General features: G+C 36.2%; 2 pseudogenes; one reads left to right on the top strand and one right to left on the bottom strand.

Annotated features, from left to right (window-relative positions):
* Window positions 1–25,187: 25,187 nt before the first annotated feature.
* Window positions 25,188–33,778, bottom strand: LOC101557271 (transforming growth factor beta regulator 1-like; annotated as a pseudogene).
* Window positions 33,779–42,460: 8,682 nt separating this feature from the next.
* Window positions 42,461–42,961, top strand: LOC101557542 (ubiquitin-40S ribosomal protein S27a-like; annotated as a pseudogene).
* Window positions 42,962–72,089: the final 29,128 nt, after the last annotated feature.

The following is a 72,089-nucleotide window of genomic DNA, read 5'->3' as shown; positions in this document are numbered from 1 at the left end:
AAATTATATACCTATAAATAACTGTGAATCAGAGTACTATACTAAAAGAGAAAACAAACAAAAAGGACAATTTATTCTGATTTAACTTCCTAATGTAATATCATTGTTGTCCTTGAAATAAAAGCCACCAACTAGTGGACCAAGTTACCTTTTATATATTTCTTTTTCTGTATGCACATATAACATAGAAGGGATATAAAATGAATATCCCATTGGTATATTGAGTGATAATCTAAAACCACATATTTGTGGTCATCATATAGGCTTATGATTAAAAATAAGTATTCTAGAACTCAAATTTACATTTGATAAAATATATTAAGGAGACTAAAAGCAGAAAAATCAATGCCATTAGATCAAAATAAAAAGAATAATAAAAATGACAAGATGAAGTATTCTAAGGCTCCCAAAAATGAGCTTGCAATAGATCAAAAAAAATTTTAGAGTACATCAGGTTTTTTTTTTTGCAATTGGAAAAGCAAGTAGGACCCAAACAAAATGCACACAGAAATAATTTTACTTCCATATACAATAAAAATTTAGTCCTGCAAGTTCTCTAGAATGAGAAGTAAGCCCTAGATTAATCACTGTATCAGTTCATCCAGGCCACGTGGCCAACCAGTTGTTGCTTTAACTCTGCATGGAAGAGGTTGGACATGTCCTTACCAGTTTTGTCCTTTTGAACAACATAGAGAATAGAAATTTATCACATTAAATCAAAACATTTTTATGCAGTTTCCATCAATTTTTCCTGTTTTTTGTCTCAAATGGCTAAATTCCACAACCACAATAAGGATCATGTGGATTATTGGAAAAATTGTTCTGTATTGTCTTTCTTTCTTGACTAAATTTGTTTACATTATACCCAAAACAAACATTTCAAATGGTTGTTCCATTGCCCATAGAATGAATACAAATTTTGTATTTCTATAATTGATAGTCACTGATATCTATCGCACGCACTATTTTAATTACTGTTTTACGTAGATATTTATTATTTTCTTCCTTTTTTCTAGTATTTATAGTTATGTATAGTTCAGTTTCTTCTTACTCAACTGAGCTTGAGAGTAGGGTATCAGTTTGGTATAATTGGTGTTCTTACAATGCCAGTTTTATAAAGCATACTGTTGTTACTCAATAATAAAAGAATAAATAATGACTCCAGATGGCTTTGATCAGAACATAACACAATAGAAGCATCCCTTTTCTACTTTATAACAGTCAAATTCTATTAATGCAACCTAAAGTTTTCTTGACTATTTTAGCCACTAAGTCCTGCTGCAAATTCATTTTGACCTTGTAGTCAACTTGAACTGCCAAATCTTTTCACAGGAGTCACTGCTAATCCTGTGTATGTGAGATTTTTTTTTTTTTCACAGAAATGTAGAACTTTATGCTTCTAGCTCTTAAATTTCTACTTGTGTTTTTTGGCTTGCGTTTGTCTGCCAGTTGAGAATACTTTGATTGCTGCTTCCAACATCTCTCCTATTAGCTTTCTTTTCTAGTCATGTATTATCTATTACATTGATAGTCATAGATTTTCTTCCTTCATCCAAATCTCAACCAATGCAGAATACATGCCTGGCCAAGGGTGAAGGCATAGGAATGACAGCAGAGAAAGACTCATCTTTCCAGATGGCAAGAATCCATTCATCAGTGAGTACTTAGCATAGTCAACTAAATACAACTACATGTCAGTATTATCATGAGGATCAAAATTTTTCACTTAATATTAGGGGAAATTTGTATAAATGTTCTGCACAAGTAATATGGCACTGCATAGTAAATCATAGTTTTCAAATATTAATTAAAGCAAACATATGTCTATGTTTAATTAAAATATAAATAAAATATAAAAATTAATTAAATAGTAATTATTTTGATTAAACACTTAAACATGGCAAATTATATTTGGAAAGTTATCATTTATAAACATTACTATTTGATTTGAAAGATAAGAACCTTAAAGTGGTGAAACATTTAACAGAAATTTCACTGCAGCGAGTGTCAGAACCAGTTTCCAAACCAATATTTATATTGGTATAATGACAAGTCTGTCCTTGATTTTCTCTTTATCTAAGTCACCATACCCAAACCATCAGCAGTGATTTCTGTTAACCCCATATTAAGTATTTATATCCATATTCAGTCTTCTTTTCACCTCCATCATAATATTCTGGTTCTGGAGGATGGTCTTTTCTTCCATGAACTTGGAATTTACCTTCTATGTGGTTTTTCTGTGATCATCATTGCCCCTATATAGTCATCTCTTCAGAAAAAATGCAATACACTTTTAATACAAAATCAAACTATATTATTCCTCCATTTAAAAATTCTCTAATTATCTCTAATACATTACTGAATATTTTAAACATTTTTATGGACTATATGTCTGTAGAATATTTGGGTTATGAATATTCTTCAGGGCATTGCTGCGCTGTTTTCCATTTCTTATGCTGAGTTCATGCTTGATCTTCTTGACATTTTTGATACTGTCTCAAGCTTTTCTTTTTCTGTTTAGAAAGTTTTCTAGAATATTGTGAAGTTGGCATTAACTTAAATGCAGAGCTCAGATCAAATATTTCCTCTTCACTGAAGTCCTCACTCATGTTCCTATCTTCTCCTAGTTGCTTTTCTGTGTAAATATGTAATATATATAGTTCATCATTAAAAGACAAAGTTCATCCTTCACCATACTATTGTTTTTATTGAAATGTTTAAGTAAAAACAATTTTCTTTTTCTGTTAAGCTCCCTGAAGACAGAGAATTTTACTTCTTTCTTCACCATCATATATCCAAACCTAATTAATAGCAGATCTTGAGAAATACTGCTTAAATCAGTAATTATCTCATTTAATAGCATATAAAAATTTAGAAATAAAACTTTTATGTTTTAAAAAATTATTTCCTTGAAATTTAGCTAGAGAGGTAGTAACTTTAGTTAGAAAGAAAAAATTAATTGGGATTTTTAGAGAATACATTTTTATATGAAAAGCTAGAAGTACAAATGAAAATAAGATCAGATTGAGAAAGAACACATTTTTGTATTTTCTGATAGTACTTGAAATTTAGGATATATTGTTTCTGGCACATAAATAAAAGGAAATAAATATAGGTGACAGTGATGGTTAGTAATAAAGACGTAGGAAATATGGGTGGGTTATATTGTCTTATTTCTAATAGAAAACATTTGAAATTTTTATTTCATAAAAACATAAGTTGTTCTATAAAACCCAGATTTAATAATTATAAATATTAATAGCAGTGACAATATCTTAAAAGTTATTGTTGCTTTTAAACTAATATTTAAAAAAAACTGATTTAATAACGTCAAATTCTATGAAACCAGGAATTAAATCTCAGTCACGGCAGGAAGGTAAGGATAACAGAATGCCATTATTATGAATGAAATAATCAATATTTTAGATAATATATACATGAAAAGGTAATTATATTTTTTGAAAAGGGATAAGTTCCCCAAAAGTAAAAATATTAAAGGATTTCTTTTTCAGTTTTGATTTTGTAGCTTTAATTGCAAATGACATTCATCATTGGATCATGGAACTTAACATTTGTTTCTCTTTTGTTCACACAATCACAATATCACAATGTCCCGTTTATCACCGATTTCTCGGGCGGGCTCAGTAACATTTCATTTCATCCTTTCCCTGAGATCTTAGAAGTCTATTTCGACTTGGACCTCCTAATGATGTTGCACTGGGGGCTCTTCAGGGTCAGGGGAATGAGATCCAGCTTGTTACTGGATTTTGCATATGAATACACCATGGGGAGCTTGCAAGGCTGTCCCAAGGGGGCGGGAAACTCTCAGAAGACTGCCAGTTTCTCCTAGAGGGAGAGGTAGGCTAAAGATATCTTTTGTTACTTTCTTGAAATATAGCTTATTTATAAGCTATATAGCCAGATCTTTGGGAATATTGATCATAAACTTTTCTTGGTTGAGGTACCTATTCTTATCAATTACAGTGCCATTTGACTTCTAGTTTCGCTTAGACCTGCAAACTGAAAACTCTAATAGATTGATTCTCAGATCCACAAGGAATAAAGACCAAAGAGAACCATCCCCAAAGAAAACATAATAAGGAAAGAGAAAGATGTTCTGGGGGTCAAAATCAAGATATATTCTAAGAAGACCTTCAATTAAGGAAATTATGAAAAAAAGACATTTAGGAGACTATTTATGATCGAGTTTGAGAAGCATCAATGTGAAATTTCATGGTTATGGGAGTTTGGGAGTCAGACAAGAAAGTATCTTGTTTTTCTAGTGATAAAACAGAAGAAAGCTACTTTTCTTACTCTTTTACAAAGTAAAGCTGAATCAACAATACAGTAGAACTTTTTGGTTTATTCATTATAGCAAAGAACTGAAGACCAAAAAAGGACAATAAACTGAATATCACCCCTAAAATAGATAAATGTCTGCAAAATTTGTATTATAATAATTGTAACACATGTAAGTGGATTTATTGCTATAATACTGGTCCCTAATATATTTCTGTCATCAATTAATGTCTAGATGATTCCCCAGTGATTTTTAGTTTTTGATTTACTATCTTTTTTAATTCTTGTCTTTTAAAAAAGTATAATAGTAATCTTTTCTATTTACGTCTTAGTTGAGCCAGAATTTGATAAATGGCAATTGCAACATCCACTGAACATGTCTGCTCAAAGTCAACTTGAAAGCTGTCCTGCATCCAGAAAGGGTGTAGGCTATTCTAAAACATCACTGCAATATCTGTAAGGTGGCTCTTTATGCTTCTCCGGTCATGCTCCTTGAAAGAGTTTGAGAGCTTTCTAATTGTCATTGCTGCCTCCTAATAGAAGAGGGGAAAGACTCATGTTGGTGTAGCATGAATTAAGTTACAAAGAATTTCTATGACAATCTCTTTTACACAAGCTGTGAAAAATGAATTTCAGAAATAGCATCTCAGTTTGATTAGAGCAGTTTTTCTTAGTCTCAGCACTATTGACATCTTTGGCAAGGTAATTTTTTTCTTGACATCTATTCACTAGTTCTAAGTGTATGGAAGCAAAAAATCTGCCACCTGGAACATGTTCTTGGCAAAGGAATAATATCCTGGGAGAGGTCTTGAAGGCAGAAGGGAAGTTGCCTTTGGAAAAAATACTTATATGTAAAGTTCTCTCTATAAAGGTTTTTCTTTCACTGGACTGGGAATACTCAAGAAGTTTTAATGGAGAAGATTGAAGTTAAATTCCCATATCTTAATCTTATCCTGTCTTTTGCTAACCTCTCTAATTGACCTTCCCATTTCTCCTGATCATTGTTTTCTTTAAACTAACATGGAAAGCTAATAAGGGAGTAATCAGGTTTTGCTTGATCTTGTTCATGTATGTAGATGCTATTATTAATAATACCTTTTTACTTTTATCAATTACTTTTATCAGTCCATCTCATATTTGTTTTTTTGTTAGGCCTTGAAATAATCCAGATAAATTCAGAACGATTTTCTTCATGTCCAACACAGAACTATTCTTCTATTAGTGATAATCAAAAACATGTTCATCATTCTTAAACATCTTCCAGTGGACTAAATTATCTCCAGCTGCAAACCACCAGTCTATAAGTTAATAGAGCAGTGACCAAAATGATCTTTTAGTTATAGTACCTGAGAAAGACTTTCTAAAAATTGTTTCCTAAATGCCATATAAGTATGATGCATGTAAACACATAGTCACAAAGATTAGGTAGGTCCTTCTTAAAGTCACTTGAGTGAAGTAGATCTTTGAAAATACTGGCATTCACATGCTGGGGGAAAAGACAATTGGGATGGAGAAGGGATCACTAAGTAAATTGATGTTGGAGGGATTGCTCAAAATGGGAGATGTGTGCTGAAAGTAGTCTAAGGACCAAACATGATGGCCTCTTAGTATCTGTATTGCAAATCATAATGCTCAAAATTAAAGAGAGAGTAAGAAGGAAAGGGAGTAGAATGGAGTAGGGGTGGCAGGACGGACCCTGGGATCTATGGTGGTGGAAAATGTGCACTGGTGGAGGGATGGGTGCTCGATCATTGTATGACTGAAACGTAATCATGAAAGTTTGTAACTGTGTCTCACGGTGATCCAATAGGAAAAGAAAGGAAAAGAGAAGAAAGGAAAAGAAAAGAAAAGAAAAGAAAAGAAAAGAAAAGAAAAGAAAAGAAGAGAAAAGAAAAGAAAAGAAAAGAAAAGAAGAGAAGAGAAAAGAAAAGAAAAGGAAAGAAAAGAAAAGGAAAGAAAAGAAAAGAAAAGAAAAGAAAAGAAAAGGAAAGAAAAGAAAAGAAAAGAAAAGAAAAGAAAAGAAAAGAAAAGAAAAGAAAAGAAAAGAAAGGAAAAGACAAGACTGGCATCATGTTTTGGTCCCCAAACCTAGTAGTGTTCAATAGCATTTCTCAGGTCCTGGATCCAAATGTGCATGTGTGTTGACTAAACAAACAATAGAATGGCATCTCTAAACAAATTAAAACTTTGTACACTCAGTCTAATGGCAAGTCAGATTTTCCTCAAGAATTTTTAAAAGAATTTCCTGTATGTAGTGAAGAAGAGAAAGAAAGAATCACTGGAAAAAATCCAGTATCTGGATGATTCAGTCTAGCCCAAATAAACACTTGTATTTCCTCTCCTTTTCTAAAACAAACACATCTCAACCAAAAGCTTATCTTTCCCTCATTTAGAATTCTATTGTGGTGCTCACATCACACAGAAAAAGTGAAATGTTAGTGAACACGCATGCCTAAGTAGAGGAACATAAGGCATTTATTACAAACGAATTCCAAATAATTAGTGGAGAAGATCATGAAATGTTCAGAGGGGAAAAACAGGGCTGAATTTCAAACAGGAGGGGGTCTGAGCCATTAATGGATAATCTGCACGACTTTTGTTAATCCCCTGGGGCTCCTGTTGCAGGTGGTTCATATTTCTAAGTAGTGAAGTATGTGAGATGAATGGAAAATTTCTCCTTAACATTTTCCACTACCCAGCCTTAGCATGGAAAGCTCTATACCAGATCAGGCAGCTGGGTTATTATAACTTCTAATTCAGAGACGTATCGCTATTCAGTATTCCCACCCCTTGTAACTCACTAAAAGAGACTTTCCTTTCAATATTTCCCTGGTGTCAAATTTCTTTTGCAGAAAGCTTGCAGCTAATTCTTTGTATATACTAGGAAGCATGATTTGTATTTGAAAATACTGAAATAGTTGAGTAAATGTACCTATTTATTAGGTCTGAGGAGTTTCCATTTTTTATAAGGAAAAGTTTTATATATATACATATATATATATATTACATATGAATGCCTCTAACCTCTACAATAGTTGCAGTATACATGAATTAAAAAATAGTTTAGGTTGTTTTTCAAAAAAAGTCATCTGATTTTTAAAATCATGTAATAACATGAGTTTTTAATTTTATTTTGAAAAACTGTAATAAAAGAATTTGAATGAGGCATATTGAAAATGTGGGGTACAGAGGAAAAAAAGTTCAAGACACATAGTGGTGTTTTGTGTGCCCCTGAAGTCGAGGAAGAAAATACTATATTGACATGTTCTTCATTCATATTTAAATTATAACCATATCTACTCCTGAGAGTCCCTAACATCTCTTTGATTCAAGAGAAGCTGGTCTTCCAATTCCACTAACATTTCAGAGTCTTTCTCTCTGCCTTTTTACTTCTGATTTCTTATATCCCAGAAACCATCTTCCTTTTTTCCTTAGAGTAACTTGTCTTATACAAATTTACTGAGTCTAAATAAGCAAATATTATTTTTGTCAGTTTCCAGTGTTATGTCTATATCTTTGTTCAGCTTTCTGATGATTTAAATGGGTCACAGATATGGTCTTGGCCTGGAACTATTAGAGAACACAAGGCAAGGAGATTCAAATTTGTCTTCGAGGATAAGTGACGTATTTTATGGGCAAGAACAAAAAGAAGACAGTGATATATCTGCATCCAATGTAATTTTTTTCTTCTTCCTTATTTTGGTAACATCAACTTTGGATGTTTTAAGCTTTTAATTAGAAACTTGGAAAATGCAGCAGAGCTTTCTTAGTGTTGTTCATATATGATTATGGTAACAATTTATAGATTATTATCCCAAATTTTTAATATATTTGCTTCTAATGACTCATTCTTTCTATTGCTACTGAAATTCTTTTTATTTTTTTTAAATAAAAATTTTATTTTATTAAATCACCATGTGGAAGATTACAATGCTTTCAGGCTTAGGTCTCAGTTATACAATGCTGAAACAACCATCCCTTCACCAGTGCCCATATACCACCACCAAAAAAAAAAAAAAAAAACCCACACAGTACACCTCCCATCTCGCCCCCCCGCCTTGTAACTGATAAGTTTCATTTTACTTTCTGTTTACTTTGGTTACATTCAATATTTCAACACAAATCTCACTATTGTTGTTAGGAGTACCCCACTAGAATCAGACCTACTGTGAAGACAAATGAGGTCTGCGGCCGCGCGGTTTTGAATTTTTGTACTTTAAAAGCTAAGTCCAGGGAGATTTCTTCCAGATATTGGATCATTGCAGGCTTGAAAACGGGTCTGGATTCACGCTCGTGCAGCTGCGGAGAGGCCGCACACACGTGCGGCCCCTGGGATCACACCTCGGCGGTGGGAGGGGCCGGTGCCTCCCACCTTTCAAAGAGCACCCTTGTGTCCTTTTGCTGCAGTTCTTGTCGTAAATCCCATCTGTGGTCGTCTTAATATGGCAGACACCGTGCCCTTCATCCCCGGAGAGAAAGAGGCGAGAGAGAGAAATACCTTTCCCCTCCTGGGCGGGCACGGGGCCGAGGCTTAGTTCTCAGGCTGGAGACATTCTGCGAGGAGTTGCCCATGCCAAAAGAGGTTTTGCTGGGTCTGGATTCACGCTCGTGCAGCTGCGGAGAGGCCGCACACGCGTGCGGCCCCCGGGATCACATCTCGGCGGTCGCTACTGAAATTCTTTTGTTGATATACAGATTGATATACTCCTCTGTCTCAAAGTTGCATTATCTCACTTTTGTCTTTTAGGATAAAGTTTCAATTTCTTAGCATTTCTTAGCATGGCATGACATTATGTTTGTGTCTTATATGGCTCCTTCTTACTTGACAGACTCATTTTCTGCAACTCTACATCTTTCTGTATACTCAAGGGCCCAAATACTTTCAGATACTGAGATAGGTGCTGGTAATTCACATAACTCTGTAATAGTAGCTCATGCTATTTTACGTACTTAATGTAGATTCACTGACTTAATCTCTAAGCAATTCTTCAGGGTAGACACTACTGTGTCTATTTTAAAAGAAATTATGCAATTGAGCACAGTGTAACTGAATATCTCAGTTGAGTGCATGATCACCCAGATAGTATATCTCAAGATCAATTTAGGCTTCAAATCTAGACTCTGTTTCCACAGTTAATGCATTGTTTCTTCCTTCCATTCATGTCTCTTTAACACAGCTTGATTCATTCTTCAACATTCAGCATAAGTTTTATTATTCCCAAAGTCTTCCTTAGCTCCCTACTAAGTTATCATTCTTCAGATTCCGTCTATTCTTTAAGTATTCTTCATTATTACAGTAATATCACTGTAGTGCATACATTCTAAATAATTATTTACATAATTTATCTGAACTGAAATCAAGCTTCATAAAAATATCTTGTGTCTTTTTTTAACTTAGCCCAGAGTAATGCATTTTACTTGATGAACTAATAACAAAGTTACTATCTCAGTGTAGTCAATAGTGGGTATAGAGTTCTTTGCTAAATTAAAAGCCATTACAGATTTTTAAAATCTGTGTGACTAAATGATATGTGATTTTATTGGATTTTTTTTACATTTGCTTGCAAACAGGATGACAGTGCAAAAGACAGTCACTTATACCCAGTGGTGCCTGGGAGACTATGCAATATGAGAGGATAGAATCTGGATTTACTACTATAAGCTCATTTCCCTTTAAGCTATCTCCCAGTCCAATCTTACGTTTTGTTCAAAAAAATTAATTGAATTCAAAATTATTTACTATGTGTGTGTGTGTTTTATAAGGAACCTAGTCTAAACTTCTATTCAACGTTAGAACCTAAACTATAACAGTAAATATTTGTGCCTTTAAAATGGTATCTGATATTAAAAAATATGATCTTTCTTTTATAAGACAATTGCCTCCTTCAAAATATATGTCAAGATATAAACAATATTTAACTTAAGCAAATATAACATTTTTTCTACCTTTCTTTTAATACCTGAAATAGTATGTTATGGGTGAGTTATGTTTATATCATGTTTTATGCCATCCATCTGACAAGAGTCAGTTAAAAGTGCAGTTAAATTTCCCAGGTAATGGTAACTTAGTGAACTTAGTAAGGTACTTAACTTTGAATTATGATGCTCAGAGCTTCAATAATGGTTCCCTACTTCATATTGTCCACTGGGGGTGATTTGGGATTAATCGTTTCTGGCTTAAAATGTATACAGCTTCATAGATCAAAGACAACCCTTTGAACTGCATCCAAAACTACACCCTGGTAGCCTGTGCAAACTGTAGTGCACAGATGCTAATGTGATCCATCTGGCTGAGACCCTTAAGCAAGGAAGCTGTGGTTGCATTTTGTAGTAGCTGAAATAATCTAGTGGTTTTCTTGAAATACTCCCTCCCCCATGGTATCATACTGTTGGAAATGATGCTGGAAAACACAAAACTCACTGGTATGGCAATTCTGACAAAAAGGGAAGTCATACTTGCTAGGCAATTCAGTCTGAGAAGAGATATTCTCAGTTTTTATTACTGTTTTACTACCATATAGATTTATTGCAGGATTTATTCAGGACCCTAGAATTCAATTAGAGTGGGTTTAGCATTAAATAGTTGCAATACATATAGGTATGTTTATGCAATAAGAATAGTACATAATCTAAGAAAGAATCTTTATTCATTGATTTTTGAGCTAAATTGGATATTATACACAAACACTTTTCTGAAGGTAGTTGATATTTTCCTTATGTATCTAGCCATAGACTGGAAATGTTATGAAATTTCTAAAGTGATAAAAATAATTTATTACTTTTTTGTGTGAAGGCTTCCAAGCAGTGTGGCAATACTTAGGAGGCCTCTAGATTGACAAAATGTATGTGACAATATGCTACTAGTATCAAGTTTAGGTACAACTCATGAAAGGTATGTACCCCAACTTCTAAACTGGTGCAAATCGATGAGCCATGGGATGACAGTGACAGTGACTGCTGATGTACTGAAATAAATGTTTTGAATTCAATATAAAGTACAGGAACCAGAGTGATAGTACAGAGGTAAATACTTAAAAATACTTACCTTTCATAGTGCTGATCCCAATCCAGTCCTTGGTTCCCTACGCTCTACCAGGAGTGACCCCTGAGCACAAAGCCAGGAATAAATCTTGAGCACTGCTGGGTATGGCCCAACTTCCTTCCATCAAAGTAAAATGTAATGTATTTTATTACTCCATTTTTTCTTTCCCCAAATAATTTATTTGGAATAGCATAAAGTGTTATTTTTTATTAAAAGATTGTGACAATTTTTCTAAGTGCATTTATGATACATTTAAGGGGAAGCAACATGTAAGTAAACACTTTTTGAATATACTTCTATTTTTATGTAGAATTTGCACAAATAAAATTTCCTAAATACCTTTCTCCTTGACTTTAGTGAAAAACTATTTTTCTGATGCAGAATTGGATAGTGTTCTATGAATTTTTTTTTCTTTTTTGGTCACACCCGGCGATGCTTAGGGGTTTCTCCTGGCTCTGTACTCAGAAATCACTCCTGGCGGTGCTTGGAGGACCATATGTGATGCTGGGAATCGAACCTGGGTCGGCCGCGTGCAAGGCAAATGCTCTACCCGCTGTGCTGTCACTCCAGCCCCATGGTGTTCTATGAATTTTTAACAAAAAGACTAAAGTCAATTCCAAGGTACGATCAAGTCTTTCCTTATTTATATATATTTCACATTGCCTTCTGTGCTTACAGGACTCTTTGTCTATGAAAACTACAGAATGATACTTGTGTTCGCGTCTCTAAAGATTGCGTCTTTTACTTTAGCTAAGGATATGTCTTCCCTTACCAAAACTACTGCAAGTAAAAAGCTGAGACAGAATTGATCTGGAGCTAAAATAACATGCAGACAGTGCTGCCTGGATGTAATCTCGAGGCTGCCCTAGCTTGAGGAAGGCCATGTAGTCAGTCAGTAGTTGCCAAAGTAAAACCAAATACCAATGTGGCAAAAAGTAAGCCAAATGCCATTGAAGTCACTTGCAAACATGAGCAGCTTGTCAATAAAGTGATTTTCTGAAGGAACACCACAATTTAAAAAACTTGGAGACAGATTTTCTTTGTTCTTTATCTCTGTGGAAAATTTTGGGTGTTTTTGCTATTGTTGTTTGGTTGATTTCTTTAGGAAAGAAAAATGCCTCCAGCCTTAGTACTGGGTTTATCTGTAATTCTATGGACAGGATGAAAAAGGAAAGAGAACTTCAGAAACTTCTAGGAGGGGCAAAAGAGAAAGTACAGGGGTTAAGGTACATGTATTATTGCTCTGACCATAAAGTATTCATTTGTTTACATTTTTTTCAACTGTGAAAAACAGTGAAAAAAATACACAAGAACTTTTAGGAAAACACAGATGATCATTATGTAACAGTTACTCCATACAGGCAAAGAGACTTTGTGAGCTTCTATTCTGACTATGAGAGGGGCTACAGATGCAATAAAACACCTCAAGAGAAAGGACAGACAACTCAAGAATTCTATCAGAGAATTTGTTTCCATGTTTTGCATACATATCCAATGGAAGAAGTGAGTCAGTAGAGCTCACAAAACCAGAGGTTTTAGAAAGGAGGCTATCTATGGTAAGACATTTAACACAGAGCAGAAATTTACTAGGAGGCCGACTAGCCAGAAGCAAACAAGCAAGAGAACGGATACCTGTCCAGTTAACATAATCCCAACTGAGCAAGAAACATCTGAAATTTTAAAACTTTATTTGTATATAGTTTTAGAGACTGACTTAGAGTTTCATCTTAGGAAAGAATTAGAACTTGAATTTGAATTGAAGTAAAGGAAAAGATTCAGAAGACAAAAGCTTTAGAAAGAAAACCAAAGAAGCCACCAGTGGAGCGCATATTTGGGGCACATTCAATGTGAGAAGCTCTCCTTGGACTCTATTTCCTAACCTTGAGCAGTGAAATCCTTTACATTTTAGTTACTGTGGATACCTCAGTGTATTATTTCAGGTGATGAGGGATGACTGGTAAACAAAGTGTAAGGTATGAAGAGTTTAAGAGAATTTTGATTAAAAAACAGTGGTAACTATCTCTTTTGATGGCTCTGTGGTGAAAAAGGATCTCTCATGCACTGCTGGTAGGATGTTGCCTGGTTAAACCAGTAAAGTGGTATGAAGCTACCTCAGTAAACTAAGACTTGAGTTGCCATATGACCCAACAATTCCACTGCTGGGTATCTGCATCCAGGACACAAAAACAGTCATTCAAAAAGACATATGCACACAGTTATTCACTGGAGTACTTAGTATAATAGCTAAGATATGGAATCAACCTAGGTGTCCAATGATAGGTAAGTGGATCATAAAGATATGGTATGCATATGAAATGGAATACTACACAGCTATATGGAACAATGAAATCATGCAGGGGCTGGAGCAATAGTACAATGGGTAGGACATTTGCCTTGCACATGACCAACTTGGGTTTGATCCCTGGCATCCTCTATGGTCCTCTGAGCACCACAAGAGCGACTCTTAAATGTGATCTGGGAGTAACCCCTGAGCACCAATGGGTATGGCAAAAAAAGAAAACCAAAAACAAAAAAGAAATGCAATTCGCTGCTACATGGGTGGAACTGAAAAAATATCATGTCAAATGAAGTAAGCCAGATGAAGAAGGACAACCCAGGATAATCTCACTTATGTGTTATATATAGGATAACTGGATGATGAAATGGTATGTTTGAAAAGGGGGATGCCTAGATCAACACTGGCCCCAAAGTATAGGGAAAAGAAAGAAATCAAGGGGAAGAAGAAGAGATAGATGGAAATCATCGGTCAAAGGGAACGGGCATCAAGGGATTCCAAGCACATAGATTGTGTTAAAGAGTGGTATAGATAAATATCCAGACCACCAACTCAACAATACTGAAAACAAGGGATTCAAATGTCAACAAACTTAAAAATGTGCCTGTCAAGGTGTAGGCTGAGGATGGTGTGGGTGGTGGGAAGGAATCTGAGAACTCTGATAGAAGGATGAAGACCCTGATGGTAGGATTGTTCTGGGACATAGTATGTCTAAATTCCAACTACAGACAACTTTGTAAATCATTGTTTTAATAAAATGAAAATAAATAAAAATCAATAAATTTTTATTGAGTTTGAAAATTTTGACAGTTGTTACCCAACTTCACCAAATAAATTAAGAACAACCCTTGTGCTAGGCTTCCTATCTTCTTTGGCTGTGATTTTAAAATATTATAACTCAGGAAAAGCATAAGAATTTAAAAAAAGATTTTGTTTCACATTTTTGTAAACAATTAAATAATACTCTCAGGTGCTTCTTGATAATGCAGGCAAATGATTCCTAGAAAAGTCTTTCATTGCATTACCAACTTTCTAGACAATAAAATCCTTAGATAGGCTTGGACATTTATGAACAGTGTGTGTTGTCAGGAAGGAGTTGTAATCTGATTTTATTCACATTATTCTGTATTTTGCATGAGCGAAACTTAAAGAGGACAGTGAAATAAGAAAGAATCTAAATGCAAAGCCTTAAGTTATCAAATGAGAAAGAGAAAAAATGCTGTTTAAAGAAAAATAATTGGCAGTTAGTCCAAATAGTTAACCTAAAACATGCAACATAGTGTTTTATTGGGGTGTTTTAATGCAGTGATTCCAACCTTTTGGCTCCCAACATTTCTACTAACAGACTCCACCAGTTGTTGCATCCTTGAGATATTAGAACGTCAAGGATGCAAGGAAAGAAAGTTCATCTTTCTGGACTATTTTCTGCTTAATGAGATGAAATGTTGTCATGACAATTCATAACACATCTATTTACGGATTTTAGACTTGTTCTTAAATATCTGAACGTTTTTATTTAGAACACAGAAGGTTTCATGAATGGAGATGATTATGACAGCATTAATCCCCTGCATCTGTACCAAGAGGAATTGGAATCAACGGTCCAAAAGAATGTCACTGAAAAAACATCCTGTCAGTGTTCTCTGGAGGGAAAGGCACATACTTCTCAGATGCAGATGCAGAGCTCTGAAAGTTTTCTGCTTTCTGATCCTGTCTGAAGGAGGAATGCCCATGAGAAAAAGTGATCTCAGTGGGCAAAAGAAAACCACCACAAAATCATCCCTGTAGCACTAGGCCCAGGGGAAATTTCTCAAGTAGCCCCTAAACTATTGGATTCAGGCTTGGTGTAGAATGAGGAAGAAGGGAAGAAGGTTAATGAGACTGAGACGGAAATCAGTGCTGTGCAACAGGGTAAGCCAGGTTCTGCTTAGGGTGAGTTTCTCTCATCTACACTTGATCGCTCTTCAAGGTAAACTTAGAGCTTTGTTTCTCATAGGAGGAAAACAGGTATAGTGCAGAGGCCTACATCTAAGAATCCTTTACCATTATCTTCTGACTGTTGGTTACATTAAGTTCCTTCCTGCTCCTGAAATTTGATATCGTAAATGGGATAATCTTGCAAGCTTAATGATCAGATTAAATGCCACATATTTATAAAAATGCTGCATAATCCAACAACACAAAAAGCATTGACTGTATGTAGTAATACCACTTTAGGAAGTATGAACAATTATGACTTTAAGACATTAATGCATTTGGTAAAAGTACTTAAAGGACATGTCTGCCAAAATGAAAAACATAGCTGTACTTGGAGATGTAGAGGCACGGGACACAACTCTCCTACCTGACTGGGCTTTTAGAGGAGAAATATAAAGGAATTTATCATAGGTAGTAGGCAGAGAATAAATCCTATTTAAGATTTATAGTTCTGTTATAACAACATTGCCACTGAAATACCAAAATTTTTGAATCTGAAATGTTTATACTTTTGAGATGCTTAATGATCTTTCCTGCATAAAATGGAAAGAATGTTGGTTTAGAGAAAAATAACAAAATGTCCAAAAGGAATGTGTGAAATACATTTTGCAGGTGCATGGTTCATGATACTTTCTGTCACTCTTCTAAACATTTCTTTACTGAAAGGTACAGAAGCAGGACAATGATACTGTGATTGGAAGTCACAGCTTCCTCACTTCACCGTGAATCACAAAAAGGTCAATTTTTATTATTTAAATTTACATATTAAGAAATGCTAATATAGGAGCATTTAAAAAATGTAAATTGCCCTCCTTTCTTGGAAAGCTTCCTAAACAGACCCAGGAATCAGAGTTTTTCTTGCAGGTATAATGTTTTAAATTATTTTGTTTCTCAAATGAGTTCAAATATCAATACTCTCTACTATAGATTGTGCTCTCTAAAGCTATCTTGGGAATCTTTGCTTAAGCTAAACTTTTGAGAAACAGTCTAATTACTCTAGATACTTGAAGTATTAAATTGCTTCAGTTTGATTTTTATTATGTAAAAATCAAAATGACTTATTCAGTTCTCAAAAATATTTTTAAAGCTGTCTCTGGTTCCCGCTCGTTCCACATCCACCGGCTGTGCAGAGGCATGGGCACCCGGGCCGAAACCCGGCCGGAGCCGAGCACTGGCCCCGGCTGGGACTGCCCCGGTTTCAAGTTCAAAGCACATTTTTTTTTTCCGCGCCAAAAGTTCATACCTTCTCAAAGGACCCACAAAATGTCGGACACCACGCCTTCTCCCGGAGGGGAGAGAGACCAAGAAGGAAGGATATTTCCTTCAGTAGCCAGCGTGGGGCAAAAGCTACCGCGGCCGCGCGACATTTTATCTCTTCATTCTCATCAGTGGAAAACGTATTATCAAATATTTCCTTGTTAATAGAGCTGTATTCTTGGGGAATAAATTCCAACAAAAATAGTGAGTCTGTTTTGAAACTCTAACAACAATAGTGAGTTGTGTGTTGAAATCTGGAATGTGATCAAGGTAAAGAGAAAAGGAAGTGAAATTATCACTCACGCACGGGGTGGGGGGTTTGGGGGTGAGGGGTGGGATGTATACTGCCTTTTTTTGTTTGTTTTTGCTTTTGTTTTTGTTTTGTTTTTGTTTTTATTGGTGGTGGAATATGGGCACTGGTGAAGGGATGGGTGTTTGAGCATTGTGTAACTGAGATATAAGTCTGAGAACTTTGTAACTTTCCACTTGGTGATTCAATAAAATAAATTAAAAAAAATATTTTTATTCATTACACTCTAAGCAGAAAAGAATTTTGGTGAGCCTAGCATAAATAAACCAAAAATATTTGTGTTAAATTTCCATATGATCTTTTTGAACAAAGTATGCTTTCAAATTATAGGAAAAGTTCCTTGGAAAAATGAATTTAATATCTGGGAAAAATGTGGATTTTTCAGTCCCAAGCACTGCTGAGTCTATATCCCTATTGATATGACGTATTTACTGCCTATAGGAATTTAGATTACAAATCATCAGAGTGGATATTCATAAATTCTTTCTTTTATTTATTATTAGTCAATGCCTGTTTGATAAATTATACTGTAAAATGAGACATACAAAGAATAGACAAAAGAATCTCAGTAATATTTTTATCAAAATTTATGAAAATAAAACTCAACAATTTACAATCAGCATCTTAGTTGACTTGGCTTTCTTTCATTTTGGAGAGGTTGTTTTGGGGCCCACATGCAATGGTGCTCTGGGAAACACGTGTGTTGTCAAGGATTATACCATGATCACCCAGTAAGCAAGGAAAGGATCTTAATCACTGTACTATTTTTTTTTCAGCCCCTAGACTTGCATTTCTTTCAGAAAACCTTTGCATTTTAATGGAAATAATGTCTGATTTGGAATTCAATAGATCTCAGCAGTATAGTGATTATGCTTATAAGAAACTATCTTGTGGGAAAATTATTTTTACCTCCATGAGCAGTAGTTTTCTCATACATAGTTAGAATTATAGTATGAATATAAATCTGTAGTAAAGATGAAATTCAAAATCTGTGAAATATTGTGGCAGTGACATATTAATTTAATAATTCTATACTAATAAATTCACTCTGAGAAAATGGAGTAAACAAGGGTATAGATATATACCCAATATACTTCATTGTAGGAGAGTAATATACATGGACTATTCTATTAAGTATTATATATTTGTATATTACTTTTGACTACTACTAAATTAAAAACATAAAAGGAATTGGAAAATGTGATAAAAAATTTGGGGATATGGTATCTGTAAGAAATTTGTCTTTCTGAGTAAATACATTATTTGGTAGAGTACAGACACCATCCATGAATCTCAAAATAAAACATACATGATCCATTTGGATATTGCTTTCCTAGTTTGCTTACACTTTAAATTATTGCATATAGTTGTGTTTTATTTCAAATATATATACTTATATCCATCTATAAGAACATGTGAAGCATATATGTATATATACATATATATATATATATATATATATACATATCATTGTATCACTGTCATCCCATTGTTCATTGATTTGCTCGAGTGGCCGCCAGTAATGTCTCCATTTGTCCCTGTCACATGCTATGTAGTCCAATGGCATACTGGGGGCTCCTTCAGGGTCAGGAGAATGAGCATGGTCATTGTTACTGTTTTTGGCATATCGAGTACATCACGGGTAGCTTGCCAGGCACTGCCGTGCAGGCAGGATACTTTCCGTAGCTTGCCAGGCAGTCCGAGAGGGATATATGCATACATATACATATACAAATTTGTGAAGCAAATCAATTAGTTTTAAGTTATGTTATCAAATTATATTGATGTTGAATGCTTAATTGAACTGAGTTCCAAAGTATATTTAGTCCTATTAAAGGAATTTTATGTCTGTCAGTAAGTGGCTTTTACCATGGCAAAGCAATCTTGCTTGTGGTCTAATTGGCTCAAGTCATGTTTAAGAAATGAAGGTATGTAATTCACTAATCCTATTCCTTGTCTATAGCCTACCATTAAATTCTCACCCCTGGCCTTTCTCTCTGAATTTTCTCTCCCTCAGTTAGGTTCCTTCCCCACCATTCTAATATTGCCACTGCTTACAATCCTGTCTGTTCTAGAAAGACTTCTCAGAGAAATATCTTTCTGCATATCTGTTCACCCCCTTACATAGACTGCACCTCTCTAACAATTTGTCCCTATAAATTTCATAACAATGCTTACACAGATAATAATGTCATAACTGTCACTGTCATCCCATTGCTCATCGATTTGTTCGAGCGGGCACCAGTAGCGTCTCTCATTGAGACTTATTGTTACTATTTTTGGCATATCCGATACGCACAGGTAGCTTGCCAGGCTCTGCTGTGCGTGCTCCATACTCTCAGTAGCTTGCTGGGATCTCTGAGAGGGGCGAAGGAATCAAACACGGGTTGGCCGAGTGAAAGGCAAAAGCCCAACTGCTGTGCTACCGCTCCAGCCAATAATATCATATAAATAATATTTTCTTCTTCTTTTTTGTAAATTTAGGCCACACCTGGCAGTACTCAGTGCTTGCTCCTGTCTCTATACTCAGTGATCACTCCTGACAGACTCAGGGGACCATTTGCCAAACCCAGTTGGGGGTGTGGTACTATCTCTCTGGATCTTGGTCTAGTCTGATTTTTAATAACTATACCTGCTGTTCCTTTGCATTTTCTGAGGAATCTAATCTTGACACCACCTGCAATGTTTAGAAAAGAGCCAAGAGCATAACTAGCCACATATAAGCATGCATTTAAGTTGTTCTAGTGGAGTTGGAGGATGTAGGTAGTACAGTAATGGTTAGGATAATTTTTAGAGCAAAAGGCAAATTTAGCTCACATGTTTGAGTGAGTAAGCCATTTTGGCTATAAAGATAAAGCCACACATGTAAACAATTTGCTTCATCACAGATCTGTTTCATTTGTCCCATGCATATTTATGTAAAACCTACGCACTTCCTTCCCTATTTTATTTTTTAAGTTGTAGCCAAATATACACTGCCTGAAAAATATCTTTTATATGATTTTTTTCTATAACGAATACATTGACAATGGTACATTACAAGAAGGTAGTTGATAAGAAATAAGCTATAAAACATAGCTTTCTGAAAATGTAATGCAGTAAAAGTTAAAAATGTATGACCTTATTGTTATCTAATTTTTATTCTAACCTTGTGATACAATCCCATATGCATTATTATGTTAACATAATAATCTAGTATTTTCATAATATGTGAATAGATTTTATTATAACCTGAGATACTTTGAAGATTAATAGTCACATTGATAGAACAAACTTGCATTAATTCTAACTTATTACAAAGAACTTAGTTGTTTTTAACTGTGAAACTATGAATAAATTATTAACTAATCATGATATATTCCTCAAAATCATAAGAAAGTCATTGGACTTGATTCCAATATGTAAATACGTAAGCAATATTACTTTACTACTGATGAATACAGCTACACTAAAAAAAAAATGTTGCCAAAAAAGAGTTTTATCTAAACCATAATTTGATATCTTACTTTTTTTTTATTGAAAGGATAGTGAGGCTGGGCTGGAGAGATCGTGCCGTGAGTAGGGTGCCGTTTGCACAAGGCTGACCTGGGTCAGTCTCTGGCATCCTATATGGTGCTGAGCCCACCAGAAATGACCCCGGAGTACATACAGCCAGGAGTAAACCATGAGCACTATTGGTTGTTTCTCATCTCCTCCCCCAGCCTCCCCCTCCCAAGTAGAAAAGACATTAAAAAGTTTTTTTTATTCGATCACATAATATAAACAATTACATAGTTGTACATTATTGGGGCTCAGTCATACAATGTCCCAACACCTGTCCCTTCACCAGTGCACATTTCCCTCCACCAATGTCCCCAATATCTCTCCTCCTACTCCTCACACCCAGTTTGCCTGTATGGCAGACACTAGTGATAAAACCATTTAACACTGACATACATTAAGCAATTCTTGATCATCCATCAGAATTGCTTCTTTTATTCTGCTGGTCCTGCTGCAGTGTTTCTGGAATTTGCTGTTTTGAGAATGAGAGTTGTACTGCATTGCTCAGTTTAGAAGAAAATAAAGGACAACTGTCAATAAAATAAAAGAAATACAATCATATTATTTATTATTTGAACAAATATACAGTTTACTGAATTTCATGTTGTTGTTTTGTTTTTCTCAAAATTTATTAGGATAGTGCTACAGTCTTGGAATTTATTTTCAGGTTTGCAAAGAAAAATGGACATTTAATGTTCGAGAAAGAAGTGGAAAAAATAGCTATTTTTTTATAGTCTCAAAACAACCAGAAATAAAGATGAATAGAAATCAAATCTGAATTGGATTTACAAAATGAGACTATCAGAAAACTATCTCTAAATTTTTTTTATTATTTAAAAACAATTCCATTCTTGTTTATTCTGAAACTAAAGCATTATGCTAATTAACTCCAGGAGGATATTCTGAGATTTTTTTAGAAGATACTCTTTAAAAAGACTGAAATAGAGAAAATTCTCAGAGAAGAAGAGGGGAAGGGATGTGACCCTGTTGGTTTTTTTTTTTTGTTATTGTTGTTGTTGGTTGTTTTATTTTAATGTTACTTAAAATATGGCTTGTTTTATTTTAATGTTACTTAAAATATGGCAGAGAATTTTAAAAATGAAGAAGATATCAAAAATTCCTTTTGAGTATTTGAGGTTCAATGAACATGAAACTACTACTTTCTGAACAAAATTCTATTTTTAAATATGCACTTATGATTTGAAAGTGCAATTAATCTGTTTGAATTATTGTTTTTTTTGTCTCAAGAAAACATTGTAAGGCTAGTTCATATTCCTGAAACAATTTGAATTGCAGATAGGGAAAGAAAAAAGAATAGAAAGAGAGAGCATTTTTTATGCATTTTATAAAGTAATATTTAAGCACATTTAAATAAATTAAACCCAAAGACAATAGTTGGTCTTTTGACACCAATTCTTGACACCAATTTCATATATAGTTTTAATGCCATTGTTAAATATGTGAAGTAATAACCTATTTTACAATACTTCATTTTTCATATATGAAAACTTAAAAAAAATTCAAAGTTTTGCTCTTTCTTCATGTTAATCAATATTTTAAAAAACCTGGAATTTAGGAAAACACAAAAGAGGCCAGGAAGAAAGCACAATTGATAGATCTGTCTTGAACATGATGACCCGAGTTCCATCCCCTCCACTAAATATAGTCCTGGGCCTCCAGGAGTGATCTCTGAGCACAGAGTCAGGAGCAAATCTTGAGCACTGCCAGGTAAAATCCCAAAACATATCAAAACATATATATATATGTATACATATACATATATATTGGCAGAGCTTGGCAAGCTCTCGGCGTATTCGATATGCCAAATACAGTAACAATGGTGGGTCTCATTCCCCTTACCCTGAAAGGGCTAGGACGTATGGAGACGTTACTGGTGCCCACTTGAGAAAATCGATGATCAATGGGATGACAATGATAGTTATACATATATGCATATATACACATATGTATGTATGTATGTATGTATTTTATTAATATGATTAAATTTATTTTATGTATTCTGTGTATATCTGTAACTTTTTAATTTATCAGATGAAATGTAATGTCTATACACTTAAGAAATAAAAATTGTGATTTTAGCCTATTAATATATGTGATTATGTTCTTTTACTGCCTGCAAAATTAAGAGCATCATTTGTCTTCCAGGTTTTCTTAAATTTTACTGAAACTCCATGTGACACTGTTGCTAAAAGCAAAGTACACAGTCAATTAGGACATCAGCTAAATTTAAATTATAATTATCTTAAGTTAACAAATTAATTAAAATTATTTTAAAAACAGTCATAATTAAGATTGGTGTGGATCTTTATCTACTACTGCTCTATTTTATGATTTTATTTGCTACATAATGTAACCCATATATATTACTGCCATACATTTCTAGAGAAAAATTTATTCTTATTAAGTAAATAATTTTTCTTTTATTGACAGTAAGACTAGCCAGTTATTTCAAGATAGTTGTTCATCCATAATTCTGCTCACTTCTTGGAAATATAGTATTAAATATTACCTAATGTATGTAAATGAATGTAAGAACTAATTTAATTTACATCTATTCTCAGAATGTCACTAAGATTTTTATTAAATTTGGTTCACTCTTTGAATACAAATATTAGAACGATTAATTTTTTCAAACCACAGTGAGACTCAGTTTTAGAGCTTGGATTGCAACTCTGACCTTATTTGGCTTCAAGTCTGGCCCTCAGACTACATTATCTTCCAAAGAAATTAATGAAATAAAGTGAACAATTTTATAAAAGGTCAGGCTGAAACCAATAAAAATAAGAAAATGTCAATTACATCATAGGGTAATATAATACATGTGTCATATAATACATAACTTTTACCAAAGATACTTTCCATGGGATGAGTAACGGTTTTGATTTAGAATCTTAAACTGTCTAAAGTGATATTCGAACATATTGTTTTTAGTTTGACAATGTAATCTCAGAAATTCACAGAGGAATTTCAAGGTCTCAGGTTAAGTAGGATCTGAATTATATTGATACTATATTTTACTCATGAAATATGTAGTAGAAAAAGAGCATTTCAGGTTAAGGAAGATATAAAAAGTCCAAGAAAGGTGAGATTTTACTACTTTATAAAGACTTGTTAATAGTGTGGTATGACCAATAGCAATTACCTTTATTAAACATCTATCTCATTGCTAGAACCACACTGTAGCCACTGTAGTCCCATTGTTCATCAATTTGCTTGAGCAGGCACCAGTAATGCCTCCATTGTGAGACTTGTTGTTACTGTTTTTGGCATATTGAATACACCACAGGTAGCTTGCCAGGCTCTATCTTGTGGGTGGGATACTCTCAGTAGCTTGCCGGGCTCTTGGATAGGATGGAAGAATCTAACCCAGGTAGGCCTCGTGTGAGGCAAACACCCTACCTGCTGTGCTATTGCTCCAGTCCCAGTCTCATTGCAAGTACTGTGTTATAAATGTTTTATTTCTCAAATACTATCATAGTAATCACTATTATGTTTTCAATGAAGTAAACTTAATGACTAGATAAATTATTTGTTCAAGTTTAACATTTATTAACACTTGAATGCAAATATATCTGGGAAAAAAGTGTTTTTATAATATGGAGAAAAAGGAACTCATGTACACAATTGTAAGACTATAAATTGGTGTAGCTACCACAAAAAAAGAATTTTATTAAAAAATTTAAAATAGAACTAACAGATTAAAGATAGGATTACTAACTAACAACTCCACTTCTAGGTATAGATCCAATGAATATGGAAGCTCTAATTCAAAATTACATATGCTACATTCATTTTGGCATTATTCACAATAGCTAATGTGTGGGGAAAACAAAATTCCCAAGGATGATGTTATTGGACAAAGAAGACATATAGGCCACCTCCCCATAGCCACCCCCATGTTGACTAGCCCACCAGCCCTTCTCTGCTGTTTCCCTACCAAATCTCCAAGGAGATGCATGCCAAGCAGCTACACAATCCATGAAAGCAACAGTCCCTCCCTGGGCTGAAAATTACAGGGCACCCTTGGTAGGCAAGCAGGCTGAGTACTAGCCCTGCCAAAGTCCCAGCAGCTACACCCACACCTTATTGCTGCAGTCACACCAAGGGCTCAACTCCACTGATTCACTTGATGAATATTCTCTGTGGGAGAGCCCGGCAAGCTACCGAGAGTATGGAGCCTGCTCGGCAGAGCCTGGCAAGCTACCCGTGCGTATTGGATATGCCAAAAACAGTAACAATAAGTTTCTCAATGAGAGACGTTACTGGTGCCCGCTCGAGCAAATAGATGAGCAATGGGATGACAGTGACCCAGTGACCCAGGTTCCCAGGGTTAGAACTCTGTGGTTCTCCAAATGGGGATAGGCAGCATCCCACCACCCCCATACTTCTAGAAGCCCTGGCAGCCACACCCACTTCCCACCATCATGTCAACTCATTGGCCCAGATCATAGACTCTTAAATCTCTGGATGCCTCCTCGTTCCTCAGTACTGAAATTCCAGTCGAAGCACACCAAATCACAGAGGAAAGTAACATAGAAGCCAACTAAACACAACAAACAAAAGCAAAAGGGCAAATGGTTCAAGTAGTGATAGTTTAATAAATTCTTAGACAAAGATTTAACAATCCATGATCACAGATAACAATTTCCACATAAAAAATGGATTTTTAAAAATATTTACTGGTTTTAAAATTGGAGCGTGTTACCTAATAAATTTCAACTCTACAATTGTATCAACAGTTGCGGCTTTTGTCTATATTATAATAGATAAAAAAATTTTAAAAGGAAGACACTTCATATGTACAATGTGATAGTAACTCAATTATTAGAAAAGAAAATTTTGTCATTTGCATTAGCATAGATTGAGCTGAAAAGTGTTATACTAAGTCAAATAAACTGGAATAAAGAAACAGTATGTTTTCACGGGTATAGAATGTAAAACAAACAAACTAAACTCATCAAAAACCAGTACTCTTGGGGCATTACCGGCGACTTTCTCTGCCAAGATGTGACCCGAGTGCCACACATGTGCAGCCTCTCCGTTGCTGGATGACCAGGATCCCGGAGGCCAGCTAAACTACTTTTGGTACCAGCAGTTTCTTGCAGAAATGTCTCTAGACTGTGAACTAAGCCACGGCTCCATGCCACCCCAGGAGGGGAAAGGTTTTTCTCTCTCAGCTTTTCCTTTCTGGGGGGGGAAGGCGTGGCGACTGCCATCTTATAAGGACCACTAAAGAGAGGTACGAGCTTGCAATGATGCCATTTCTGGCAAAAATTTCCCTGAACCTACTTAGTAAAATACTAAAATACAGAAATCCAAAAACCTCATATCTTGTGGAGGTCGATGTGGAGGTCTCGTTCTGTTCAGCAGGGAGAACCCTTCGTGGGGCTGAGAAGGGGATGCAGCTGAATGAACAGACGCAGAGCCCGGAGGAGAGAGAAAAGGCATTTATTCTATGGCAGTTACAGTATTTTATACCTCCCTGCTGGGAGGAGGTGGTATATTATGCACGCCGGGACCCCCAATAGAAATGCAGGGTGTGGCACGGGCTTTAGCTAGTAATAAACAAATGCTGATAGGATAAGATCAGTAAGATTTGGAGTGGCAACCTTTGCTAGGTGTGGCATGGGGTTAGCTAGTGATAAACAAATAGTGACAGGATAAGATCAGTAAGGTAAAATGGATCCCTACAATATCTCTTCATTCTCAGCAATGGAAAAGAAATTATCAAATGCTTCCTTTTCAGCAGGTCTGATTTTGGGGGGGAAACTCCAAACAATAATAGTGAGTTTTTTGTGGAAATATTGAATGTAATCAAAGTAAAGAGAAAGTAAAGTGAAAATTATCAGCTACACAGGTGGGGGTGGGTGGGTTGGGGGTTGGAGTAGAGGTATATTGGGGTTCTTGGTGGTGGAATATGTGCACTGGTGAAGGGATAGGTGTTCCATAATAGTATAACTGAGACTTAAGCTTGAATGCTTTGTAACTTTCCACATGGTGATTCAATAAAACAACAACAACAACAAAACACACAGTACTCAGATTCTCCCAACAGGATAGTGGTTATCAGAAGGGAAAAGAAGACAGGAATGAAAAGTGACTGATTAGATTAATGGCTAGTTGGCATTTGGTACTGCCTATGATGCCATATGGACATTTTTTGAAGTGTAGGACTGTACTTCTGAAATTTGTTAAATGTTATATATTAATGGTACTTCAGCAAAAATATATTGAAAACATTTAAAAATGTGTCTAGAAAGCCATAGATATGGCACAAAAGACTAAAGACATGTTTTGGATGGGGAAGACCCAGGTTTGATGCCAAGACTGCATGATCCTCTGGATACTGCTGGGCGTAATCCCAGGGGACACTGGACACTTCTGGGTGTAATCCCAGGGGAAGAAGTTTGTGAAGATGTAACTCCTCCCACCCACAGCTATGTCTAGTTCCAAAGATGCGTTTGCCACCACCTCATTTAAGACTAAAATTTTAGGAACTCAAGCTGATTTTGCTGTATAGTTGTTGAATTATTTAACCTCTGCTTTTGCTGTTTGTGCTTTGACAAGTGGGGGTGTTTGCTTCACTGACTATACATTTGAAGAATTCTGAGTCTGTACTCCTAAAACATGTACAATGTTCTGCTACAATGTTACCTCAGGACAACTTTTTAAAATAAACAGAAGTGATGTTTATTAAATGCATAAGAATCTCTTGTTAGACATTCTTCCAGCTTCTTTTAAAATTTAGAAATGACTGAGAACATCTGACATGCTTTAGTAGATTGTCAAGATAATCAAATAAGATTCATGTATTCAAAATACATATTAGAATGCCTTATGACATAGAAACAGTTCAGTAGGAATTTACCATTTATTTCTATGGATTACTTGCTAAGAAGACCCCTTTTTTTCCCTTTGCAATATATAGCCTCAATCGTTTAGAATAGTGCAAAACACAATTATTAACTAAATAATTAGAACTTAAATTAATTTTGATCTTTGGAGCACTGACTTCATCTTCAACAAGGCAATCTACTAAATGCTAGAATATCTATTTAAGTGAGGGATTTGACCATTGAACATCATCAAATCGGAATTTGTAACAAGGAAGTAAACTACTCTCATTTTAAATTTATTTCAGTGGATTTTTTTCTAGCTTTCGGATAATGATTCTTTTAAGATTTAAAGCATGCACACAATAAATTCCTATTAAAAATGAATTGACACTAGAAAGTTGCTGTATGTTTTTGACCTTGTCCAATCTAGTCCTCTCTCAGATGCCTACAATTCAGTTTCTTTTTATAGTCCCTTTTTAATGCATGCATATGTAATTTTACTTTGGTTTTTTGTTTTACATAAAATATATATTATTGTGAATGCTCTAAATTTTCTTTTAACTCTAATTATCATTTATTAACTCTTTAGATGCAGCTGCCTCACTCTTTTAAACTTCTACATAGTATTTTGTATATTACTGAGCATGGTTTTCTTAAGAACAGTCTAATTGCTGCTGATGAATTTTGTATTATTCTATCTATTTTAATCCTTAGGAAAAGAGCAATAATGCTAAACAAACTACTAATATAGTTCGCATATAAAAATAGGAACAAAAAAGATTAAAAGAAGATATCAAATTAGATTAACTACTCTTAAAATAATATAAAGCAAATAAAAAATATAATCCATTATTTTAGTAAATAACAGACTATGATAGCTAATAGAAACAAAACTCTCAGGAGTTCTGGGTCAGGATGAAGTGACTGATAGCACATGAATGCGTTAGTGGCTTTGGAGGAAGAGTTTGCAAATGTATCCCATGTGTTATCTGCCCTTGAGGAGAACTGAAGATGGGTCATCTTTTAATTAACTCTGTAGTAATGGAAAAAAAAAAACATTTTACTAAGTGACTTAGTCTTTATTTTAGCCATGAACCCAGTTAAAGTACTAAGTTTTAGATTGTAAAACATATAAAAGGGAAAAATAGTTTGAGGCTATATTATTAAAGTGTTACCAGAATAAATTTCCAGAATTTTCCATGGCACAGCCATGCTCAATGTTTTATTTAGAAGAACAATAGATATATCATTTGTATTTACTTTTGTTTCTTTGAAATAGTTGTATGCCAAGGATTTACAATAGTGCTTTGAGTTGCAAACCATCATCCTTTGAAAATCCTGACATTTCCAATTACTCATCTTTCCCCTGTCTCTTTTTTCTGGTTTTCCTCATTCCATCTCTTTTTCCCTGCCTTAGTTCTTATGTTATCATCTATCATGAGCACTGTTGGAACTCAAATTTTAACAGGCCCATCTGGGTTTCTTCCTAGTGAAGTTTTGGGGGTGTTCCTTTTATCTTTGTTCCTTTTCTAGATTATCTTTCTAAGATGGTCATTATAGTTCCACCTCCATCCCTTTATTATATGGATCCTTACTCTCTGTGCCTCATACCTCCTCACAGTGGTTGATGCTTGTGAAAATGTGCATTTATCTTTAGAAAAAGACAAGTAAAGAGAGTGATTGAATCTGTCTTATTGCAGTTCTCAGTACAGTACGTATGGTGCTTGCTTTGCATGTAACTGACTCTGGTTCCATCCATGACACCTCATATGGTCATTTGAGGCCCCTAGGAGTGATTTTTAAGCAAAGAGCCAAGAGTAATCTCTGAGCACTGCCGAGTGTGGCTTCAAAACAAAATGAAAAGAAGTGGTCCTTGAGATCTAGAACCAAAGATTAAGTCATTATGTTTCCCAAAGTTTGCTAAGCAGTCCTTATGATTTAGTTATCTTCAGTGTCTTTCTAATAATTCTTTTCTTAGTGGACCATATGAAATAAAAGGAATAATTTTAGATATTTGCAAAGAATTCTTGATATTTGATAAATTTTATATTGCATAGACTAAGCACCAAAAGAATATCCTTGTTTATTTCTTCTACATTTTTAAATGAATCTTTTAACACAGGAATTTGGCTCATCCTAGACCAGATGATAGAATTTAGCAACTGAAATTGTGGAGTATAGTTTTTATTTCAATTACTCTGAAATGGGAAAATTATACAAAGGAATCCATAGACATAAAGATAAATGTCATCCAGCTCAATCATTAATTTTTTGCAGTGTATGGGTGGCATCTTTTTTCATTTTTTATGATTTTTCTTTCTTGTAGTAAAGGGAAAAACAAAATACGAATGTCAGCAGTTAGAAGGCTATTTGTAAAGTGGCTACCTAAACGATTCCAGTCTATACATGTGTCCTGATTAATACCCTGCACTATCCTCCTAAAGGGAGTATCAGAGAGTGCCTCAAAATCAGATTGGTTTTCTGTACTTTTCTTTATATTAGAGAGATTGCTAAGATAATAAATTCAGTGTACTCCCAAACTATCTACAGGGTAAGAAATATTAGTTGAAAATAAATTTTTATTCTCTGATTTCTTATTCAGTCAAATCACTTGCAGTATATTTCCTCATTTTTTATTTCCTTATTTCTGTTAAATAAGAATAACTTTATTTTTCTTTACTTTATTTTATTATTTTTACTAACTTATTATTTTTTGCTGAATTACCATAAGATAGTTACAAAACTTTCATGTTTGAGTTTCAGTCATACAATGATCGAACACCCATCTCTCCACCAGTACACATGCTCCACCACCAATGTCCCCACCCCATCCCAACACTTCCCCTGCCTCTATGGCAGACAATTTACCCCATACTCTCTCTCTAGTTTGGGGCATTATGGTTGTAATATAGATACTGTGAGGCTATCACATTTGGTAGTTTACCTACTTTCAGCACTCATGTTCCATCCTGAAGGATTCCTCCAACCATCATTGACTGAGTGATCCCCTCTCTATTCCAGCTGCCATATCCCCCAGTTCATGAGACAGGCTTCCAACTTTGGAGTAATATTCCTGGCCCATGTGTCTACTTTCCTTGAGTGTCAGTCTCATAGTGTTATTTTATATTCCACAAATAAGTACAGTCATCCCATGTCTGTCCCTTTCTGACTCATTTTGCTTAGCATGATATCCTCTATGTCCATCCACATACAAGCAAATTTCATTACTTTATCTTTCCTAACAGCTTCATAATACTCCAATGTGTAGATGTACCAAAGTTTCTTTAACCAGTCATCTATTCTTGGACACTTGGGTTGTTTCCAGATTCTGACTATTGTGAAAGTGCTACAATGAACATACAGGTGCAGGTGTCATTTCTACTGTGCATTTTTGCACCCTCGGGATATATTCCCCGAAGTGGTATTGCGGGGTCATATAGAAGCTCAATTTCTAGTTTTTGAAGGAATGACCACATTGTTTTCCAAAATGGCTCGACCAGTCGGCATTCCCACCAACAGTGAAAGAGCGTCCGTTTCTCCCCACATCCATGGCCTCACTGGTTGCTTTTCTTCTTTTGAATGTGTGCCAGTCTCTGTGGTGTGAGATGATATATCATTGTTGTTTAGATTTGCATCTCCTTAATGATTAGCGATGTAGAGCATTTTTTCTTTTCTTTTTTTTTTTTTTTTTGCTTTTTGGGTCACACCCAGCGATGCTCAGGGGTTACTCCTGGCTTTGCACTCAGGAATTACTCCTGGCGGTGCTTGGGGGACCATATGGGATGCTGGGGATCGAACCCGGGTCAGCCGCGTGCAAGGCAAATGCCCTACCCGCTGTGCTATCGCTCCGGCCCTGATGTAGAGCATTTTTTCATGTGCCTTGTGGCTACTTGTATTTCTTTCTTGAGGAAGCTTCTGTTCATTTCTTCTCCCCATTTTTTTGATAAGGTTGGATGTTCTTTTATTGTACAATTCCACTAGTTTCTTGTATATCCTGGATATTAGTCCCTCATCAGATGGGCATTGGGTATATATTCATTCCCATTCTGTGGGCTTTCTCTGTATTTTGGTCACTGTTTCTTTTGAGGTGCATAAGTTTCTTAGTTTAATATAGTCCTATTTGTTTATGTTTATTTCCACTTGCTTGGTCAGTGGCATTTCTTTATTTTTTTAAGTTTTGCTAAGAATATTTTATTATTGGCGGCTAGAGCAATAGTCCAGTGGGTCGGGCGCTTGTCTTGTACACGGCTAACCCAATTTGAATCCTCAGCATCACATAATGGTCCTCCGAGCCCTGGCAGAATGATCCCTGAGCATAGGGCCAGGAGTAAGCCCTGAGCATCACCTGGGTGTGGCCCCCCCATCACAAAGTTCTTTATTACTGATGCTGTTTTGTCAACCTAATTCCTTGACTAGGTCCATGTAAAGTTCAAGTAATTTCCAGTTTTATGGTGCTTATATCACCTCAAACAGGATTAGTTTATTTTGTGTGTATGTGCATATTTTAAATATAAAAATACATTTTAAAAACAACATTACATGTCGTTTTTTTTTTCTTCTAGAATTCCAAACTTTCCAGAGGGCATTTTACTACTGTCCATTTTCCTCGGTGGCTGTGTCTTCACTGGACTCTTACGAGTCAAGCTTTCTAACAGTCTTGCGAGCCTGTCGCTGAAGGAGGAGTAGCAAGTGAGGAATACGTTAAGGTACTCACAAGGATGACAGTTACCTGAGGCTGCACGCCTCCCCCCCCCGTCCTTGATCTGGCAGGTGTAGAGACACTTCCGGTCAGGCTACTTGCTACTGGCATAGATCCGCGTTGCTGCAGTAGCCCACCGGGTAGATGGCATTCTCACCATGGAAGCCAGGCCGGTTGGTGATGATCTGGAAACGATTCCCCCAGCCCAGGATGAGCTCCCAGGAGCAGTGGGCAGTCCAGTGTCCCTGAGACCACTTTAAGGCCCCAGAAGGGTGTGGACCCCACACGGAGAAAGCAGAGACTGTGGTGCAGACACCGGCTAGTCTGGCTCAGCCCAGGGCTGCTGCCGGGCGGGAGGGAAGCCTGAGCCCCTCCCGTGCCTGGTTCTCCCGGTCTCATTCACCTCCCCCAGGCTATATACTGTTAGGACCCCCCGCCCCAGTCCTATCGGGAGCACAGGCCGTCCCTAGGGATCCAGGGCAATGGGCTGGACCAGCTTGCGAGCACCTGCCTCCCGTTTCTTTTTCTTGGATGATTTCTTCAGAACTGAAACACAAATCTGGGGTCACCCACTTTGAGCCCTTTTCCCCCCAATGCTGAGGGGAAGGGAAGAATTTACAGTGAATGCTAGCAGCCAATCCTGGATGGATCCACTCGCGCTCCCAAGTTCCCAGGATGGTTCTCTGCCACCCACCAAGCAGGAAGCAATTCATGTTAGTGCTCTGGGCTTAAGAGCCTTCCCCTTTGCAAGGCCTGACTTCGTCGATACGATTGGGAACGTCCTGTGCCAACAACAGTGTGCTCAGAAGGCCACCGAGCCCATTCCCCTGCCCTAGGAAAGACTGGGTAAAGGTCCCCGAAGGAGCAGGAGGCCTGGCTGCTCCCAGCCCCTGTGGGATTCCTCCACACACTTGCATCTCGGGAGGGCGGGGCTGCTTAGGGACGGGTGAGAGCTGCGGTTCATCAGTGGCCACGTGTGGCCACCAGGGAGGACCAGGTGCTTGGTATTAGTCCTTGAGCCACCAGGACAACTGACATCCTCTCCCCAGGCTACCTTCCAGTTTGTTGTTCTCTTTGCCTTTTTCTTTTTTCTCCTTTCTGGATTTCTTCCCAAATGGTTCCTCTGCCCCAGTGCTGGACCCTGCAATGGGCCCAGCTCCCTGTAAGTTCATACTATACTGGCCACACTGTAAGCCAGGGGCAGACTGGAGCTGTGGGGCAAAGCTGCCGGCTGCACGTCCCCCCTTCACTGAGAGCCTGAAACTGCAGCAGCTTCTTCAGCAGGTACCTCCTTTCTTCTTTTGCTTTAATAATTTTTTCCTCAAGATGAGCAGTTTCATCAGAGATAGCAGCATTTTCAAACACCATGGCCTTGGCCGCCTTGCTCAGCCGCAGGTACTTTAGCCGGTACTTCTCATTCTGGCTCTTCTTCCGGGGGCTTCTTCATCCTGGCCCCACCGGCCTGCAGTGGCTCCGAGGACCGGCTGCTCAGCAGGCTCATGGCGCGGCTGGCATCAGCTCTGAGGCCCAGTGGTGGGCGACCCCAGATCTCCAGGTGCGACCCCTCGGGAATGTGCCCCGCTGCCTGAGCCGGCACCTGGCACCCCAGTGGTGTTTCATTCTTAAAGATCCTTTTAGCTTCAAACAATAATAGTAAGTTTTTTGTTTGAATATAATCAAAGTAAAGAGAAACTAAAGTGAAATTTACCAGCTACACAGGCGGGTTGGGGGGCTAAGGGACTGGGGAGGGGAGTGGAGGGGGAAGTTTACTGTGGTTTTTGGTGGTGGAATATGTGCACTGGTGAAGGGATGGGTGTTCGAGCATTGTGTAACTGAGACTTAAGCCTGAAAGCTTTGTAACTTTCCACATGGTGATTCAATAAAAAAAAAAAAAAGATCCTTTTAGCTTTAATGCCATGGAGGGTTCTGCCTACATTTTCCTACATGTACCTTATGGGTTCAGATCTGATATTGACATTTTAAATCCACTTTGATCTGACTTTTGTACCTAGCATTAGACAGAGGTCAGAGTTCATATTTCTGCAGGTAGATTTACAGTTTTCCCAGCACCACTTGTTGAAGAGACTTCTTGCTCCACTTCACACTTCTTGCTCCTTTATCAAAGGTTAAGTGATCGTATATTTGATAGTCTGTGACAGGATATTTAACTCTGTTCCATTGGTCTACGGGTCTGTTTCTAGCTCAATACCATGCTGTTTTAATTGCTACTGCTTTGTAGTACAGTTTTAAGTTGGGGAAGGTGATGCCACCCATCTTCTTTTTCTCAAGGATTGCTTTAGTTATTTGTGGGGGTTTATTTTTCCATATGAATTTCAGGAGTGTTTTGCCTATTTCTTTGAAAAATGTCATGGGTATGCTAATAGGGACCTCACTAAATCTGTATAGTATTTTGGGCAGTATTGCCATTTTGATCATATTAATCCGACCTATCCATGAGCAGGGGATGTGTCTCCATTTCCTAGTGTCTAAACAAGAATAATTTCAAACTTCACTGGAAATGATATATATTTTGAATCCCTGAGAAAAATATGAGGAGTTATATTGCACCAGGATCATTTTCTGGTGCTGATCAGGATAATTTGGACATGTAAGTGTGATTCAGATACAAGAGAAGCTGCTTTGGCTGAGGTTGCATGTATTTCCTCTTATTGAACTGTGAAGTTTGGAGTACAAGGTATATGATTATGCAATTCAATGCATTTGCTTCCTTGGACTCCTGTGGACACCTAATCTAAGTCTTACCTTTATCTTCTATTCTTGATACAAGTTGAAGGTTACAATATTGATATTATTTGCTTGTTTCCTTTTGTGATAATTAAGAATTTACATATGTTAAGTGGAAATTTATGATAAAGACACATGACTACTTCAAAGAACAGAGAGAGAGAGAGAGAAAGAGAGAGAGAGAGAGAAAGAGAGAGAGAGTGTGATCTGTACCATTCTCATTAGAGTACAGAACATGGCCATTTTGTTTTGTTTGATTTGAACAGTTGTCCTGCTACTGTGACCAATTTTATGGGTGCTATGAACCAGACTAATTTTTAGGTCAATCTTTAATAACCAATACTAATGATATTTTAAAGCAAGCAAGACGACAGAAATCTTCCAAGGGAAATGGGATGTAAAATATTAATTTAGCAAGCAAATGCATCTAAAATTCTTCCAGACAGTGAAAATCAGAGCAAACATCTGGGAGACTTCAACTGTGAACTAAAATTACAATCATTGGTTACAGAGGCTTATCTTACTCCTTGCTTGTAAACAATCAAGTAAGTCCATGGACAACATATGAATACAAGGAATAATCAATATAAATATTATTTATAAGAAAAACGGGGCAGCCCAGATAAACCCGGAGCCGCTGAGCGCGAATCGGACCCTCTGCGCCTAAAGACTTTGACTCCAAAGATGTAACACATTCAGGCATCCAGCGCAGCACCCGAGAGCAATGCATTGGGACACCAAACTGGGCTACAACTCGGTGCTGCTGGGGGTGGATTTTTTTTTTCCTCCCCACCCTGTCTTCCTGCATGGAAAGCGGCGGGCTGGCGGCACCATGTGGCAGGCGCCATCTTCTGATTCCAGACCCACAGGTATTCGGATTTTACTTTGGGGGCTCCCAGGAACTCATGGGAAGGGGGCGTAACCGGCACGCCCTCGGCCCAGATAAACCCGGAGCCGCTGAGCGCGAATCGGACCCTCTGCGCCTAAAGACTTTGAATTCAGAGACTTCTTACAGCAATGCACTGGGACTGTGAGCTGGGCTATGTAATTTCTGGCAGAATTCTCCCTGGACTTTATACAGAAATCCAAAACCGCGCGGACGCAGCAGCGTCCGCGCGACTTAACATTTATAATTGTTCAGCAATGTGAATCAGTTCCATTTGAACAGGTCTGACTTGGGGGGGAAACTCCAAATAATAACAGTAAGTTTTTGTTGAAAATATTGAAGGTTTTTAATGTAGCAGCCACCTCTGGACTGTGAACTAAGCAAAAGCCCCACGCTGGCCGACGTGGCGTGGCGTACACCATACTATGAGGCGCAGGAAGGGGGATGAGGGGGAAAAAGAAAAAAAAAAAAAGGGAAAAGGAAAAAGAGAAAAAAAAAGAGAGAGAGAGAGTTATGTCAACTATAGTGAGTTTTGTGTTGAATTATGGAATGTAATCAAGGTAAAGAAAAAATGAAGTGAAATTCATTAGTTAAACAGTAGGGGGCAGGGGGTGGGGGCGGGGGGTATACTGGGGTTTCTGGTGGTGGAATATGGGCACTGGTGAAGGGATGGGTGTTTGAATATTGTATAACTGACATATAAACCTGAGAACTTTGTAACTTTCCACATGGTGATTTAATAAAAATTAAAAAAAAAAAAAAAGAAAAACGGGGCAGGAATTCAGAAAACATCTGAAAGATTGTCTCCAAATTTTGAATACCATAATATAGTCCGTAAATCAGCCTCCACCTATTTACTGATATCATAATATTCAAACTTCTTCCTCTGGACTCCTTTTACTATATGAATATTCTAAGGCACTACCACCACTCGGTATGCTCTTTGTCACTATATATGAACATGGGATTCCTCCTTAGGATGTCAGCCAAAATACTTCTTTTTTACTTTAGCCCAAGATATTGTATTTTAAACACTTTTAATTTCTTATTATCTGTAAGCATTTATTATCTATCTTTCCTTTTTAGAACATTTCCTTTATAGAACACTGAGAGCAAGAACTTTACTTTTTCATTGGTAAATTCATAGAACCTGAGAATGAGTAAATGCATAGAAAATTTAGATTCATACTTGCTGGATGTATGCATGAAGCAATAAAAGAAGCAAAATGAGTCACTGCCCAGACAACTCTTTTAGTCTCAAGTCCCTTCCAAAATCTCCATATCAACAGATACCCTCTTTGCGGAGGTCATACTCTCAGTGCATAATTTACAATCACTGATGGATGCATAAACATAGAACCACTTGAATGCAATTCTGAAAACCTTTTGAGCCATTTCAGCTCCCAACATTCCCTGTGAAGATGCCCAATGATGTAATACTCACCACAGCTTAGTTTTTCTCTTGAACAATGTGGTGCCCTTGCCCCTCCACAAGTATTGATCCCAAGGACATTGCCTGGAAAACTGTTCAAACACAAAGTCTACTTCTCAGAAAACCTAAAGTGTAACAAAAGGGGGTAAGGGGGGAAATATTTTATTTTTGCAGTTTTATGCCTTATTTCAAGCAACCATATTCTTATTCAAAAAATATGTAGCTCTTCACTTGGTAGATTTTTCTGGAGAAGCTAGCATGATTTTGATCTTATTCTATAATGATATCACTGTATCACTGTCATTCCGTTGTTCACCAATTTACTTGAGCTGGCACAAGTAATGTCTCCATTCGTCCCAGCCCTGAGATTTTAGCAGACTCTCCTTACTTGTCTTTCCCAATGATTGGAGGCTCTTTCAGGATCAGGGGAACGAGACCTGTTATTGTTACTGTTTTTGGCATATTGAATATGCCATGGGGAGCTTGCCAGGCTCTGCCATGCAGGTGGGATACTCTCAGTAGCTTGCTGGGCTCTCCGAGAGGCATATGTATTTATATTGATTTTCTATAATGATATAAAAAAGAAAATGAAAGTAACTTTCCTGTATTCCATGAGCCTTTTAATTTATTTGGGAATAATGAAATATAACAAATAAGTGTAAAGAAAAATAAAATAAAAGGCAATTTTCAGTACTGATAAAATGCAACAAAAATTAAATAGGTACTAACTAGGCCAAGAATGACAAAAAGGTGGTCCCAGAAAGAGACTGAGATAAAGACTTGAAGCAGAGATTAGATGAAAAGACGAATCAGGCACACCTAAGCCTTGGGGAGGTTTGTTTCAATAAACGTATTGAAATTGAGCTGTATACCGTAGCCTTGGAAAGAATCTACAATTACAAAGATTGATAGATATGGCATAGTCCCTGCTTCTGAGAAAGTCATTTCCTGATTCACAGTTATGAATAATTAGAAATTTTAATGTAAGAAAATCTGAATATTTGTCATCTAGATTTAACTAGATGGCTCCCCTTATCATCTAATCTCTGCTTCAAATTATTGTCTCACAGTCTCTTTCTGGAACCACCTTTTTAACAATTCATTCATTGTCATTCTTAGCCTAGTTAGTATATATTTAATTTTCCTTACATCTTATCAGTACTGAAATTGCCTTTTATATTGTTTTTCTTTAAACTTATTTGTTATATTTTATTATTCCCAAATAAACAATAGGTTTATAGAATACAGGAAAGTTGCTTGCATTTTCTTTTCTTTTCTATATCATTATAGAATAAGATCAGGTTAAAAATGCAGAAATTAAATCTTAATAGTTTGCTGCAAGTTGCAGTACTTTGTAAACTGTAGTAACTTATTATTTTGGTTATAATTGACTCAAGATTTCACTTAAGGGAAATAATAACAGTGTAACATGGATAGCAAAATAAAATACGGCTTAAAATCTGTCAAGCAACAGTTAAACAAAAAAAACAACAGTTCAACACTCGACGCTTTATAAATATTTTGAAACTGTTCCTCTCTGCATTAGTAGATATTCCTTCTTCTGTGGCATTCAGAAAGTATATATGTAAAAAGTGAGTTAAAAATTTATTTAGTAGTAATAAAAACTTTCTAGTCCAATATCCAGTTAAGCTATTTTGCAAAGCAGGAATCAATATATTCTTGAAATACTTTATTGTCTAGTGGAATCATGTGCTTTTTTTTGCACATTGTTTCTATTTGAAATTTAGAAACTTGAAAGACACGCATATCAGTTATTCCCAGGGTACAATAGAAATTTTGTTGTATTTTCGTTTAACACTTAAACTTATGAATAGAGAAAAAAAATCCAATACATGTTGATGACTTGAAACAAAATTACCTGAGATAAAATTAGACCAGAAGAAAGGATTACATCAGAGTACACAGCAAATAGAGAAATATTTGTGCAAATTTCACTTAATCCACATAGATATGAAATTCTGAAATTTTTTATGGCTCTGGTTTATGGTTCTCCAGTGTTAGAGTGGTATGGTTATTTACTGGATATAATACTTTATAATTTGCAAATAAAGAGGATTTTTAATAGATTTTCATTGTTTTTCACGTACAGCAGCTGGACAATAGAGTTTCAATCTTGTGAGCAAATATTTGTGCTTGCTTTTTTCTATGTTGGCTTGCGATCTACTGCCAGAGGAAAGATTCCTCAAGCTATGACTGCCTGCATCTGATTTTGTAAAAATGAGTAATAAAAACACAAATTTGTTTCATATTGTATGCCAAGAACTTTTCTGTTTGTTACACAATTTATAAAGTACATATTACTTTAGTCAGATTGAGACTAAGATGGGTGAACAACATGAGGTCAGATAGTAAGTTATAGAGGAATCAAATTCAAGATGCTCTAAATTCTGCATCTCACAATAGATATTGTTTTAAATCAAGAAAAAATTAGTTCACATGTGAAGAATGATTCCAAGTTACTATATTTTTCAGTGATTATATCTACCTTTTGGTTTAATAAATCTTGTTTCAGTAATAAATTTATAGTTTTTTCAGTTATGATAATCCATTAGAATTCTGGTGCAATTTTTCTTTAAATCACTGCATAAATAAATTGTAAGTTCTGAGAACTTGGACTTCTTTCCATATGTGGGTCCTTTACAAATTATTGCTTATTGGTTATCTGTTTTATGACTGTAGCAATTGATTGATTACCTATGCTCCTTTAAGATTTTATTCATTTATTCATGAGCTTTAATTGCGAATGCGCCTTTTTCCTATTGCTCCGCATGACAAATTATTCTAGTTATCTTTAATTAATTCCTATAAGGACATAATAATAAACCATACAGATCTCCTATTTAAGGTATCCAATTCATTGACAGTGTAGTCAAAGGCTGGCATTCATCACCAGTGAATTTTAGAACATTTTCTTTGTGTCAAAACAACAGTATTCCTTATCTGTCATTTGTAAGCCTGCCTCCACCACTCGTTCAAGATAACCATATATCTACATTCTATTTCTATAAACTTATTTTTTTCAGGACATTTCATATCAATGACTTAATGCAATAGGTTTTTTTAAAATTTTTTGTAACAGGCCTCTTTTACTTAGCATAACATTCTTAGGTTGATCCCCACGATAGCATATGTGTGTTACTTCATTCTTTAAAGTTATTTAGGGGCTGGAGCAATAGCACATCGGTAGGGCGTTTGCCTGGCACGCGGCCGACCCGGGTTCGATTCCCAGAATCCCATATGGTCCCCTGAGCACTGCCAGGAGTAATTCCTGAGCGCATGAGCCAGGAGTAACCCCTGTGCATTGCCGGGTGTGACCCAAAAAGAAAAAACAATAAAGTTATTTAAAAAATGTATAGACTCCATTTTTTAAAACTATTTTTCCAACAAATATTCTACATAGCTTTCATAACCACATGTCATTTTTATTGATCCATTTGTTTAGCAGTTTATTTCCACTCTGGGGCTAATATGAATAATGCTTCTATGAATATTAATATATATTTTCATGTCCATGTGAATTATTTTGGTTATATATGTACATATGTAACATATGTATGTAAATGGAATTGGTGATGGTAAGGTAATTTTGTTTAATGGTTTGGAGAATTACCAGACTGTTTTCCAATGTGGCTACACCATTTTACTTCTCCACTAAGAATGTATTAGGATTATGATTTTACCATATTCTTTTTAATACTTCTTGCTCTCTGTATTTATTATCACAGCCATGTAAATGATGTTGTATCTCACTGTTATGTTTAATTTTAACCTCTTTAAAACATAACTTCCTAAAAGTACTAAAAATATTTATTAAATAGAGTTTCAAATAAATACAAAGTGCATGGGACAACTCATTATCAGAAAGTGAAGACAAATTTATATTATAGAAAATGCAGCCATGTTTTCAAACCTGTCTTTTAAAATTGAGTATGGAAATATAGATGAAAAAATTCACACTTAAAATACCCTTAATCTCAGGACAAAATTTTCATACTATATACCATGTGATATGATGACTCTCTGAATGATCAAAATGTTAGTGTGAATATTTTTCAAGAAAAACTATTAGGGTCACTGTCAAGTAAGTTGTGATAAATATTTCCAAGAAAATTCTAGGTAGTTTATTTCTCAAGATAATGGTCAATGTTGTAATTATCCACATCACTATGGAAACTAAGTAAAATTATTTTTTCATTTATTACTATTATGTCCACCTACTGTTTGTAATGTATTTCTTATAAAGTTATTAGAAAATTTAAGGCATTTTCTAATTTGAGTCATTAGAACATTTTCATTGTGTCAAAAAAAAACAGTATTCCCTTATAAAAAAACAGAATGGGAGACAAACACCCAAGAATAATATAGAGATAAGGACCAGGAGGTCTGCTCCACGCTTGGAAATCAGCCTCACATGCTGGGGGAAACAGCAGCTGAGATAGAGAAGGGAACACCAAGTAAAGGATGTTGGGAGGACCCATTCGAGTTGAAAGATGTGTGCCAAAAGTAGACTATATACCAGACACGATGGCCACTCAATACCTCTATTGCAAACTACAATACACAAATGGAGAGAGAACAAAAGGGAACGCCCTGCTGAGAGGCAAAGTGGGGTGGTGGGCATGGGGTGGGGGTGGTGGGAGGGATATTGGAAACATTGGTGTAGGAGAATGGACACTGGTAGAGGGAAGGGTAAACAATCACTGTATGACTGAAATTCAAACACGAAAGTTCATAAGTTTGAAACTGTACCCCATGGTGATTAACTAATAAATTTTTTTAATTAAAAAAAACACACAAAAAAACAGTATTCCTTATTTGTCATTTTTAAGCCTACCTCCACCACTAGTTCAAGATAACCACACATCTACTTTCTATTCCTACAAATTTATATATATCTTGGACAATTTACAGAGGATTTGTTTGATGAACAAGCACACTAAAAACCCTATCTCTCAGAATTTTCACATGTGTAAACTTGTGAAATACACCTGTGAATTTCACATGTGTGAAGCTGTAAAATTTCAGGTTTGCCACATTGTTTAGTAAGAATCACAGATTAGGCTTTCCGAGCCGCCATCCGTGGTGGGCCCACTGCCAAGATGTAGATGTTTGTGAAAACCCTTTCGGGGAAGACTATCACTCTGGAGGTCGAACCCTCGGATACGATAGAAAATGTCAAGGCCAAGTTCCAGGATAAAGAAGGAATTCAACCCGATCAACAGAGATTGATTTTTGCTGGTAAACAACTTGAAGATGGATGTGCTTTGTCTGACTACAACATCCAAAGGGAGTCCACTCTTCATCTCGTTTTGAGACTTCGAGGTGGTGCAAAGAAAAGGAAGAAGAAGTCTTGCACCACTCCCAAGATGAATAAACATAAGAGAAAGAAGGTTAAACTGGCTGTCCTGAAATACTACAAGATGGATGAGAATGGCAAAATCAGCTGCCTTCACAGGGAATGCCCTTCAGATGAATGTGGTGCTGGAGTGTTTATGGCCAGCCACTTTGACAGACATGACTGTGGCAAATGTTGTCTGACGTACTGTTTTAACAAACCAGAAGACAAATACTTTACCTGTATGAGTTAATAAAAGGCATGAACTCTTAAAAAAATTAATTACAGATTAGGTATGATAACAATTAAATGAGAAAAATGTCCTTCTCATTATCATTATGACTTTTACAAGTCATGAAAGAGTGTGGCTTATTTTGATGTATGAAATTCACGATATTGCCACTCTTTCCACAATATTATAGGCACACTCTTCTAGAAGTTTTTATAATATGATCAGTTTCTATATACTATTTTCAAAAATTAGAGCTCAATTTTGAAAATCAGAAAAACTGCTGTACTTATAGTTCAGTATCTTTTGTATTTCAAAAAAGATTTCATTACCCTGACTTTATGTTCTATAAATGGCAAATACTCTGTTGTTAGAGAAAATTGTGAGACAACATCTATATTTTAAAAATTCCCTTAAAAGCTACTTGTGCTTAAAAATGAGACAATAATTTAATATGCTGATTACTGTATTATTTCACCTATCACCTAAGAATTAATATCATCGAAATGGTGGTAAAACTTCTGCTAATGTGGGGTTTTAGAACAGGTCACACGGCAAAATATAAAAGGTATGGTGGCAAATAGACCATAAAACTTAATTCTGAGAACAGGAAATGAAGTTGGAGACAAGCTTTCCAAGTCTTTCTAAGATCAAATAGTGGAAAGGGAGGGGCCATTAAATAAGATCCTAGAATCTAAGTTTGCTTAGTGTGAATTATGTTGAAATCTTATCCAAATCTCAATGACATGTACAGAGAACAAGTATCTGTGTATTCTGTTGAAGAATTGTGTGGTTTCAGGATTTGCTCCAATGTCTGCACTCAGCATTTTTTGAGTTCTATTATAATCCTGTGCAAAAAATGTGTATTTACAGAGATTTGTTATATGCGCTTATCCCAGAACCCTGTCTTTAGTCCCAAATATAATGTCTCCAAGACCATTTTACAGTAAAAGCTCCAAGAAAGCACTTTTCCCTGGTGCTTTAATTTTGCTATTAGGACTGCATCTTTGGGGAGATTTAGGACCAATAGAAAATGTACTGACCTATAAAACAGTGTATGGGTAACAAAGGAAATTCGTTTTTTGAAAACTATACTTATATGTTCTCAAATTAAAAAAATACTTAGGGTTCAGTGTTGTTAGTTTCTTTTAAGTTTAAAAAGTGAAACATTATATCATGATAAAGTACTATTATTGGAAGAATCATTTTGAAGAATCATATGAAAAATAAAGTACTATTATTGGAAGAATAATTTTCTAATATGACTTCTGGTTAACCTACAATTTCTTAATTTGGGTTAATTTTTTAAATGTTATATAAAGATATAATAAGTTTTTGCTATATACAAACTTATAGACATATTATTACATATAATTTTACATATTATTACATATTATTTTACATATTCTTATTAAAATTGATATAAACCTAATAATAGCAAAATTACTGGGTCTACTATAATAATCTGACAAATTCCCTTGAATGAGAGATAGTATTTTCCTCTTTACTTCATTCCATAGCATTCAGCCCCTTGTATGTATGTGAAAGAGCAATAAAATTCTGTGAGACACAGAACAATGATTTGTTTTGAATGTAATAATTATGTGCTACCACATAGAGAAATAGAAATTTCTTGGGTCCAGATATGAATAAATTGTGAGTGATTTTTTTTGTAATAAAAAATGGAAGCATTTTTGTGGGATTGACTCTATTTTTCTAAGATGCCGTAAGTAAAAACTATATGCCTATACTTACTTTAATTCATCAATATATGGTAAATAATAGGACTTTAAGATAGCATAGGTTTCAAAACTAAATGGATCCATTTTATACATCATACTTTTGTGACTAGAAATGAAACTTTTGTAACAATCAACAGTAGTTGTGCCTCTTTTAAAAGAAACAAATAAAATAGTTTTAACGTAGTATTCCTTCCTTTATTTAACTTAGTATGTTTTTATTATTTTATTTTTACTTGATCCTGTGTTGATCCTCTCTCGAAATTTCACAGCAGCAGTTTCCAACTTGCTTTGTATATTTATTTTATATATTTGTCATTAAACATTTCTGTCAGATGTTTATCCCAGTGGACGGACAACACTGCAGATTAATTTCCATCTCTGCAGTGCTAAATTTTCTTTCATTCTCGGCGTTCAATTCACAGTGGTGCACAATGAAAAATACTATGTCAAAATCTGGGGCAAATCAATTGATCTTTTTCAGATCTCAGCCTTCTCATCTGTAGAAATAAAAAACAATAATAAAAATCAACCAAAAGAAAGAAAGGAAAGTGCCTGTCATAGAGGCAGGGGGTGGGGTGAGGTGGGGGTGATGGGAGGGATACTGGGATAATGATGGTGCAAAATGTACACTGGTGGAGGGATGGGTGTTTGATCATTGTACGACTGAAATTCAATCATGAAAGCTTTGTAACCGTATCTCACAATGATTCAATTAAAAAAAAAAACATAGATGTTACCTACATTCCCCGTAGCTCCAAGTAAGTATCTATAACATGTGACTCATATAAACATACTCTGTAAACTATCACGGCAGGATTTATGAATATTTACTACTTTTGAGGGATAGTCAATAATATGCCTTAGTCAGTAGATGGCACTGTTTATTATAGGATTAGCTATGAGAAGGCAATCTCATTCTATCAATTATCTCACTTTCTTAGGGTAGAGGTAAGAAAAAGGAAGGTTCTGTTCTTGCAGAGGAAAAGAAAAATTCCAGAGGACAGAGTAACATTGAATGGGAATCACTAAATCCACCTTCCTAGATCATTAGTGTTCCAAAATTTTTCAGAGGGGTGGCTAATTTTTACCACACTAAGCACAAATTTGAAACGCTCAGGATCACTTTCCAAGTAATATTATTTCTTTTATGTCTTTCGGATTCAATCCTGAGTGAAATGAAGAAAAAGTCTGAATCTCCTTATTCACCTCCTATAAAATTCCCAAGTTATACAATTATTTTATTCAGGTACTAATTTTACTTGCTTTTTTTTGGTCAAAGAGACATCAAATTTATATAAAATGACTATTAAACTTTTATCTTGCTTCCCATAGACTATCATATCAACCAATATATAGAATATAGTATCTACACTAGCATTCAACTATTAAATAATGAAAATATGTAAGTGCTTAGAATACACAACAGATAAACATTTACATTATCCAGAACCAGGTAGAATCTTTTGGAGAAACAAAAACTTTTAAAAAGTATAATCCAGTACAGTATGGTGCATCCAAGTATCATCTTTTCACTTTTTATTTTTGTTTTGTTTCTGGTCCACACCCACCCATGGATGCTCAGGGCTTACTCCTGGATTTGTGTTCAGGAATTACTTCTAGTAGGCTTCCAGGGATCACATGCAGTGTCAGGGATCTTATCCAAGTTGGCTATGTGCAAGGCAAGCATCCTACTCCATCCTACTCACTGAGCTATCTCTTTGCCCACCTTACCCCACTATCTCTTTTCATTTTTTAAATTTTTTTTCATTAATTTAAATGTTATAAATGAATTAGAAATTAAAACAGGAGGCCAGAGAGCTAGGACAGTGAGTAAGGTTCTTGCTTTGCGTTGGGCTGACGAGGTTTGATCCACCACCCTATATGGTCCCCTAAGCACCACCAGGAGTGTTTTTATAGTGCAGAGTCAGGACACTTTATCATTGCCAGATGTGACCTTAAAACAAAAAACAAGACCAAGGGACTAAAAAGAAAAGAAAAGAAATTATGGAAATGAGAATATGGAAGTGTTACACTATAAGAGCAACACTGTTGAGCAAATATTTACAGACGTTTTCTTATAAATTCAGAGATCTAAAAACTTATACTATAAGATATATTTTGCTAAAATTTTTCAAGAAAGGGCCAGAGAGATAGTTTAATGGCTGGAGCGTATTCTTTGAAAGCAAGAGGTACTGGGTTTTCAATAGCCATCCTATATCAAGGTTGATATCAAGGATATACAAGGCACTGGTTGAAATCTACAAGAATAAAACATCCAACCCCATAAAAAATGAGGTAATGACCATGCACAAAACTCAGATCAAAATGGATTAAAGACCTCAACATCAGACCACAAACCATAAGGTACATTGAAGACAAGGTCAGCAAAACCCTCCATGATATTGAAGATAAAGGTATCTTCAAAGATGACATGCAACTGGCCAACCAAGTGGAAACAGAGATAAACAAATGGGACTACATTAAACTAAAAAGCTTCTGCACCACAAAAGATACAGTGACCAAAATACAAAGACAATCTACAGAATGGGAAAGGATATTTACCCAATACCCAACAGATAAGGGGTTGATATCAAGGGTATATAAAGCACTGGTTGAACTCTACAAAAAGAAAACATCCAACCCCATCAGAAAATGGGGCGAATAAATGAACAGAAATTTTCCCAAGGAAGAGATACGAATGGCCAAAAGGCACATGAAAAAGTGTTCTACATCACTAATCATCAGGAAGATGCAGATCAAAACAACCATGAAATACCATCTCACACCACAGAGACTAGCACGCATCCAAAAGAACAAAAGCAGCCACTGTTGGAGAGGATGTGGGGAGAAAGGGACCCTTCTACACTGCTGGTGGGAATGCTGACTGGTTCAGCCCTTTTGGAAACCAATATGGACTATTCTCAAAAACTTAGTAATTGAGCTCCCATTTGACCCAGCAATACCACTGCTGGGAATATATCCCAGAGAAGCAAAAAAGTATAGTCAAAATGACATCTGCACTTATATGTTCATCGCAGCACTGTTTACAATAGCCAGAATCTAGAAATAAAACTGAGTGCCCTAGAACAGATGACTGGTTGAAGAAACTTTGGTACATATATACAATGGAATACTATGCAGCTGTTAGAAAAAATGAGGTCATGAAGTTTGCATATAAATGGATCAGCATGGAAAGTATCATGCTAAGTGAAATGAGTCAGAAAGAGAGAGACAGACATAGAAAGATTGCACTCATCTGTGAAATATAGAATAACAGAGTAGGAGACTAACACCCAAGAATAGTAGAAATGAGTACCAGGAGGTTGACTCCATGGTTTGGAAGCTGGCCTCACATTCTGGGGAGAGGGCAACTCAGATAGAGAAGGGAACACCGAGTAAAATGTGGTTGGAAGCCATGTGGGGGAAGAGTGATGCGTGCTGAATGTAGACTAGAGACTGAACACAATGGCCACTCAACATCTTTATTGCAAACCACAATACCTAATTATAGAGAGAACAAAAGGGAATACACTGCCACAGTGACAGGGTGGGGTGGCGAGGAGATGGGATTGGGGAGGGTGGGAAGGATGATGGGTTTATTTGTGGTGGAGAATGGGCACTGGTGAAGGGATTCTCGAACTTTGTATGAGAGAAACATAAGCACAAATATGAATAAATCTGTAACTGTACCCTCACGGTGATTCACTTATTAATAAATAAATAAATAAATAAAAATATGAAAACAATGGGGTGATGAGACGAACAGAAACTTTCTCAAAGAAGAAATATGAATTACTAAGAGGCACATGAGAAAATGCTCTACATCACTAATCATCAGGGAAATGACAATCAAAACAACAATGAGATATCATCTCATACCACAGAGAGTGGCCCACATCTAAAAGAACAAAAACAACTGTGTTGACGTGGATTTGGGGAGTAAGGGAGTCTCCTTCACTGCTGGTGGGAATACCAAATGGTTCAGCCCTTTTGGAAACCAATATTGACGATTCTCAAAAAATTAGAAATTGAGCTCCCATTTGACCCAGCAATACCAGTCCTGGGTATATATCCCAGAGAGGCAAAAAGGTATATTAGATATGACATCTGCATTTGTATGTTCATTGCAGCATTGTTTACAATAACCAAAATCTGGAAAAAAACAGAGTGCCTAAAAAACAGATGACTGGTTAAAGAAACGTTGGCGCATCTACACAAATGGAATACTATGCAGCTGTTAGAAAAGATGAAGTCATGAAATTTGCATATAAGTGGATCAACATGGAAAGTATCATGTTAAGTGAAATGAGTCAGAAAAGAGGAACAGACAAAGAAAGATCGCACTCATCTGTGGAACATAAAGTAACAGAATGGTAGATGAACACCCAAGAGTAGTAGAAATAAGAACCAGAAGGTCTGCCCCACAGCTTGGAAACTGGCCTCACATTCTTGGGGGAAAGGCAGCTGAGACAGAGAAGGGAACACCAAGTAGAGGACATTGGGAGGACCCATTCGGGTTGAAAGATGCATGTCGAAAGTAGACTATAGACTGAACATGATGGCCACTCAATACCTCTATTGCAAAATACAACACCCAAAAGGAGAGAGAACAAATGGGAATGCCCTGTCGCAGAGGCAGGAAGAGTTGGTGGGGATTAGAGTGGGTGTGCTGGGAGGGATACTGGGAACATAGGTGTAGGAGAATGGGCACTGGTGGAGGGATGTAAACAATCACTGAATGACTGAAATACAAACATGAAAGTTCATAACTTTGTAACTGTACCTCATGGTGATTCACTAATAAAAATGTTTTTAAAAAAGGAGGCCCTGCGTTTTATCCCCAGAATCATATGATTTCCAAACAACCCTAGAATTACCACTAACACTTAAATCACTGAGCAGGGTTCAGTCCCTGAACAGCAATAGACACGGTCCAAAAAGAAACAAAAATTTGTAGGAAGTTTCAGTGCATTTAAGCTACTTTTTTTGTACAATTATGTCTCTAATATGTTTGAAGTCTTAAAATTTAAGAATGTATTTTAATTGTCCATAAGTCTAGAGTCTTACATTATATTTGCTAAATAAAGGTATAAATGACATTTAATAAATATTTACTGGATAAAGGTTTCATCCAAGTTAATTCATTTATTCAAGAGACTGTTAACTATTTTCAGTAATTGGCCTGTTAACATTTGTCCTCCAGTGATAAGGGGATATTCTTTTGTGTCATTAAAAAGGGAAAAAATAAATAAACCCACTGAAATAATTTTATTTTATGCTACATAAAATAAATGATTGATTTTATCCTAAAATGTTAGAAAATTAGAAAATTATCTTTTCTCAACTTCTCATTGCTATCAGTGTCTACAGTTGATCATATTTAATACAAATGCTTTCCTTTTTAACTTTTGCCCTTTTTCTCACTTGCTACTGTAAACATTTTTAAATATAGAAATATAGAAATATTTTAAAAATAGAAATATTGCACTCATCTGTGGAATATAAAATAAAACAACAGAATAGGAGACTAAAATCCAAGAATAGTAGAGATAAGTACCAGGAGGTTGGCTCCAAGGCTTGGGAGCTGGCCCCACACTCTGGAGGAAGGGGCAGCTTGCATAGAGAAGGGAACACCAGGTAAAGTGTGGTTTGAAGACCCGCACGGAATGGGAAATGCGCACTGAAAATAGAATATAGACCAAACACGATGGCCACGCAATGCCTTTGTTGCAAACCACAACACCCAAAAGGAGAGAGAGAACAAAAGGGAATGCCCTGCCACAGAGGTGGGTGAGATGGGGTGGGAGGATGGGAGGGATACTGGGAACATTGGTAGAAGTGACTGGGCACTAGTGAAGGGATATAAACAAAATGCAAAATGAAAGTTCCATAAGTTTGTAACTGTAACTCATGGTGATTCACTAATAAAAAAAAATGTTTCTTAAACTTTTAAAATGGTAAAGGCCAGAGAACTAGTAAGATTCTTGCTTCCTTTAAAGGCTGCCCTGGCAGAGCATATAATCCCCTGAGCACCACCAGGGGTTTACTCCTGAAAACAGCACCAGGGAATAGTGCCTGAGCATCACTGGGTATGGTCCCCAAGCCTCCTAAAAGAACAAAACAAACCTTCAAATTATCGCTAATAATCATTAGTTATTAAAAAGTATCTATAATGTAATTTTATTCTATACAACCTCTGAGGCTAGTCAAAAATGTCCTGCAAGAAGAAAATTAAAATAATTGATTAATAATGCACTCACTACTTGAAATCACTAGGTATCTTGTGATATCTTTTGATAGCCTATGAATATAAAATTTGGAGACACTTACAGTTAGCAATAAATGCAATAAATGTTGTTCAAAATCATTCCCATTAGGGAAATGCAGTTTGAGATCTAATGAGAAATCACTACTTATGTATTAGAACAGCAAATGTAAAAATAAAACTTTACCATATTTCAGATGGGATACAAAGAAACTGGGTGTTTTATACACTGCTGGTGAGAAAGAGCTACTCTGAAAAAGAGTTTAATTTTCTTAAAAACTAAACATACTCTCATTATACAACCTAGTACTTGCAATCTTGAAAGTTTGCTTCAATAGAAATCAATGAACTATTTTTATTTAGCAACAACTTAGGTGAATCATCAGGCTATCAGGCTAAGTGAAAACAAACAAAATAACCTCTCCATCTCTAAATACAACAAATTGTGATTCTATTTATTTAAAATTCTCATGATAACAAAAATATATGGAAAATAAAGTAGCTGCTTCAAGAGATTGTGGATAGTGACAGGAGAGGGCTATAAACTAGTAGCAAGAAAGAATAAATCAATGTGGTGACAAGGCTTGGTTCTTTTAATTATGGTAATAATTGTAGGAGTACACATATGAAAAATGTCATAAGACTAAAGACTTATGCTTTGTCACTTTTTATGGTTTTGATACTGTTTTATAGTTTTGTAATTTAACCATTGGATAAACCACGTAAAGACTAATAATAATTCTTTCTACTATATAATCTACTGTTAGTCTACAATTTAATATAAAATATTTTTTTCCATTTAAAATTATAGAGCATACAACATGACCTATTTTCTTTTTTCTTCAGTATAGTTTTAATATTTATACTTAGATTTTTCTTTTGGTGGGTTTATTCCAACACATTATAGATTACACTATCTAAACAATCATTTATTTCATGAAACACTGATAAAGTTAAAGGCATGTGGGAGAAATTTTCATTATTTTTTACTCAGATAAAATGATAGTTAATAACCAAATTGTGCTAAAGTTTATTGGGAAAATGCAAATAGGAGTCTATTTTTAAGATCCAAATCTTAGATGTTTCACCTTCTAGTCAAAGTAGTGACTATCTTTTATTGAAATATAGATTATTACTCTTATCAACTTCTGGTTATAATCAAGACACTGTCAAACTAATACTTTATATGTAAAGTATTTATATAGTATTTATTTAGTATTTATAAAGTATTTATATGGTATTTATATAAATGTATAAAGTATTTATATAGTATTATAATACAATATAATATGCAATATATATTCACTTATGTCACTGTATCACTGTATCACTGTCATCCCATTGCTTATTGATTTGCTTGAGCGGGTGCCAGTAAGGTCTCCATTTGTCCCTGGTCCCTGTCGAGTTTAGGGGTCAAGAGAATGAGGTCCATTATTGTTACTGTTTTGGCATACCGAGTATGCCATGGGTAGCTTGCCAGGCTCTGCCGTGTGAGATTCTGCATTGCTCTCTTATGTCAAAAATTATAAACAGAAAAACAGTTATTAGGAGCATTCTTTCATTACTCCCAGTTAAATGATATACTATACAATGGAATACTTTGCATTTTCATTTGATTCAACAACGTATTTGGAAGGAAACTGTTTTGAAATTTGAGATGTCTAATGATAAGTTATTCTCTACTTTTTAGTGTGATACAGAGGGTATGAGTCAAAATTATTAGTAATGGTACTGCTAAAGAAACCTCAAAATTACTCTGAAAAGAGTTTTGAAGCTAAAAGCTTATCTTTTCTGTCAAAGATATACAACTTAGCCACAAGTTTAGAAAATATTGTTATTTTGACATTATGCACTAAGATAACTGTGATAATTTGTGGTTATTCCTTTCTAATACACCACTTAATTTGTCAAAGTTATTCCTTAAATCTCTCATAACAACTACAATAACAAAATAATGTCCAGTCAAACTCAATAGAATATTAAATTGTGTGGAGCTTTTTGTTTATTTGTTTATCTTTTGGTCACATCTGGTGGCTTAACCCAGGCTCTGTGCCCAGGGATCTCTCCTGGAAGTGCACGGGGGACTATAATATGGTGTCTGGGATAGAATCCAGGTGAGCTGTATGCAATGTCAGTGTCTTACCTGCTGTACTATCTCTCCAACCCCTAGAATATTCAATTTTATTTAAAAAATCCTTGTCTGTGAACATTTGACCTGAATACTTTTTTGTGTTTTCCCACAAAAATATCTAAAATTACTCTATAAACTAAACTATATTCACATAATAAATGTATGTCTTAAGCCTTTTGTCTTATAAGTCCTTCTTGTATGTGGAAGCAATATTCTATATTTAAACTGCTATCTTCATTTGTTGCTCAAATGTTAGAACAAAAGTATATGTGTATATTAACAAATATTTTGTCTTTCAGTTTCCGGTTTGCTGTATACTTTTTGTGAGGCCAAAGGGATGTAAACCTCTCTCCCTATAATTGCATCCTACTCAGTGTTTCGTAAAGAGCTGCTGCTGATAAAGCTTGAGACCACCTAAAGTATTTTGAGTATATAGAGGACTCTGAGAAATGACTAGATTCAAGATCGAAGGTACTCACAATGATCTGGGTAGTTAAAATTATGCCTTAAATCATTAAATTCCTTTTGACATGTTTGTCCCCTCCAGCTACCTAAAGGTGAAGCTGTGTAACAGAAGGCAACAGTACACTGATGGTGGCCAGGCCTGTCAAAAAAAAAAAAACAGTCTAAAGACAGTGTGGGTCCACCTTTCTCACTGGGGTTCACTCATCCTGACACTAACATTCCAACCACTTTCAACTCCAGACAGTGTGACAATTTGTGTTCTGCAGACACTCACTTCCATAGACTAGAAAATAAGTGCACACAGATCTCTGCTTCTATTAAATAGGAAATGTATTTTTTCATTTTTAACTTGGTAACGAAAACTTTCATCTTGTTATTTGGAATTTACTGAAGTAGTCAAAATAAAGTGTGATGATATATACACGGACTGGAGTGATAGCACAGCGGGGAGGGCCTTTGCTTTGCATGCGGCTGACCCAGTTCGATTCTTCTGTCCCTCTCGGAGAGCCTGACAAGCTACTGAGAGCATCCCGCCTGCACAGCAAAGCCTGACAAGCTACCCGTGGCGTATTCGATATGCCAAAAACAGCAACAGCAAGTGTCACAATGGAGACGTTACTGGTGCCTGCTCGAGGAAAACAATGAACAACGGGATGACAGTGTTACAGTGCTACAGATATATACACAACCTAAAGTCATTTACTGATTAGGATGCTTTAAAATTATCTAGCACCACTATTATTTGATTCTCAAATGCATACATAAATGCAAAAGACATTAGACTCTTATACTCATAAAACTTTGTGACCATCAGAGTTTGGGAATGGGTGCTGGGTTTGCATGTGAGGTTGAAGTCATATTGCTTTGGATTTTCAGGATACCTTTGAATGCTATATCATTCAATTATTCTTATTTGTCAAAAGCCCCAGGACCACCAAAACAGAGTAATTCAAGAAACTGAATCATAAATGTGAAAGTGCAATAAATCCTGATTAGTTTTTGAGTCCCACCAATACAAAGAAGTTTAACTAGCTTTACAGGTATTCACCTTTCTCATTGTTCTTTCCTAGGCTGAACCCTAAAGCCTTAGGGTTTGCCAACACCCATGGATCAAAGAATTCAATAAAATACTCCTTTAGTTTATTGGGACAAACTTGCTTCTTTATCCCATGTTGCTTCTCCAAGGTGCTTCTTTCTCTATCTCATGGCATTTTAGCATTTTATCTTTTATTTGACCTTGATTTTTCAAACTTGTTTTATTCTGTATATAATTTGTAGCACAATTTGGGAACATATACATGTACATGGCCTAGAAGTTACAAGAAGGAATTTAGTAACGTAGATGTGAAGGTGTCTCATCCCTGAATCCCATTATGCTTCCTAGGAAGACCATGGCTAAACCCTTTCTTCTTGCTCATCCAGAGAAAAAAAAGAGAGACAGATACATTTGCAGTTATTTAACTGAAATCTCTGAAGTTACCCTAATCTTTTTAGTAATTGTGCAAGAGAGTCTCTTGCCTGTGCGCCTGACTGTCTTCCCCAGGGCCCCTCGGAGGGCATGGGCTGCAGCTTCCCCCCCAGCCCAAGCAGAGCTCCCGAGGCTGAAGACCTCTGGAGCCTAGCCACAACCATGCTCAAGGCCCCTCTTCACACATTCGGATGAGCCTCATGTATGAACATACTGGCAGAGGAACCCAGGTGTGTGGGACCTGGGGCTGAGACCTCCAAGCCTGCTCGGATCGAGACTGGGCCTCTTCCGCCCAGATTTCCCATTTTTCAGTAGCTAGGTGGTCACACCCAGTGACTGCCCCTGACACTGTGTAATCCCACCAACGGCCAACATCCAGAGACTTAAAACCAAGCTCCCGGAAGCTCATGGTCTACTTCTCCCTTTGGGAGAACCTGGCAAGCTACCAAGAGTTTCCTGCCCACATGGGAGAGCCTCGAAAACTCCCCATGTTGTACTCATATGCCAAAACCAGTAACAGTGCTGGGTCTCATTCCCCTGATCCTGAAAGGGCCTCCAATGCAGCATCCGTGGGAAGGACGAGTAAAGAGAGGCTTTTAAAATCTCAGGGCTAGGACGAATGGAGACATTACTGAGACTGCTCAAGAAATTTGACAATCAATGGGATGATGATGAATCATGCTACATAAATGAAATTATGCATTCTCAAAATCTAACAAAAACCATCAATACCAAGCTAAAATAAAGTTTGTCAGTAGTTTAGTTAATTATTAAAAATAAACTGTTATTTTCAACACATATTTCAGCAAGACAATTAACAAATCTGAATTCCAGAAGTATTGGAACAAGGCTACTGAAGTTCTTTTAAAAAATGCACGTATGTACACACATGTGCATGCACAGACATATATATGTATATATATGCAAATAGGTACATGAAAATAGGCACACATTACTCATTAGGACAATTAAGTGAATCTGATTCATTTAGCAAGTGCTTAAAACTCTAATGGATGTTCAATATAGAATTGAATTATTGATGGCTTCAAATAATTTTTGCATGTTATGTCAATTACTTATGTATAAAAATATAGTATATAAGATTTTTTTTATGGAGAGAGGGGATTGGGGTCATACTTGGAGATACTCAGGAGCGATTCCTGGCTCTGCTCAGTAGTGACTCCTGGCAATGCTCAGGGAACTACATGCAGTTCTAGGAAATGGAACTGTATCCAAATTCTTTTGGAAATTTTTTTATTTTATAAATTAGTTCACAATAACAATATTTGATTATACTTGATATTCAGACACCAACCCCACAACCATTATACTTTCCTACCACCAAATTTGGGAATTTCCATCCCAAGCCACAATCCCTGTCCCAAAACACAACCAAAATAATATATTTCATATTGTCTGTTGGGCTGGAGCGATAGCACAGCGGCTGGGCATTCGCCTTTCACGTGGCTGACCCATATTCGATTCCTCAGCCCCTCTCGGAGAGCCCGGCAAGCTGCCTAAAGTATGGATCCTGCATGGCAGAGCCTGGCAAGCTACCTGTGGCGTATTGGATATGCCAAAAACAGTAACAATAAGTCTCTCAATGAGAGACGTTACTGGTGCCCACTCGAACAAATCAATGAGCAATGGGATGACAGTGACTCAGTGACTCATTGTCTGTTATGAAGAACTGCTGAACATGCTTACAAAAAGTGTTCATATAGGAAATAGTGTGAAGATTGCTCTATTTTGGCAGGAGTCATTAAGACATTCTATAGGATATCACTAACATATTGTTAAAGTGTGGGTGATGTGAGCCTTGGTATATATATCTGAAAATATGTATATATGCATAGATGCACACATATTCCCTCTATGAATTGTTGCCTACTATCTGAACCCCATCAAATTTGGTGCGGCAATTGAGGAGAATTGGTAGGGAGTTTCTTACGATGTGTCCAGGAATACATTCACTCATATGTGATGCTTGGCCATAGCATGTGGGGAGCGGCCTTGAGCATGGCGGCGGTTGTGTTGTGGAAGTTTTCGGCTGCTGGAGCTGGGTCCCTTGGGGCGAGGAGGGCTCTCACCCGCCCCTCTCTGGGGCACCCCGGGTAAAACAGCCTGGCACGAAGTCTGGTGGCATGACTATGGGGGCCTTATGTTATGCTCCTGTATACAAAATTTTTTGAAAGAAATTCAAGTGCTCATAAGAAAAAAAAACTTGAGTAGGTGAAGATTCTGAGTTAAGTAAATTCAGAAGCTTTACTTAATTTGTATTGGAGAAAATAACTTAATTATCACGATATGTAAATGAAAGAAAAAAGAAAGTCTGTTATATTACAACTCTTAAGCTGCAGAGTTTATTCACAGACATAAATCTTTTTTTAAAAGAACCCTTGTTTAAAGGATGGTGTATCTGGTGAGTTGGGTAGAATTTTAGTTCTAGTGTACTCTTCCTGTCCAAAACACAAGTTTTTTTTTTAAAATAGCACACACACACACACATACACAACCTTTACAAAATTAGAAAAAATTGAAAGTTTTAGCACTATACTCACTTCTTTTTCATTTAGTGTTTCTCTTAGTACATTATTCTTATTTCTCTCCTGAAACTGAAGGAAGAAGGTGTTGATACAGGTATGGAATATAATTCCACTTATGTTATGAATTATACCCATTTAATTTCCACAAATTTCTAAACACTTGTGATAAAGTGTCTCAAATGATATCATATCTATACTGTTCAAAATATGAAGGATTTATGTCATATCAAAATATGAAATATGTTCTATATCTCAAGAATTTAGTAAAAGAGGTAGAAAATTCTGGATCCTTGAAATGTTAAATAAAATTTGGGAGACACAGAAACAAAGAATACTTTTTAGGAGCTGTGTGTTTAGTTTGGTTTGCAATACAAATATTTGTTTAGAAATTCTGGAATTATGAAATCTATAATCATCTTAATGTTGCATAAATAACATTTTATTTATTAAAATTTATCTTGAATCTATATTAATTTACATAATTTCAAATGTGCTCCTACAACATGCTTCTCTTAATGAGAAGAATTTGCTGTTTCCAAAAGTAACTTAAGCTCTGAAATAAACAGTAGAGAATTAAAACTCAAAGGTCACCTATTCACAATGTGGCTAGTATACGTATGATAATCTCTTATGACAAGTCTGAAATATGCTTTGCAAATCATATTAAGTTTCTAAGAATATTTCAAGTCATAAAGCAACATAAAGCAAACATATAGTTTGATTTTATGCTTCTTTTCTTAGGAGGAACTTATGCTTGCAGTAGGAAGACAAGTTTAGTGCTGCATTTCTAATTACCCACCTGATAAAATTACTTCATGCATATTTTGCAAGAATCTAAAGCCTTTTTCTAAAGAAAAAAATTAAACTTAATAAGACTGGAAAACATTTACATGTTTATGCATTACACCATACTTGCTTATTTCTGCCTCTAATTTAGGGCATGCACTTTCATTATTCATTTTTGGCTTAAAATTTTATGACTTAATGATAATTTTTTAATTAAATTTTTTATTGAATCACTGTGAGATACAGTTATAAAATTTTCATTGGAGTTTCATTCATGCAATGATAGAACACCCATCCCTCCACAGTGTACATTTTCCACCACCAATGTCCTCATTATCCCCCACCTCCCATCCCAACCCTACCCCTGACTCTCCCTGAGACAATTTCTCCCATACTCTCTCTCTCTCTACTTTTGGGCATTATGGTTTGTAACACAGATACTGAGAAGCTATAACATTTGGTCCTATCTACTTTCAGCATACATCTCCCTTCCCAAATGATCCCTCCAACCATCATTGACTTAGTGATCCCGTCTCTATTCCAGCTGCCTTAAAAATAATTTATTAGATTTCCTTAGAACAATAAGTTAATCTAATGATTTATGTCTGACTGAGAGATGCTTACAAAATAAAAGTATGCATTTATATTATTTATATTATTTCCAGTTATATGTATTTGTTTCAACAGATGCTGTAAGTTTTGAAATAATGCAGAAGGCAGTTTTGTGGTTTGTGATCCCTTCCTAAATAAATCAGTTTATTGTTATATCATATTTATAATTATACTTTTTTATAACCAACATTTTTACTATTTCAGATATAGAACTCTGATCATATTTGCTTGAATCAAGAAAAAAAGAATTTTAAAGGAAATTGTACATCATTTATAATTGTGTTTGTAGTGTTTGTAAGTATCCTAAAATTTAAAAGTAAGGAGAAATGCCAACTGCTATAGAAGCTTTTGGTTGACAAATTTGCCTTTGGGGATCATCAGTTCTAAAGCACATGTATACTTTAGTACTAACAGTACTAACAAATCTGAAATTGGGATATGTTTTTAAATTATGACATCTCAGTTTTTTATCACAATATAATTGGCAGTAGCTTCCATGCCTTGTAACAACAGATTTTGTTGAAACATTCTAGTTATTAAGATGAGAAAGTTGATCTGGCTTATTAATCCAGCTACATTTATGTTTCTAGTCATCTACCTTAAAGCTACCTTTATCTTTTCCTGGTCTCAACTCATGAGACACATTTTCTCCAATTTTCTTGCCTAATGCTATAAATAGTTTCCAATGTTTCTCTTATTTTGAATTTTCTCACTATTATTTTACTGCCCAACCAATACCTTTGTCATTTCTGAAGAATAACTGTCTCAATATAGATTATATTCCTCATCTTCTGTAATTTAAATAAAAATTTTAAAAGAAACAAAACGTAATGTGGATAGGATTGTGTGTCTGAATCATTAAGTAATAAGCTCCCATTTGAGAAATTAAGTTTATGTCAGAATACAATATGTATGCCTCGTATTAGTCATGATTTCTTTCACATGACCTAGAAATTTGGGGAAAACTTTTATGAATTTATTAAAGGCAATTCTCACTCCCCTTTTTATCAATAAAGAGATATCAAAAAGCTGACAGTCTTCTTATAACCATTTTCTCTTTGAAAACTGCTTTTCACAACTCCCACCTTGCTCTGAACATAAAGAGGGTGAAGACCAGTGTAAATATTATCCCACATCACAATGAACAGACTTCTCCCGTAGGTTTGCTGTAGATTTGTGTTACTTAAACCAAACAACCATGGTTCTTCCATTCCTCCTCATGTATCCTCAATTAAATGTTGTAAAGCCTATTGATATAAAAAGCCTCTCTAAATATCTTTCAGAGTTTTCTTTCTCTATCACTACTGCTTCCCTGATTCAAACTAAGCCATCAGTTATTACCTGGATTACAGCAACAACCTACCAAATTATTACTAGGCATCTAGTCTTACGTTTTCTTGGCCAATGCAATGAAGGTATTGTGGAAAATATTTTAAAATCTGAAACACACAAAACACTTCGTAGTAGAAAAGTCCAAAATCACTTAGATGGACTACCGTGAGTAGAATGATGTAAGTTTCACATTCCCTTTTTGGTCTTATGAATTTAGAGATATATTACTAATTTTGATATGCCAAAAACAGTAACAAGTCTCACAATGGAGACGTTACTGGTGCCTACTCAAGCAAATCGATGAACAACAGGACAACAGTGCTGCATCAGTGCTCAGTGCTATTACTGATTTCAGAAAAAAGACAGTGCAACATTTAAACTGGATTATTTCTATTTTTTCCATTAAAACACATAGAAAACCACACTTTTGTGACTTCAATGATAAAACAGAGGTGAAAAACTAAAGTAGAAGTCTACAGTGTTTTTTATAATTATATATTATAATATATTTATATTATATATTATAATATATATTATATATATTATAATATAAATATATTATAATGTATTTATATAATATAAATATAATATAATTATATAATAATATAAATAATATAATATTTATATGTTATATAGTATATAAATATTATATGATTATATGATATATAATAATTATATATTATATTTATATATATATATAATTATATATTTAGGATGTGCGAGCAAGCCGGGTTCCGAAGAGGATTCAGCACGATAGACCATATCCACACAGTAACCAAACTCATTGAAGTTTCTCAAGAGTTCAAGATGCCACTCTGTCTAACATTCATCGACTTAAAGAAGGCCTTTGATTCTGTTGAAACTGAGGCGGTCATTGAAGCCTTGGTCAAACAGGGCGTTCAAACTCAGTATATCAAAATCCTCCGAGAGCTGTATTGTGGATTCACCACCAGGGTCTCACCATTCTATAAGGAAGTGAACATTGATGTAAAGAGAGGGGTGTGACAGGGTGATACCATTTCACCGAAATTCTTCAGTGCTGCCCTTGAGAACATCATGCGATAACTGGAATGGGAAGGAATGGGAGTGAAGATAGAAGGTCGGCAATTACACCACCTCCACTTCGCTGATGACATCGTTCTCATAATGCCAAACATTAACCAAGTGGCACAAATGCTGGCCGACTTCGACCGCGAGTGTGGAAAGGTCAGATTGCAGCTGAATCTCAACAAGACAATGTTCATGAAAAACGAACTGGTTCCTGAAGCTCCATTTACTCTCAATGGAATGAATATCTCCGAATGCAGCAGCTCTGTGTACCTGGGTCGAGAAATCAACACAAGGAAAGACTTGGTGCCAGAACTGTGCAGGAGGAAGAGAGCAGTGTGGAATGCATTCAAGAGCGTCGAAGAGGTGGTTAAGAGAACGAAGAACCTCCAACTCTGGGCACATCTTTTCGATTCCACCATTCTTCCTGTACTAACATATGCCTCAGAGACCTGGGCCGTACGCAAGCAGGATGAGAATGCTATTAGGGTATCCCAAAGAGGAATCGAAAGAGCTATGCTGGGAATATCATGTCTCACTCAAGTGAGAGAAGGAATCCAGAGTTCTGACCTCCGTCGATGGTCAACAATCAGGGATGCTGTCTCCTTTGTCAAGGCATCAAAAATCAGATGGGCCGGTCATGTAATAGGATTCAGAGATGGCCGTTGTACTAGAGCTGTTACAGACTGGATTCCACGGGATGTCAGAAGACCTCGTGGCCGCCCACCAACTAGATGGTCAGATTTCTTCATCAAATCTCTGAGTGAACGATTTGAGGCTCTTTCTGTTCCTGGAGCGAGCAGGTATCATTGGGCTACACTAGCTCGAGACAGGGACAAATGGAGATGTTACTGGTGCCCGCTTGAGCAAATCGAAGATCAACGGGACTACAAGTGATACAAGTGATATATTTAGGAAATGTACTTACAATAATAAAAATAAAATACTAAGTATAAGGAAAAATCAAAGTATTTTTATTTATAGAAAACTTTAAGATAAAGCTTTTCAAATGTATGTGTTCTGTTAGAAATATGAACATGAAAATTAGAATATTACTCTTACTGAGTTTATGTTTGGTGCCTGGGGTTGAACCCTGGTCCCTGGTCTTCGGAGCAAGCACCCTATTTCCTGAGCTATCACTCCAGTCCTCCTATGTTCATTATCTTTCTTTTTACCCTAATAAAGGAACTGGAATTTTATCCCAAAATTAGATCCTCTAAATCTCTTTCTTGGTAGATTATTTTAAGGAGTTGGCCTTTCTATCAAATCCATCAGGGATTATGTATTAGAGAAGAATAAATATTGGAAGAGAGGCCATAACTATAGCTTAGTGACGGAATATTGTATTGCATGTGTGAGACCCTAGATTTGATCCATTACAGCTTTTAAAAATTAGGAAAGTACTAAAAAATCCTGAGCACCTAGGAATGGTGCTCAGGGTCACTTCTGATAGGTCTTGAGGGGAACATCTGTGGTGCAGGGGGTTGAATTGGGCTCAGCTACATGTATGCATACTTCCAGCACTATTTCTGGCCCTTTAATTTTTTTGTTTGTTTCTTTAAACGTTGAGATACGTTTGTTATTCTTGCCCAGGTTCTATCAATGCAAGGGGTGTGGGGCAAGAATAACACCTACAAGTGAAAAGCAAAACAATATTTTCAAAAAATAATATTTTCCAAAAGATAATAATAATTTAAATCAGTACTCAATACTCAGCAGAACTTCATTTCTAGACTGAAGGTGAAATAGAGGTTTCCATGCAAACATACATTCACACAAGCTTTTGCTGAAGGAGATTCGGGGTCAGGTGAGATGTTTTGTTGGCAGGAGGACCCAGGGTAGAGTTGTCGCAACTCTGATACAGGTCTGCTGACATCTCAGACTGGCTTCTGAGACGCCCCACAGAGTAAGTCAGGGACAAAAGGCACAAACAACCTCTTTGCAAACTTCACCAAAATTAGCATGTATTTCAAAGAGCACCTGATGAATGAAGTGAAAGAATGACCTCAGGATGAGAAAGTGTTTTGCAATTGTACCCATTGTATAGCACATAAAACAATATTTTGATAGTGTAAGGGTTATTGTTTAGTTGGACTGGAGCAATAGCACAGTGGGTAGGACGTTTGCCTTGCATGCAGCCGACCTGGGTTTGATTCCTCTGCACCTCTCGGAGAGCCCGGCAAGCTACTGAGAGTATCCTACCTGCACAGCAGAGCCTGAAAAGCTACCCGTGGCACATTCGATATGCCAAAAACAGTATTAACAATTCTCACAATGGAGACATTACTGGTGCCTGCTCGAGCAAATCAATGAACAATGGAATGACAATGCTACAGTGCTAAAAAAATCCTAAGAATAAATGCCAATAAATAACTCTCCTCTTAAAAGTTTACCATTAAGATGAGCAGATGAATTTCCAAAATGGTTATTAAAATATAGGCCATGGTAGCATTTGTAGTGGGCATGAAATGAAGAAATATTCTCTCCCTCTGTTTTTTCTAAATTATCCATAAATTTCTATATGTGGATGGATCTTATTAATGAACCTCCTTTCACAATCACTGAGGTGACCAGTAATGTCCTCTTAACAGCAGCTTCAGTCCAGAATCCTCTGCACCTCCATCTGAGAGCGAAGAAGCTGCCAGTAGCAGTGAGTGAATCTTTCCCCCCTCCCCCCCTCACTATTCTTGTCTTGGCTTCTTTTTAGATTTTTCTTTATCACAGTTGCTGAGCTTTACTGAGTGCAAGAGCTATCATATTTTGCTCAAATATGCTGGTGGTTACAGTGGTTATTGCTTGTGTTGCTGAAATTGCATTTCTAATAACTCAAGTTAGGCTTCTGGCCATGACTCATTCTGACCACAGCTAGTTATCATTTCATGTTTCAATCTGTGAGATATAACTATCTTCTCATTCAAAACCAACAGCCTAAATAGAGGAAACGAAAACTTTCTCCTAGGTGTTTCTGGAATACGCCTGGGAGTGTCTGGATAAATTAAATACTTGTGAGAAATAAAAGTGAGGAGAAATGAAACTTGAAATACTAGGCAAAGTTCCTTCTCTCTGGAGCATTTACAGATAAGTACTTGGAACCCAATAAGGGTAGGCATTTCTCTGTGTTCATCAGATACTTATCTTTATTTGTATGGTGAAAGAAATTGTAATGAATGCCCTGAACAACAAAGAGCTTTGGCATGTATGCTTTATGCTGAGAATAAGGAGGGTCACGCATTGGAAAATGTGGCATAAATACCACTGAGACTGGAGTTAACAATTCAGTGATGATTGGTATCAATTTTGGAGAAAATGGGTCCTATATTGAAGGAAATATGAATAAGAATGAACAAGGTGAAAGTCAGGACTTCTTAATAATGGGATACTATTAAAACATATTAAGAATAAAAATCATGAAAAACTTATTTTACATATAAATTAATAAATAATAAAAAAGGTATTTGTAGTTGAGATAATTTTGAAAGTATTTTAAAAATATCTTGATCAAATAAGTGCTTGTGGCCCATTTCTAGAAAAAGTTGACATAGTATTAATGACAGAAAAGTACTAGAAACATGTATTTAGAATGAAAAACTGTTTAATTGATAATGAATCACCCGTTTGAATGTCCATAACTTGAGTCAATATGAAATTTAGAATTTAAAAGAAGACAAAAATTTGATAGACCCTTGAAAATAGATTCTCCAAATTTTAGTGACTAGTACAAAGATCAGCTTCTTTTCTATCATATTTTCTTAGCACAACAGAATACAATAGTTTTACCTATACTTTATTTCTTACATTTTCTTTTTCATCATCTTTTGTTTAGCTCTTCTCAGTTCTTATCTCTATGAAAAAGATGACTTTGACTTGCTTCAATGAGTCTTCTTAAGCAAATAATCATGGAATCAAATTTATAAATTTCATATAAGACATGCATCATTAAATTCTATTTCTATTTTGTTCTTTTTCCCTATTGTTTATAATAATTGAATAAATGCTTTTTAATATATGTCCCACAGAAGAAATTCATGATTACTGTCTGGGAGTAAATGTTTTCAGAAATGATGCATAAATAAAAGAGAAATAGGACAACTAATTATAAAATAAAAAAATTTTAGTAGCTCATGGAATTGTCAACCTTTTGTCAGAGTATTTTATTATAAGGATTAGGTGCTATTTTTTGTTTGATAAGAAATATTCTTTTATAGTATGATTTTAGGGGATGGCATATTTATTTCATGTCCTTTTATTCCTGAATTTTTATCATCTGTAGGATCTGTATGTATGTATTTGTAGGATCATGGTTTTTATTCTTTAGATTTTTAACATCTGTAAGATCTAGGTCTGGATGTCTTTTTTTTATTTTAAAAAAATGTTTATAGGTTCTGGAGAGATACTGGAAAGAACAATGGATAGGGCCCTGATCTTAGTCATAGTCAACTTAGTTTTGATTCCCAGGCACCCCATGTGGTCACCCAAGACCCACCAGAAGTGTTCGTTGAGCACAGAGCCAGGAATAAGCCCTGAGTGCATCCAGGTGTGGCTAAAAGTCCCTCGCCATCCAAAATGGCTTATAGAAATAATGTTCTATTTATTACTTAAATTATTATTATTTAAATCAGATATTAGGAATCTATATTTCTTATAGAATATAAGAAAGTATTTGTATATACATTTATTGACTTTTACTATTTCTATTACAAAACTAATTTTGACTAGATCAAAATAATGTTGCAATGAGAGAGGGTTAAATTTACTGTTTTCATTAAGTTCTTTCTAAGTTGTTCTCTTCGTTATTGCTTTAACATTTTGAACAAAGAAACAAAACTCCTCTAAGGATAATGTGAATGGAAATGTCTCTCTTCTCTCTCTCTCTCTCTCTCTCTCTCTCTCTCTCTCTCACACACACACACACACACACACACACACTTTCCATCTCTTTATGAGATACAGGTAGAAAATCGGAGGGTAGTGTAAGTTTAAAAGACAAATATTGATTTTTCACACTCATATCTGTCATAGAGAGTCAGGCAAATATATATCATTTTGATTTTAGGATGTCTAGCTATTCCATCAATTCAGTCATAGATTTAATAATCATCTAGATTTTTAAATGAGTTGGCTGTGCATTTTTCAACTTTAGTGAATGAACTTCATAGCCCCAAACAACTTGAGTTTACATTTTAATGCATGACAGAGTTATACTAAAATAAATATTAAATAGCACCCATTCACATGGACTTAGTGGAGAAAAAACTAGTTCAGACATACCAATAAATCTTTCAGTCATGAACATTTATTGAACTCAATATGATTTGTTAGTTTTGCTCCCAGAATCTAACTTCTTCTTAATGGATAATATTGATGTAAAATGAATAAAATTGAAACTACTTTTTACATGTGTCTTACTTTCTATATGGAAATGTAATTTTAATGTTCTTAATTTTTTTTTTTACTTTTTGGGTCATACCCGGCTATGCACAGGGGTCACTCCTGGCTCTACACTCAGGAATCACCCCTGGCGGTGCTCAGGGGACTATATGGGATGCTGGGAATCGAACCCGGGTGGCCACATGCAAGGCAAATGCCCTACCCACTGTGCTACCATTCTAGCCCCTTAGATATTTTTTAAATAAAAATTAGTAGTATTTCTTAGGGATGGAGCGATAGCACAGCGGTAGGGCATTTGCCTTTCACACTGCCGACCTGTGTTCAATTCCTCTGCCCCTCACGGCAGAGCCTGGCAAGCTACCCGTGGCGTATTGCATATGCCAAAAGCAGTAACAGTAAGTCTCTCAGCAAGAGACGTTACTGGTGCCCACTCGAACAAATCAATGAGCAACGGGATGACAGTGACAGTGACAGTATTTCTTAGAGGACCAAATGTTACATAGTACTACATAGAAATGTAATATAAAGAAACAAAAAATTTTAGAAATACCTGACAGAATTCTAACTCTGCTATTATGTAACTTAATCTTGAGTGTGTTGCTCGGTTTCTCTAATCTTCAGTTTACTGGCTTATAAATTAAGGTATTATTATAAAACTTTACTATAGTGAATATAAAATACATGGTACTTTGTAACATATATCCATTATGATTTTTTAGCTTCTAAGAATAAGCTGTACCACTGTATCACTGTCATCCCATTCATCATCAATTTGCTGGAGCGGGCGCCAGTAACATCTCTGTTCGTTCTAGCTCTGAGATTTTAGCTGCCTCTCTTTACTCTTTCAGGGTAAGGGGAATGAGACCCATCATTGTTACTGTATTTAGCATACCAAATATGCTACAGAGAGCTTGCCAGGTTCTGCTGTGTGGGCAGGATTCTATTGGTACCTTCTCAGGTCCTACAAGAGGGAAAATTAGGCTATAAGAGGTTGCGAGGCCACCAATGTGGCCAAGTGCTTCTGGGAGCTTTGTTTTATAGTCTCTGGATCTTGGCCGTTGATGGGATTACACTGAGACAGGGGCTTTTTGTGGGTGTGACTGCCAAGCTACTGGAAAATGGGGTATCTGGGCAGAGGAGGCTCAGTCCCGATCTGAGCAGGCTTGGAGATCTCAGCCCCGGGTCCCACGCACCTGGGTTCCTCTGCCAGTTCCTTCATGCATGAGGCTCGTCCAAGCATGTGGGGAGTGACCTTGAGCATGGCTGTGGCTGGGTTCTGGAGGTCTTCGGCTGCTGGGACTCTTCTGCTCAGGGCAGGGAGGGAAACTCAACCTGCCCCCATCCAAGGGGTCCCGGTGAAGACAGCCAGGCGTGGGGGCAAGAGACTTCTCAGTGTAAGTATATCTTTTAAAGGGAATTTGTCAATGTCTATATGGAGGTTTAATCCTATCTTAATGCCATGCAACTTCAACCATTTATGTTGAATACCATTTATGAATAAGCAGTGTGCTTATTCATTTATGTCCTCAGTACTGTCTCAGTAATAAGATACAGTAAAAAACAAATAGACATTTTTTGTGCCCAATTAGGAACTGAAACTAACTGAAACCAGAATAAATGAAAAGTCAGATAATACACAGAATTGTAAAAGGAGCACTACGGGAAAAGGTAGAAAGGAGTACCTAAAGCAAGAACTTATTTTTTTTAATTGAATCACCATGAGATAGACCATTACAAAGCTATTCATGATTGGGGTTCAGTCAATGTCCCAACACCCATCCCTGCACCAGTGTACTTTTCCCACCATCAATGTCCCGTTTCCCTCATACCACTCCCGTACCACCCTTCCTTCCCTCTTGTCTCTATGGCAAGCATCTTTCTTCTTTATATCTTTGTTCTTTTGTACATTATGATTTGCAATATAGGTACAATACAATACAGGTCACTGTGTTTGTTCAGGGCATTCAGTATTTTTTATCGGGAAGATACAGCTGGAGTAGGTTTTTTAAAACTGCATGGTGACTTTGGGGTGTGCTTTGACTACCAGGTCTTACATGGTGGCACTAAAGTCAGTTCATGGGGGTGACTGCTGGTGCTTCCAGGAGTACAGGGAAGTGGGAGAGGTAGCCCATCACAACTTCAAGAAAGCTTGGAGATTTCAGTCATAAACCCCATACTCAAATTTTCAGCTGGTTAATATCTCGGCGATGTCTGTCCTGAGAAAGTGGAATCTGGCCAGGGGTATGGTAGTGATTTTGGATTGTGGGAGCAAGCAGCTCCTGAGATCTCTGTTTGGGTGGGCACCAGACTGACCCACCCTCCTCCAATATACCCTAGTCTGTTCAGCCTTGTTTAGGCCCGATATGAACTCCAGCTTTAACGATTTTTAAGATTTATTCATGGGTCCCTGAAGCAAGGCTGATAAATGAGCTTGTATAGCGGAGCCAGAGGTGGTTTGTGGGTGGGGCTTCCCCATACCTAACCTTTGACAGTTAAATTTCCCGGGAAACTTGGTCCTGAGTTGTTGGGATTGGCCAGAGGCACAGTGGTGAATTTGGGATGTCAAGAAATCTTGAGGCACCATTATGCTGCTGATACACTCACCCTGCAGGTTCAGGTTGACCTCCTGGTGGCACCACATCCCCTGGGCCCCAGCAGTGACAGGAGCAGCAACCCCAGCAGGGAACAGGACAGGAGCCAGGGCTTCTACTGTTCAGGGTCTGGGCACTTTGGGCAGCTGCAACCAAAGTCCAGCAGAGCCTGAACTCTAGCAATGTCAAGGAGAACTACCTGCTATATAATTAATTTAGCATTGTGTTTATTAAAATGGAAGTTTATAATAAAATTTTAAAAATTCACATGATTTATTTTTTCTGTAAAGTTGCTCATGATGATTTGTTACATTCAATATTCCAACCCCAATCCCACCCCCGTAGTTCCTCCCCACCACCATTATGTCCAATTTTCCAACTACTCCTCAAGACTGCCCCTACAGAAGGCCCTCAATAACTTATTTCATGTTACTTGTTATAAGTGATTTGCAAAAAATGATCAAAACATACTTGCTTAGAAGAAAGTTAGTGAAGATTGTCGCATCTCACTATGGAACCATTAAGCCCTTGCATAAGAGATTAGTAACTTGCTGTTACAGGCTAAGCTTTGTGTGTTTATATTTTGTTAGTCGAGGTTGGTTGCCTTCTACTTTGCATCCCATCCAGTGTAGTGTGCTACTCCTCTTTACCAGTGATGTAGAGTTTGAGATGTTGCCTCATCACAAGCGTGGCTGTCTGGTCCAGGAATTCCAAAATTTTGAATGGGGTGATACAGCTGGAGTTAAGTTTTTAATGAGGTGGTGACTTTACGGTCTGAGTGTGACTGCCAGGGTTTCGAGAAATGGGGAAAGGTATCCCATCTCAGTCTCCGTGAAAGCCCGGAGATTTCAGTTACAAAACTCACATGTCTGGATGAGGCTTCTCCTAAGCAGTGGAGTTCTGCCGTGAGCGTGGCGGCGATTGTGGAATGTGGAGATTGTTGGCTGCCAGAGCTCAGTTTCTGTGGGCGCTGGCCTCACTCATCGCTCTTCACGGTACCTCAGATAACTCAGCTTGGGCACGGGGTCCGAAGCATCTTTAAGTAATACTTAAAGACTTGGTTTAAAATAAAATAAAGCAATGTAGAGCAGTCACTAAAGGCAGGTTTAGAGCCATTCTTAAACTTAATCTTGAAAGTATTAAAGTGAGCACTTCCTTTGATTATTAAAGCGAGCACTTCCTTTGATTAACTTCTCCCCAGCAACCTCTTTCTTCAAGTTCATGTAGAAGTTAGAGAAGAGTATTTGACATGCTGAATGATCAAAAATAAACTTTCAGATTACTAGGTAATATGTAAAATATCCTAAAGCCATAAGGTTGAATTTAAAAGAACAATGATTAGAAATATTAAAATCAAAGTTGCAGAAAATGAGAAATAGCAAGTCTGCTTGATAGCCTCAGTTGTGGAAATTTTAGGTCATGGTGCTCAGGACACCAATAAAATAGTTGGCTAGAGTAGCACACAAGGAGAAGATATAAGCAGATATTAATACCCCTATAGAATAAAGTGATCAAATTCATAGTCACAATGAGAACTGACTACGCTTTCTCATACACCTACCCCAAACTATCCAACAATAATTAGGATAATGCCAGAGCTGTGCAATGCACTAAAAGAGCTTGAATGAGTAGTTATAAAAGAAGCCAGTACCACACACACACAAATCTACATATCACTTTCATGCATACAGACTATAACCACAAAAATTTACCATATGCTCAACCACAATGGAAATGTCAGCAAATTCTATACAGGTGATATTACACAGGCTACATTTACTTATTCATCAACAATTTCTAGAAATTTAAAAAAATCCCCATGCACAATGAAATTAAACACACACATATACAGTTTCAAATACTTATTAAAGTGAAAATAAGTATGAGATTTGTAAGCTTTTTGAGGCTTAATAAACAGATGAAAAGTGCACTATATGAAACTACTGGAATGTGTCAGCAAGACTAAGATGATGTATGAGCTTCAATATATTGATTTGAAAAGAAGGTTAAGAATAACTTTTCTAAACTTGTAAGACACAAATTTAGGAAAACAAAACAGAGTCATCTTTGGAGACAGTATAGCGGGTAAGGCACTTGCACATGGCCCACCTTGACTGGATCCCCCCACACTCCATTTGGTCCCTTGGATCCCAGTCAGACATGATCCCTGAGCCGAGAGTAGGGAGTAAGCCTTAAGCACTGCCAGATGTGGCACAAAAGAAACAAATGCAGAAACAAAACCAGATTTGTTCCACAGAGAGTAAGTGGTCTTCAATAAATGTTTGTCAAGTAAGAGACTCCTCTCTTGAGTGAGGAGTCAAGAGAGGAGTCTTTCCTCCAAAAGAGTGTAAAAATTAAAGTTAGGTAACTGAAAGAAAGACCAATTTGGCTGAATCCAAAGTCTTAACATCATGATGATGAGAAAAAAAAAGTAATTTTTCAGATCTTTGCCTTGGGCTAAAGAGTGATATCTCATTCTGAACAACATAACATACCTTATCTTCAAATATTATTTAAAAAATTTAATTTACTTTAATATCGGAAACATGTTAATAAAAAAATGGACATGGTAAGATGTATATTTTGGGGGACTTGGGAAAATAAAATAAACTCCAACGGTTCTAACTTCTTTGGCAAAAGTAGCTTCTTTTTCTCTTTAGGCTGCAAAAGTTTATGAACCTGGTAATTTTTACACAGAATGAGACAAAAAAAATTCACATTAAATGTAGATGTTTCCAAATAAACAGGAAAAAGCAATGAATATTTCTGTAATATTCTCCATCCGGTTTCC

The sequence above is a fragment of the Sorex araneus genome, chromosome 4, assembly GCF_027595985.1.
Source record: "Sorex araneus isolate mSorAra2 chromosome 4, mSorAra2.pri, whole genome shotgun sequence".
Classification (NCBI taxonomy): domain Eukaryota; kingdom Metazoa; phylum Chordata; class Mammalia; order Eulipotyphla; family Soricidae; genus Sorex; species Sorex araneus.
This window is presented reverse-complemented; position numbering and strand designations above follow the sequence as displayed.